The 72,089-nt window shown below is 34.7% G+C and overlaps 5 protein-coding genes and 1 long non-coding RNA gene across 18 annotated transcripts; 2 read left to right on the top strand and 4 right to left on the bottom strand.

Annotated features, from left to right (window-relative positions):
- Positions 1–22: 22 nt before the first annotated feature.
- On the bottom strand, positions 23–3,015 carry LOC112285152 (uncharacterized). Of its 3 annotated transcripts, none has more exons than XM_024525732.3 (3): positions 2,299–3,015; positions 1,059–1,350; positions 23–936 (listed from the first exon to the last, which is right to left on the bottom strand). In XM_024525732.3, exons 2-3 carry the CDS (start codon positions 1,137–1,139, stop codon positions 463–465), a joined length of 555 nt encoding a protein of 184 aa, XP_024381500.1. In that variant the 5' UTR covers positions 1,140–1,350; positions 2,299–3,015; the 3' UTR covers positions 23–462. The 3 variants fall into 3 exon arrangements, with proteins under 3 accessions (XP_024381500.1, XP_024381499.1, XP_073391662.1); XM_024525731.3 differs by having other exon boundaries at positions 1,059–1,839; XM_073535561.2 differs by having other exon boundaries at positions 1,059–1,916.
- Positions 3,016–14,446: 11,431 nt separating this feature from the next.
- On the top strand, positions 14,447–17,295 carry LOC112284830 (protein JINGUBANG). Its single transcript, XM_024525114.3, has 2 exons — positions 14,447–15,612; positions 15,733–17,295. Exons 1-2 carry the CDS (start codon positions 15,172–15,174, stop codon positions 16,534–16,536), a joined length of 1,245 nt encoding a protein of 414 aa, XP_024380882.1. The 5' UTR covers positions 14,447–15,171; the 3' UTR covers positions 16,537–17,295.
- Positions 17,296–18,295: 1,000 nt separating this feature from the next.
- Positions 18,296–21,206, bottom strand: LOC112284831 (protein RETICULATA-RELATED 3, chloroplastic). Its single transcript, XM_024525115.3, has 3 exons — positions 21,021–21,206; positions 19,933–20,131; positions 18,296–19,690 (listed from the first exon to the last, which is right to left on the bottom strand). The coding sequence occupies exons 2-3, from the start codon at positions 20,099–20,101 to the stop codon at positions 18,732–18,734; spliced, it is 1,128 nt and encodes a 375-aa protein (XP_024380883.1). The 5' UTR covers positions 20,102–20,131; positions 21,021–21,206; the 3' UTR covers positions 18,296–18,731.
- A 14,946-nt stretch (positions 21,207–36,152) lies between these two features.
- Positions 36,153–42,757, bottom strand: LOC112284723 (phosphatidate phosphatase PAH1). 2 transcript variants are annotated; one of them, XM_090252118.1, is made up of 13 exons: positions 42,615–42,757; positions 41,865–42,481; positions 41,481–41,731; positions 39,350–40,747; positions 38,957–39,030; positions 38,549–38,633; positions 38,241–38,327; positions 37,985–38,057; positions 37,769–37,812; positions 37,506–37,634; positions 37,010–37,108; positions 36,736–36,806; positions 36,153–36,553 (listed from the first exon to the last, which is right to left on the bottom strand). In XM_090252118.1, exons 2-13 carry the CDS (start codon positions 42,133–42,135, stop codon positions 36,526–36,528), a joined length of 2,610 nt encoding a protein of 869 aa, XP_090108244.1. In that variant the 5' UTR covers positions 42,136–42,481; positions 42,615–42,757; the 3' UTR covers positions 36,153–36,525. The 2 variants fall into 2 exon arrangements, with proteins under 2 accessions (XP_090108244.1, XP_024380614.1); XM_024524846.3 differs by having other exon boundaries at positions 41,865–42,743.
- An 18-nt stretch (positions 42,758–42,775) lies between these two features.
- On the top strand, positions 42,776–44,608 carry LOC112284994 (uncharacterized). Of its 10 annotated transcripts, none has more exons than XR_012217898.2 (5): positions 42,776–43,043; positions 43,687–43,787; positions 43,960–44,031; positions 44,128–44,212; positions 44,341–44,608. It is a non-coding gene; the product is annotated as an uncharacterized LOC112284994 (long non-coding RNA). The 10 variants fall into 10 exon arrangements; XR_016504251.1 differs by lacking the exon at positions 42,776–43,043 and adding an exon at positions 43,073–43,192; XR_012217897.2 differs by lacking the exon at positions 43,960–44,031.
- A 4,455-nt stretch (positions 44,609–49,063) lies between these two features.
- LOC112284362 (large ribosomal subunit protein eL34) lies at positions 49,064–50,350 on the bottom strand. The gene is made up of 4 exons (XM_024524104.3): positions 50,198–50,350; positions 49,984–50,063; positions 49,566–49,675; positions 49,064–49,224 (listed from the first exon to the last, which is right to left on the bottom strand). The coding sequence occupies exons 1-4, from the start codon at positions 50,274–50,276 to the stop codon at positions 49,125–49,127; spliced, it is 369 nt and encodes a 122-aa protein (XP_024379872.1). The 5' UTR covers positions 50,277–50,350; the 3' UTR covers positions 49,064–49,124.
- Between the last annotated feature and the right edge of the window lie 21,739 nt (positions 50,351–72,089).

Genomic DNA, 72,089 nt, shown 5'->3' on the forward strand with positions numbered 1-72,089 from the left:
TAATCTCGCATCAGTCAACATATATTTGAGGAAGTAACCTCACCTCAAAGGGTTGAATCAATTCATAAGTGTTTAACATGAATCGTGACAATCAATCTGACCTGTCCAAGTGGAATGTGGACAGGCAATTACATGCTCAAAGGGAGGCTTTCAACATTGCCATTTTATCACAGAAGGTCACGTCAACCGAGTAAACCATCGTGAATGACAACTCAACAACCACTGGACACCCAGTATCGTAAGTGTCTCGAGTTAAATCTGCCCATGGAATTGTCTCTACGTAAAAGAACCTCCACCTTAACTATTCAGATGGTTACCGTGATACTAAGCTGCAGCTCTCTCCATCCCGGCCACCTTACGACATGAATATAACGAATCCTTAAAAGCCAGAGTTTACGAAAGAAATATTTTAAAAGAATGGTGATCTAAACCACATTATTAGACAGGAGGTGGTCACTCTCTTCACATGCATTCTCTTGGATTGAAGTGAAGTATGTCTTCGTCAGCTAATTCGTTTTGCGTACTTGTAACCCCCTCGTTCATACCTTCATATGCATTTTCGGCCCCGTCTCCCTCAGCAAATAAACTATCAGGGTTATCATCCTCATCCTCTTCGTCATCGTCTTCTTTACCAGGTTGCCCTTCTTCGTATTCCTCCTCACCTTCAGACGAGTCCCATCCCTCTAAATCCCCCAAACCCTCCCCATTAATGGGTGGTTGCAAGGCGTCAGAATCCACACCAATTTCCGGTAGGAAAGCTTGATTGCTTTTCTGGGAGGATTCAGCTGGTTGAGCAGCTTCGGCCTCGACTAAGGCTTTGGCTCGAGCAGCTTCAGCCTGAGCTTGCGCTTCAGCTCGAGCCTCCTCAACTTGAGCGAGAGCTTCCTTGATTCTAGCTTCATGCGCTACTCGCTCTGCCCTTTCTTTAGCCTCAATCTGAGCAGAACGACAACCTCAAAAGCGTTATCCTCATATCCAACCATAACACCTCGCTGGCATAATCAGAGGTGTGCCACGGCACATATGATTTGGAAAAGAGACCGGAGTGCAGCACAAACCTTAGCACGGGCATCAGCAAGTTTTTGTCTCTCGTCAACAAGTAGATATTTTTCAACGAGTAGTCTCTCTTCGCCACACATGTCCCCACCTGCTCTTCTCTTCAATATTGAATTGTAAGTGCTTATGTGCTTCTCCAGGGCCCCTACATATTCAGCGGTCTTGGCTTTAAGGGTATCATTCCAGGATTGTGCCCTAGAAATCAACAAAGATGTTGCACCACTTTGGGCCCCAGCGGGTGAGAGTTCCAACTCTTCAGGGTCGTACTCTGCCACCACATGATAGAGGAGGAGCCTGCATTTAAAGACGATAATTGGTACATTACCGTGTAGATGTAGAAACAAGATCGAGCATGCAATCAATTTCGTGTCGGAAAACTCCACCCTTCCACCTGTAAGGAGAAAACTCCATCCAAATACCGCAAAAGATGCTCGACCCGTTTGAACCAAAGCAGGATGTGGAAGACTAAAATGGAAGAGACCAAGACATTGTCCATTTCGAAGACGCCCCACAACTGCTTCCAACAAACCTGCTATTCGTAATCTAGAACTTAGATAATGGTACAATTTAAGTGATAATCGAGGATTGATGACAAAATCTAACCTGAGAAATTCAGTCACCTAATATATTCTTTAAGAGAAAAACTTAACGTGCACTCAACGGAAATTTAACGCTCTAATAACTCCTCAAATCCCATGCTTTGCAACTCATATCCAAGCTCTAACGAACAGAAAAAGGTTGTCGAGTAACTCCTTTGAAGTTGGATGCATCATTATCAATCATCTGAAAATGTAGGAACATAGTCTGCGTGTTACTTGAGAAGGTAGATATGAGAACATATTAAATTGAAGGAAATGGGCCTGAAATACACATAGCCCTCGTAAGTCCAGCTCAAACAGTTATCACACAATCAAAACTTGAGCAACTGCATCAATAATTGTTTGCTCAATAGTTGTGGCTGTCATAAAAACAAATACACACAAGTCCGGACAGAATATGACATCTCATTACCAAAAATAAGGAAGACGTAATATTAACAATACCAGAAACATGTTTTCTGCAATGACGAAGCACATCATTTCCCACAACCACATTCAAGTTTCAAAAACAACAACCACCAGAGGAAAATTATCACTTACTCCTCCCCAGCTCCTTCCGAAGGACACCATCCTGACAATCACATACATCAGAAAAAACTATTCTTTCTTCCACCAATAATCAAATTCCCCAGCGAATGTATACCTATCGCAGGCATCTTCAATTGAAGTAAACGACCGCTTAATATCAGGATTACACACGCGTTGCACGTCTTAACGCGCCATGTCGACTTCCATCCTGCCCGGCACCCGCATCTCAACCCCGCCGATCCTATTCACCTTGGCATTAGATGCAGCAACCGAGGGAGTCGCTTCTTGGCCACCTTCGCCGCTGGACATTCACAGCGGCCACTGCCGTATCCGCCATAGCCACACCCTTATACTTCACCTCTCAACTATCAGGTTCCTTTACACTTCCAAGCCGGCGATTCCCTGCTCTCCTCAATCCAACTTCTCTCAAGCCCTCAACAACCCAAACAGAATTCGCTCCTTTCCAAAACATTCTCCTTGAACACAAACTCTCACTATCAATCCAATTTCGATTATTCACTCTACCCCACTATAGCTCTCGCCATCTAAGCACCGCTCAAAAACTCGTTCAAGCTCTTCGAATCAACTCTTCCACAAAACGTCGTGCCAGAACACAATCCACGTGATCGTCTCCACGACAAATTCTTGCAAGCACAAACGAAGCCATCAAATCCAAAACCCTAAGTCACCGTCCAAGACCCTTGAAATATACAGGATTCACTGAATAGGTAGAGTGTTGGGGTAGGGCGTGTGATCAAGTGCAGTGATTGAGTCGCCATCGACGAGCAATCAACTGATATAATATGGAATAATGCAGTGAGAAGTGCATCGGGGAAATCCAAACGGAAAGCCACAAAGCATTAGGTCCATTGAACCCTGCAGGGGATGACTTTCATCCTCTACCGACAGGATCGTTAGCTGGACATCGAATGCATCATCGATGGTTATTCATCCATACTTGGATGAGGAGCAAAAGGTTTCATGCTCTTGCCCATGAGGGTGAGTCTTTCAACATTATTATGAATTTTTTTTGTAGGATTTATGTCACATTAGTTTAAGGAGTTTTTGTACATATTGGAGAGGATGCAAAGTGTATATATGTATATATACATTTTAAATATTTTAATTAGTTGAAATGGATAAGTCTCACTTGGTTGACTTTAAATTAGGAAAATTAATCAAAAAAACATATATGAAAAAATAAACTTTTTTATTTTTTTTATTTTTCATTAAGCCCACCTCAAGAGATTTAAAATTTTTTTTTTAGAAGATATATCATTATTTATAAATTTATATTAAAACAATCACTTAAATCTAAGAAATGATTTTTCTGGTAAAGTTTTTCATGATTGTTAGAATCAAGACATGGAATAACATATTTAGACTTATTTTTTAAAAAAGGTACATTTCATATCATCTTCTCACTTTATACTATTTTCAAAGACCAAATGCTTCAAAAAGAGAGTTATTCTTCAGTAATCAAGAAACCTTTGTAAAGCTTTCATACCATGGTCTTAGAAAATGAGCCTTTACATATATAAACCCCATTAGTTGTGAGCTTCTTATGTAGCCAAAGCTTGGTTGATGAATAATATATATTGATTAGTATGATCTTTGCAAAACTTCTGAGATCATTCACTTATACAAATTAGAATATTTACACATATCTGCTTGAATCAGGTACTGGGTGCTTGCAAAACTGATTCTTTTATAAGAGAAAATGAAACACACACATAGAGAAACCAAGCAACACCACTTTCGTCGCATTGAATTAAGCCTCGGAACTCACAGGGACGCTCAGAAAATGGCAGTTAAAATACGAATTTCGACACCTGATTCTGCTTTGCAGGCAGAATGGGGAGCTTCATGAATTCAACTGGTGCCTCACAAGGAATTTAACGTTTCCTGTGAACGATCATTCGATGCAATCATCTCGTAGGATTGTGTTTGTAGCTCTATCTTCTACGCAAAAGCCCATACCAAGCTTAACTAGATTATCACCCAGTGCACAAGCAAAGGCAAGGCAAAGGCAAAGCAAGGCACTTGCTGTGATTGGTTGTAAACCTGATTACTAGAAAATCCCAGCTACGCCGAAATTCGTGTGGGTTTTGAAGGAGATGCGTCGGAGCACAATGATGTTGAGTGTAATGTGTGTTAGTTTTTACGGCTGTGGTGCATGTAGAAACGATGAAGAATGTGGAATTCGAGCTCGCCGTCTGTCTGCAATCATGTGTTTCTACGAAGACTAGCATTTCTGAGCGGGTTTGAACTCTTGCTGCTCCTGTCTGTTCCTTCGAAGAGCAGCCAGCTCTTCCTGCAACGCAATGATTTCGCGCTCCTCATTGAATCTGTAATGCTCCCTGGTGTTGTCCATAGTTGCGTTACAGCTGTAGCCGTGGCCAAAGCCCGCCATGCCCGTGTAGTCTCCACTCATCGCCATGTCGTTCAACGTTCTGATGTACCGGTCCCTGAGCTTTAGAAAAAAGTTGCGAGGGTTCAAGGAGGATTTCGCCTGTTTCGTCTCTGCAACTGGCTTCTTCTGTTTTGGCTGCGGCGTGGCGAAAGAAACGTGCGCACCCATGTAATTCTCTGGCACCGGCTCCAGCATCGGCCGCGCCCTCCGGTGCCCCATGGACCGTCTGCTCAACCTCGAGCTTCCCCCCTTGACAAAATGTCACTCAGTTATCTCGTAATCCCTTGATACTGGCTAAATTCCCAGACACCGTTAGCACTGAAGGGTGTGTGAGAAACTAATTTCAAGCTTTGAGAGAGATAGAGAGAGAGAGAGCTTAGCAGAAGAAGATGCTCTATGATGAGCTTGGGACGTATTAGAGAAGCATGAAGCAGAATTCACTGTGCTGGACTTCTAAATAGACGTTTGGTTCAAGCACATTAGGTTGGGTCAAAGGTTCATGTCAAAAGGCCCCCTCGGACCCAAAGAATTAGGAGCCGTATGTGTGCACTACTTGCATGATCGGGAGGGAAACGGCTGTTTGCAGTCAAAGGATGCGCCCCCTCCTCCAAGATTCCGGCGAGCGGAGTCATTTCTCTAGTCTGAGGATGAGGCGATGAAATACGCGTTGCCGTCTGGATTGGGTCACCCCAATAACTTGGATCACATGTTTGTCAACCCACGGCTCCTGGTAATTGACTTGGTTGCCTTCACGGATTGTGGTACGTTTCGAGTGGCAGCTTTGTCAAATCAAAGCGGCGGTGAGATTCAAAGTAGTCAGCATGGTCCTAGTTTGCTTACGTGATATAATTAACTATTTCTACGAAAAAGTTTGACGAAATCGGCGAGTAAGACTTGATGATTTTTGGAAACTTTTGGAGGGGGGGGGGGGGGACAATGCTTGCAAAGTTGCTACATAATAGAGCAGCATGGATGAGGGATTTCCGTACCTACGGAACTAGGGTTTGTGCGCTCTCCGTGTCCTATATTTGGCTTCGACCCCTAGGCTCCTGAATTCATTTTAAGGTCATTTGATTGACATCAACACCAGTTTTCCCACCAACACACAACGGAGATCTGCTAGACGAGGCGAGCTTCTGGTTTCAGGGTTTGAATCCGAAGGCGACAAGTCGTCTGCTGTGGCACTCAGTTCGTCTCTGCATCATGATAGTAGCTCTGGTCGAGCACACGGGGTGATAAGAACATCAGAAAACTAACACTGGAATTTAGACAAAGCCATGAGAAAACTGCTCAGCTTAGGCAACAAGCAACTCTATTCGCAATTTTCTGTAGAAGCTGCAACCCTTGTGGGTGAAATATCAAAGAAATGAAATATCAAGTACCCCCAAGCTCTAATCCTATGCCCCCACGTGAAGTAATGTTGCCTTGGCACATTCGACTGGGTTCAGGTTGATTCCATTTGCAGTGGAGCAACAATTGGTGAAAATAACTTGAAAGCTTCGAGGTTGTTATTAATCGCGAAGAGAGCGTTGTTAAGCTTGACTAGTAGATTTAACATACAGGATGTCGATGCAGTTCTAACAGAATGTCATTGTAATGAAATACAGTAAAAGCCATCGGATCTGTGGAGTTTGATTTCAAGAGGATTACACAATGTCCTTGCAGAATGATGTGTAAACGATTATTCAAAGAAGCACACAAAAAACAAAGGACAAGGCACAGCATACAGGATGTATATGTGCATATCCGATGAGGAAACGTGCCGCAAGGATGAGTTTGCGTATTCTCATCGGATATGCAACATTCACCTATTTGTTGAACTTCTTCTTCCGTTGGGAAAGTCATCTGAAATGCAGGGCACAAGGAGATTCCGGCCGAAACTGAATTTCGACATCGGCAAAAACTCTGGTGAGCGAATACGAACTTCTCCATTTTACTGTTAGGTCCATTCAAGCCCAATCTCTCACCATAATTTGGCAAAATATGCTACATGCCAATGAAAGCACGTCATAATGAAAACTCCAGTAGTTGTAAAGGATGGAGCGGAAGAGTACAACCCTAATCCAGATTCTCATCGGACTGATCTCGTCATCCTCCAAAAAAAATAAACCTGTGTCGTTTGTACGAAAGTTGAACCTCTCGATTTCAAAATTCCAAGTTCAAGAAAACCCATTTGCAGTCCTTTTAAATTTTGGAGCAAGTTGCATGCACGAGCAGTCTTTTCATTTGCACGGACCACAATGGGTCTCAGCCCACATAGAATGGACCAACAAAGGCTTCCGCGATCGATGCTTTCATATCAAAGCAATCACGTCGGCCAATGCGGGAACCCACTCGTCGGATTCCTCCAGGGCAAGAGAAATCACACGCTATCTGGCTATGCATCATCCCACTTTCCCCACCTACTGGCCCCTCCTCCACCCTGTGATTGCGACTCTCGGCCCAGGCCATCTTATCTTCTTCAGCTCTGCATAATTCTCTCAAGAGCAGAAAAGTGACGGTCCACTTCACAGACGAGACAAAGCGGCAAGCTTACTCACTTGTGTGGGCTTCAGACAAAATCCATTCCACTTGCAGACCCCGCAACTCGACTTTGTTTGAGTGTTCTGCCAATGTCAGAGCCTTCTTTGATGAGTACGGCAGAATCTGTTGCAATGCACTCAATGTGCTCTCAACCACAGCATCTTGGTTCCTCTAGAAACAAACCAACGAGGTAACATGAGATTGTGCAGCACAGTTTGATCGACAAAGATGAAAAAAAATTGCATTGTGTCAAGGTGCAGCTTGATCTCGCGGATGAGCTCTTGTAAGCTTGCTCTATCCCACCCCAGCTGAAAATCTGTGGAAAAAACCACGACAAAAGAAACCATTTCTGGAAATCAGAGTGCAAAACGAGTGATGTATGGTGTTTGAGATTTAGGGCTACGATGGTGAACATGTTTTCAATGTTGAGTGGATACAAATAATGTGTGAAAAGGAAACCTCTTCTTCGCAAAGTTTCTATGTGACCATGTTTTCTTTGTAGTGTCTAGTATTTGATGACAGAAACAAAAAAATTAGAAAGAAAAAGAAATAAGATGAACATCAGTCTGTTGATGATTTGTTTTCTTTGTAGTGTCTAGTATTTGATGACAGAAACAAAAAAATTAGAAAGAAAAAGAAATAAGATGAACATCAGTCTGTTGATGATTTGATTTGGTGCATTGTCTTCTTCTCGAAGTAGTGGAAGAATTTGTACACCCTGTGGAAATTGTTTCTTCAATACTTCTTGTATGTTTGATTTTCTCCCCATCCTCAATTTCCAACAGGGAAATTATTCAAGTATATGATTTCCACATTTATTCAAGTATGTGGGTGGGGATTATTATCAGCAATATTTGGTGGAATGTGACATCTTCTCTCGAAAAACATTCAGTATCAAAATATCGTTGAATAAATGTGACAATCTCCATTCAAGTTATAAGTAGTTAGAGAATGTATTTATTTTTGAGAGTTTCAATAAAGAGTCAATGTTATATCGTGGAAGAAAGTTGGGAAATCAGAACAGTACAAGTGCCAAGTGTGGAGAAATCCAAAGAGCAAATAAAAACAAGGAAACCAGAAAGGGTCCGAAGGAATTCACTGTTCACTATGGCACTGTAATACCAGCATGTCTGTCTGTCTGTCTGTCGGTCTGTCTGTCCATTCTGGAATAGAAAAGACTAATTGAAGTGATCCATTCTTGGACATGTTGCGAATGTTCCGAGTTTTGGACTCAATGACTAGCACCAAGTTTTGTGAGTCCCTCAAATATTGAAAGAAGGTGTGGAGAGTTAAGCGGGGTTTAAGGTTTGAGGAAAAAATCATTTGTGAGCAATTAGACAGGGTTACTGTATGATTTGGAGCATTTTAGTTGTTAATGTTAAAGCTTGAAAGAATTCTTTACGAATGTTGTAACATATCTTCATTTAATCTCTTCTTATTTTTATTTGACAATTCAAGAGTTCGTTTCCGAGAACAGTTAACCTGGCGTTGAAATTCAAAACTGTGACTATGAAACATAGCAATGATCTTTCAGGTTTAAGGAAAGTTGTGGCTGAAAGGGCTCAGCTGCTAGAAACAAAAAGGTAGACTTTAATGCAAAATCCTTTGGTTAATGGACAGAAATCATTTGTAACAGGAGGTGAATTTCTGGATCCCCTTAAATTGTGTTACATCAGCATTTCAGGAGTTCCAGAATCATTTAACTTAGTGCTACCACTTATCCATTTTTAAAGGTTAATATCTGCTTATTTTATTAGATCTTTTAAATAACAGAAAGGCTTTCATCTTTCCTTGGAGTTGAAGGTGTTATTGCAAGGTAATTCTGATCCAAAAAAAGCTCATGCTTAAGCCAACACTAGGTGCCCCCACTCAAACTTATAAAATACTAAGTGAAATATTTTATTCTTTTCAAATATACAACTCAAAAAGTGAAAGAATAAAATAATTTCCATTTTATTGGCAGACAATGTGTACAGAACATAGCTATGATAAGCCACAAAGATGAAGCTTTCAGGAAGGCTTTCATCTTTCCTTGCTTCATTGCTTACATGAAAAAGTGTATAGAAAAATGGAAGCAAAGTGAAACATGAGGATGGAAAAAGCGAATATAGGACAATGTGGATGCTTGGAATAGTCCTTTTAAGTATTCTTTTACCAAAAAAGCATGGTGCTAAAATGCCAATTTATGGGCTTGAAGGCAAAAAGAGTCTTGCTACAAATGTTGAGAAGTTATGATTTCATTCTCATGCATGTGGGGTGTGGCTTGCCTAGTGAGCCAAAATATAAACACCAAATGAAATACCTTCCTTTAAGAATCTCCTTTTCTCCAAGTATATTCCCATAAAAACATGTGCAAGGTTCATGTGATTTTGTCCCAAGTTCAAAGATGAAACTAAAAAAAATGTATTGTCTAAAAAAATATATTATTATTATTTCTTTTTATTTTCATTGCAATGCATCCACTTTGAATATCATACATATGTTTTTATAAAACTTAAAGCAACGTTGACAACAATAATAGTTGAGAGAGAAGAAGAAGCTCAAACAAACAAAAGGAAGGAACAAAGGAAGGACAAATATGCTGAGAACCTATTTTATTTTATTGTTTGTTTGTTTGTTTGTTTGTGTGTTCCCATTAATTTTGTTTAAAAGCTGGAATCTCCAAAATCATGGATCTTGCAACAAAAAAATTAAATGTGAGACAACAGTTATTTGCATAATTTCACACAATACTTGTGCTGGACTTTGCAGAAGCTTCATTGGAGTTAGGGGAGTTTGGTTTTGCCAAAATATTAAAGTGCCACTTATGTGTGTAAATTAGAAGAAGTCTATTTGTAATCATTTGTTAATTTTAGATAGGCAATCACAAGAAAAAAAAAAAAAAAACAAAACAAAACAAAAAAAAAACAAAGGTAGAATTAGCTCAAAAGACGAGTCCTTTGGTTATTTCCTGCAAAACAATATCCTGTTTGAGGTCACACGAATGTATTTCTTTTGGATCCTCAGTCATGTCCCTCCAACAATTTACTATATACATATATTAACTTTTAATGAACTCAAAAAAATAAAAAAATAAATCAAACTGGAAAAGGAAGGATTCAGTATTTTATTGCACTAGGGATTTATTTTTATTTTTATTTTATTTTTGGAATTTCTCTCTTTGGTATCAAAATGTTGTACAAAAAGGATTTTGTATAGCCAAGGCCCACAAATGAATAGACATGTGGATGGTGCTACAGTGGAAGCGGTTTCAATACATCCGGCATGGGTGTTGAATGCCTCCTTTGTGTCAACCTCCATGGGTCACATGGAATGAGAACCCTAACTTTTTGTCCATGTATAATCCTCAAAAAAGAACGACTTAAAAAGATAATAATAATAATTTTGAAAATGTTGCCAAACGTCAATGCATGATATGTATTGAGGTTGTACTTTCTATTTATGAATGATGGTCCCATACATTGTGAAACATTCTATTTGGTAATTTAATGAAAAGCTAATGTCCTTTCTCAATTTGTTTTTGTTAAGCATCTCTAACAGATCCATGATGCAAGCAACATTGTTACAGTTCTTTTGTTTACAAGTATGCTTTTGTTAGGATGTATTTTTTCCTGTTTAAAGTAGTTTTGTAATTTTTTGTTTGTATGTGAATGTATACATATATACATATATATATATATATATATATATAAATCTTCAAGGCTCAATATATTCCTGACATTGTTTGAAAAAACTTTTGCTCAGAAATTCCAATACAACTTTTAATATGAACTAAAACAATAGTTTATTATTTTAAGAGTTTTAGAATACTTATTTTTTAAATTATGATTATTGAAAAAAGATACATTCTAAAAAATCATTTTTTTAATATTTTAAAATACACTCTTGTATTATTCAAACATATTAAAAATAAAAATAAAGAGTTTTATGTACTTATGAAGAATTTCTAATATGTAAATGATCCATACAAATCACTTAAGAGTCTTTTTTTTAATTCATATGTAATTTAAAAAAATTAAATATGTATAATTTAGAATTATAAAAATTATCAATTTTAAAAAATTCTAATTTATGATTTAACAAAAGAATCTCTAGTATTCTAAATCACACAAATAAACATATATGGATATTTTAATAATCAATGATTACTCTCTAATCCAAACCTAAACTTCTTTAATAAGATATGTATTAAAGCATCACTCTAAACCTCAAGATTAATATTTTTTATTCTAAGAAGAAAAAATATCAATATGATGATTTTTTTTTAGGAATATAGGTCATGAATAGATAGATAGAGAGATAGGAAGAGAGAGAGAAATGATAAAGCAACCCAAATTTTTACAAAAGTGACCTACATGTTTAAACCATCATTGTATCCTTTCAACTCCATCTCATTTCCTAGCCATTCCTTTGTTGCCAACTGTGGCCCATTCCAAGTTGTTTCCTTGTTCCCAATCATTCATTTGTTTCCAACCATTGTCCTTGTTTGCTATGTTCCCAACTTCCTACTCCCGTTGTCATACTGTAAAAATTTACAGTATGTAAAAATTAATTAGAACATATAATATGTTCATAAGACTTGGTGCATGTCAGAATGGTTAAATAGATTAATTTAAAAAAAGTGGATTTAAGAAACTTTATTTTGAGTATATCTTTTTGATTATAGTATTTAAAAAAAAAATCATAAGACCTAAATGTTTAATATAAAGCCTTGAGAGGAGATTAGAGCCTGAAGAAGAGAATCTTAACTAGTAGGAGGCTTATTGGAAGGGATAAAACCAAGGCATGGTTGGATGAAGGCAAGGAATGGGGATCTTCATTCTTATTGGTCGAAGGCCATGCCCAATGGGCTTCAAGGAGGATGCCCGAGGTCTTATTAGAGATTAGGATTTCTTTTTCGAAGTCATTCGAGCTTTAGAGGCTAGGATCAGCAAGTTTAGGATTTTAGGTATAATTTGGGTGAAGAGTTTGTGTGATTTCGAGTATTTGTGAAAGAGATATAGGTGTTCAAAGTTAAAGTGTCAAATTTGTACCTACTGTCACTCTTTGAAGCATTACATATGTGTACGGAGAGAAATAAAAGATCGGCAACTCGAATTGGAGAGGACACTTTCTAGGCTACACTTAACATATACTGTTTGACAAATTTCAAGTCTGAATGAAGGAGTTATAGACATTTGAAGGTAGCACATGTAATTCAAAGGTAGTAAGTGAGTCATTTTGTTGATAGTAATGATTGGAGCCATATCTTGAATTTTTGAACGAATTTTTGGCTCAAAATTTCCATAAGTGTGGGTTACTAAGTTAAAAAGCTATAGATCAAAGTTTCATGGTATTTGAGTACTTATTTTGTGAGATATGAAGAAATTAGCATGCGGGTGTATGTAAGCTAGGGTTTAAAGCTACTGTTAGAGTTTTGGTAATATCTCAAGATCCGTAATGAATTTGCTGTTGATTTTTTTTGTGGAAGTTTTTGAAAGTATATCAATACTTCATGTAAAATTTAGAGTTTTCTGGACAGTCCGATCATGAGATATGAGCTGTTGAAGTTCGGGAAATATTTCTCATAAGGATATATAAGGTTTTAAGATACTTTAACATACATTTGGATGTTTTCTTGATATTTGGGCTTATGTTTTGATGTAATTGTCCAAAAAGGGAAAATATTATATGTATAAACTTGGTATTTTTATATCTTAGACTTGATTGAGCATTTAGTGGTAGCCAGAAGCCCAACGCTTTCTTGAATCAAACTCTCTCTACCCGGACACCGTTCTTAGCAATGGTTGGGAATAGAGAATAGCTGAAAATAGGGATGGGGCTACAAGGGTGCAATGATGGTTAAGATAGAGTGGGTTGCTTTAGTAAAAATTTGGATCTCTTTATTATTTCTGCATATATATATATATATATATATATATAAATAAATATAAATTTAGTACTTAGGAAATTTTGGCTTTTTAAAATAAAGAAATATTATATGATACACATATAAAAAACCAACAAAATGGACAAAAAAAATATGAAAAATAAAACCAAACCTTACTTCCAATAATATTTGCATATCAATTGATACATGTTGATATTTTTTGGCTTTATTCTCTATAAAACTCTTTCATTCCAAAACACCAACCTCTAGACTAAGACAAATCCAACTTATCATTATCAAATTCTATACTACTATCAAGTCCTAGCTAACCTTTCGCAACTAAAGCAAGCTATAGATATTGCATTCAACAAACAAGTTCCAGCATCCGGGCATGTCAACTACTCTGATGTAAGCTGAATGTAATAATGCTGCTTTGAAGGAGAAGATCCCAACTTCTGCTCTTGATGAAAAGAGGATCTGTTGTTTTGCTGTGAAAATCTGCAGGAAAATGATCACCGCTGGTTGTTTTCGTGCAAGTGAGTAATGGACTGTTGACTGTTTTCAGCTTTCGAAGGACGAGTGTGTGACGATGGTTTAGTTGGGTTGGATTCTGAAGTTCAGACTCCGCCAGAAGCAAGTCTGTGGAGACTCCGACAAGCTCCGACGAGCTCCTCCATGAATGCGGAGGAGCCTGCGGGGACGCGAGCGTCGTCGCCAGGCTTTCAAAACGAGGAGCGCCACTCCATCAGTTTAAGTCACACATGGGCCCCAGTCGGAGGGAAACCGCCGTCACCACAAGGCCTTGCTCACAAAGCTCCTGAAATCAGCCCCCTGGACCAGACGATCGCCCACTTTCTGATAATGAAAAGGTGATTTGTGCGACCTGGATCAGTGAGTCGTCGACAGCGCGATGTGTGGACCCGATCGACAAATTTTTACAGAGCGTGCACGTCTAGCCTGTCTGCCCGCCGTAGGAGGACCCGTGAAAACCCTCTCAGAACTCTACGACTCGTTCGATCTACCTACCGTTGGCGTGGATCGAGGATTGGACGCGTGATTTTGTAGATATTAGTCTTCCCCACAGACGGCCTCCTTCGACACGCTTCTCAGCTGTGGGAGTCGTTCACTTTTTGATAGATGTGCAAAAGGCCGGTGTTCAATCATCGCTGTTGTCAGGGCTAAATGGATATATTTGGATGTTTGTCTTGATATTACAGAACAGTCCACAGCCTAGTTGTGAATCATATGATTACAACATTTATATAAGCCAATTGCGGCGAATATTTTACAAGAGAGTGCTACACCGAATTGGCTCTAATGGGTTCTGGTGTGAACGGGTAGAAGTATTGGTTTTAAATGTGTTCGGTGCGGATGCATGTCATATTTACACGACAGCACATGATTCTAGGATGCACAGAAAACGCTGTCAGGAAGAGAGGGGTTTAGATTTGGGTGTTCGAGGATTGCATGAGTTTCAAGGCACGTCACGTTTTCACTGAAACACTGCGGACATTTCGTGAAGCTGACCACTGAGGCGCTTTGAAGTTTAATAGGCTACTGTTTTTCGAAGCGGCAGATTTTTATGTGGCTCTTTGGCCGGTAGACGTTGCAAGAAACTAAACTGATTCATTGAGAAGTTCACAACAAAGACACAATCTGAAGACAGAAGATAGATGAATACTAAGCATGTTTGTTTCAGTTTGAGAGAGCTGGAAGAGTTGAATCAAGAGTTAGAGCTGTGTTGGGGTGTAGGCCAAGGTAGTAATTGCTGTCGAAAGCCCCAGTTCATTTGATAGCTACTAGTGGTGGGCTATTTTGGAACCGCTTCATAGTGGGCCTCCGGTTACGCGTTCCAGTTGGTACGCGCCCCGGTCGGTGCTCGTATCGCTTTGATAGCTAGAGGTACTAATCAGTTCCAAGGATTTGTATGATGCGCCGCAAAAAATCACCTTTGTGAATGTATCGGCTTTGCATTGTGGAGTTCACTTTTTACAAGGTTTTTATTCTGAGAACAACAGGGATATTTCTCTCGTAGAATTCAAACTACTTCTTTGGATTGTTGAAGAATCGGTTTTCGTAATCTCTGGCGTATTCCAGATTTGTAGTCTGCATTCAGATCATCCAATTTTCTCTCACGTCAACCCGAGAATCATCGCGTACAGTACCTATTTCAGTGAAGAAACATGGTATTACTAATCAGACTGGCTGGTCAAGACAGTATGGACTCCCGAACAAGCACGTCGAGCTCGGAAGCTAGGACTAGTACGAGCAGCTGGCCTGTTAGCCGCGGATCCCACAGATGTTTGACAGTTCTACATGGTCAGGATATGCATGTCGTCGCGCTCGCCCTGTCAGAAGAGTTTCTCTACGCAGGCTCCAACAAAGGTGACATTCGAGTAAGGGATCACTCCAACATGGAAGAGGCACCAAGATTCGGACGTGGCAAAGCGGCGGTGAAATGCTTAGTTGTTTACGATGACGAAGTCATCAGTGCGCATCACGACCACAAAATTAGAGTGTGGCGTCGTTCGAAGAACGATCCCAAACAGCATAAGTTGGCTACCACGTTACCATCCGTTAAAGACTACATGATGAACTTCTTGCCCCCGAAGAACTACGTCCAGGTAGGTTCAGCGTCTCTCGCAGTCACCTTGAGATCATCTGCATGCAATCAGTTCACTGTAGAGTTCAAAATAATGGTTTTAAATTGGAATCTAAACTCCAGCATGATTTGATATTTCCAGGTTCGGCGGCATCACAAGGCTCTTTGGATTAACCATTACGATAGCATTACATCCCTTGTAGTTGGCAATGGCGTGCTGTACTCTAGTTCCTGGGACAGATCGGTGAAGGTATGGCGCCTAAAAGATTGGAAGTGCCTAGAGTCGCTCAATGAACACATTGACGCGGTAAACGCGCTTGCGATAGATAGGCAAAACAACCTTCTCTACAGCGGCTCCACTGACACCACCATTAAAGTGTTTCAGAAACAGGGAATAGAAAGCAGCGGCAAGCAATGTCAACACATACTACTCGCTACCTTACAAGCTAAGTCACCCGTGAACACTCTTGCACTGAGTCCAGACGGAAAAGTTCTCTACTCAGGCCACAGCGACCAGACAGTGACTGTGTGGAAGATCAAAGAGGTGAACGGCATCAAACAGTACAACGCGGTTGGCGCATTGCCAGGCCACAGGATGTCCGTTCTGTGTCTGTGCACATTGTCGAATCTGGTCATCAGCGGCTCATCGGACAAGACCATAAGGGTATGGAGAAGAAACGACGACGGCCTTCATTCTTGTGTATCTGTGATGACCGGACACACTGGCCCTGTGAAGTCGCTCTGCGCTGTGCCAGCCTTAGGGTCGGGGGTTATGGTCTACAGTGGAAGCATGGATGGCGATGTTCGTGTGTGGTGGGTTCCGGAAAACGAGCAGGACTGCCCCTCCTCAGACGAGACTAGCTCCCCAAACAGCCCTTTGGTCGTGGACTGGAGGCCGTCGAATGCATGTATTAAGGATTTAGCAAGATCTCCCTTGCGATTCTGAGAACCAGATGGGATTCAGTGCAGCAGTTACACATTCGACACCACTTGGTCTACTTTCTGGTTCAATCAAGATCGAGCAAACCCCTGCATCGCCAGCTTTCCGGCACAAGCTTGGATATCAGGAGCTGTCACAACCGATTGCGCCGTAGCCACAATTATACTGCAAGGTATGCTTCGATCGCGACTAGAAATGCTGCTATGAGCTCACCGCGATCATCCAGACATACGTCCTCGGCTCCTGCTATTACTTTCGATAAGCCAATTATCGTCCAATTGCACGAAGTGGTTTGAACGATATTTCCTGCATTCCTTGAAGGTAATCGCATCACATTGTCCGTCGAAGGAAGTTTCTATTAACGAAAAAAATGAAGAGTCCTCGAGCAAGGTGGCAATGTAGCACTGAAAGAACAGTCGATGTATTCCATGTCATCATGCTTATTTTACTGATAATTTATTTGTATTCTAGGACAGAAGTAGAATGTCTACTTTTATTGTCGGCTCATACAAAATTACAACTGATGATCAGATTGGCTCTGGTCTGCCCTTCATCACTACTCATATTTGTTGTTTTCCAACAGAGGATTATTTCCTACATGAAATCAGTTGGGACTGTATGTGATGGTTACTTGCTGATACCCTCAGCTTGAGAAACAAGTTTTCTGAGTATCCCCACTTACGCAATTTGGGAAGCGTCACATTGATAGTTTTATGTACATAACCTAATTTGCGTGATACCGTAATGTATTGTTTCTCTGCCTTATCATGTCTGTCTCTATTCGCAAACTACTGGTATCTAATACGACCGATGTCTAACATACACATATAATATTTCTGCATTTAGTTCATCTTGGTAGCAGTAGCAGTGTGTTGCAAATGATTACGATGAAACATGATGGTATGAACGGAGTGTGCATGAGTGCGAATGAAAAGTAGTCATCATCTAATTATGGTTGTTTTCTAAATATATGGAAAACACAATGAACTTTGTCCACATCTCATCACACAAAGCTCACAAGTAGCTCGTGGGTTGCATCAATACTCATCGATCTCAGTATCCGGCCATAGAATGTAATAGACTATTGGTCTTTTCCTTGAAAAATATGGTATAGAAAGGGAATATATCTTCTATAGCCATGGAGTTTTGCAAAAATTCGCATCGCAAGATTATAAATTTTTTAACTGAAAGTAAAAAGAAATTACAACGAATAGATTTCACTTATTAACACTTGATATGGAATACTTCCGATCTAGCAGATTCAATTCTCCCACAATCGCCACTTTTCTTCTAACCCGTTTCAAAGCTTTTTCGTGACAGGAGATTTGTTACGTGTGTAGATCGTAATCATTAGATGAACTAACCATGACTTTGGATCTTGTTCTCAATCTCAAGGATTTCAAATATAAAATGATTACAAAACGATCGAAGCCATCAATATGTCACTCTGGCAGAGTGGCAAAAGCGAAAAGTTGTTTAGTGCGAGCAGATAATACCCTGTACAGTCCGAATCTAGTTGGTGACGGGAGTAAATCCAATAGAGTGCTAAATGCTTTTTGGACTAAAAATCTAGTAAGAACATTAGCTGCCAAATGATGATCAAATCGTAGCCCTTGTGCTACTCATTTTCTCTTTAAAACATGAGTATGTTTTAGAAGCACATTGCACAAATGAAGATTTGCACAATTCAATCTACACATTCATGGCGTCTGTGGGTAGATTATAGGTCAAACCGCCCCAAAAACTTTTGCAAAGGCACAAAATCTGCTTGAGTAGATCACTAGCGAACCGATCGATAACCATTTCTCATTTATCACAACAGTGTAACAATAATCTCAAGTTCACGGCCAGATCATTACAGCCACATTGCGGAAATTGAGAATTCTAGCACAACTGCACTAATCCGTTACCTCACAAACAGGCTCTTCATTGACAGTGGCAACCTAAAACCTCATCCTACTGTAACTGATATGTAGTATGGAGGAGTCAAAACGACCCACAACCTGAAAGCTGGAAGCTTATGGGTAGTTAGAAGAACACAGATCAAGCCACTTGGTCAAACTTTACCTCTCTTACTCGTGTAACCGATGAGCTTCAAACTGAGCAAAACTGAACAGATCGCGAAAACCTGCTGATATCAAGCTACCCATAACCAGACCAACGGCGGGAATCCAAGTCCGCAATGCGATCTAATTACCTCATCATCCACGAGTTCCAACAGTCTCGTCCACAGCTGCCAACAAATTCATCTCAGCGGCATCTACTTCCTCTTCTACTGGAGAACTGGCAGATAGGCCAGATTTCTGAGAGCCTGTAATGCGGGCAAGTGCCACGAATGAGGAACCGCCAACCACATTGTTTAGAGCGCGAACCACCAACACGCCAGTCTTGAAGACTGATGGAGGTAGCTTATTTGCAAGGGCAAACTCCAGACCGTTCAAGGATTGGTAGCGGGAGTTGCTGCTCAAGCCCATGTGAAGGGCCCATGTAAGAGCGTTCAAGAGCGTTGGCGGAGGACTGTTTTGCACAACGAAGTCAGGATCCATCTTCTTCCTTATCATTATTAAGGTGTTAGAGATGGTAGTACCCACAAGACCTGCACAAAATCCAACCACTGCAAATTGCCCTCCTTTATACAAGAAGGTACCAGCACGATCGAACAACGAATAGTTTCCAGCCTCAAACATGTGACCAGTTGGACAGCTGGCGAAAATTCCTGGAAGACGGGTGGCTACTGCTCCAACAGCGGATGTTGGGGCTAGCATGTACATCAACGCGAAATTTAGTATAGAACCAACTACAAGTGTGCAGAAGACGAAGTCGAGCTCATTCAGACCAAAGTTAGGCCTAGTAGCCATATCACCTAGCACACATGCTCCCACTCCAACAACCTGCTCCATCAAAACCTTGAAGGGAAATTCAGGGTCAGCTCGAACCCTGTCATCCCAACCTTTCCAGAGAGTACCGAATATTCCACTAGGAGAACCCTCTTCATTTTCTCCTTTTCCGTGTGACTCACCATCGCCACCGCCACCACCACAGCCATCTCCTCTGCCAAGTCCGGTCCAATTTCCGCCACCTCCCAGACTTAAACTTGGCTCATCGCCTCCAAGGGGTGCAGAAGACGCCGACGCCCGTAAGGGGGATACACGTGATTTTACTGGAAAAATGAGAATTTGTAAGTAGAGTACAAAGTGCCACTCTACCCTAAGACTCGAGAAGGAATTGTAAACAAACTCCAAGAAAATGGCTAATGCACAACAAATATGTCTTGTGGTGTTGCTTGATACCGCTCGTCAAAATGTTCTCCAACCTAGAACTCCAAAATGAAGTGTTACTCTTCGCGCGATATTTTCAAACAACTTACAATGCATCCTTCGTGAGCTAAGAAAGTGAGAATACCTGAAATAACGCGGCCCTTTCCAAAGCCAGGTGTTGAGGTGAGCCTAAGAGAGCACGAGACAAGAGGTCTGCAGAATCTTGATGAATCCAGAGACGAGGAAGACTTTGTGACGCCCTGAAGTGAGGGCAGAGCTATCAGACCACGCATAGCTGCAGCCATCACTAGCATCTGAGCTGCCGTTAAGAGATTTCAAAGTTCCTGTCACACAAACAACCCTATTTAAGATTCAAGAATATAAAAACATAGTATCCCCTACTACAAAATATAGCAAGTCGGTGCAGATGGCTTTCATGAGGCACGTTCAATTAAGCACCTTCGCATTATCCTCGCCGGTTGTTAGTAATCTAGAGTAAGGACATAATCTAAAGAGCCCATACAGTACAAAGTGATACGAACTTCTTTGCAGCTCATGCGACCGAAAGACAGAATACAAGAGGGTGGGACGGGACTGGTTAAGACCTGACAAAGAACTCCTACATTCCAAATAGAGGTAAAGGAGAGAACTAGAGAGGGATGACAGAAGTCACGACCACCAAAAGTAATGAGAAAGTGGAAGCCAGACAGCAAAAGAAGTCGCACCATTATCAGAATCCAGAACAATCACAAAGAGACATTCCCCTACTCTTCCAGCTTAATTGCCAAAGACAAGGTCACAGCTAGCGCGACAGAGGAAGAACACATCGTTCGCATGATCATTAAAACGAAGACACAATGCCACATTAGTCAAACATTAAGCCCACCTCAAAAGACCGACAAAAGATAAGAAACGGTATGACTTACCGTTGACATCATTTTTCGGCTTCAGTACATCGTCTGAAACGTTCAAGAAATAAACACCAGCACTTCACATTCCCTCTCCGACACTCAACTACAGAGACGATAAACACAATCTTCTAACGCAGCCGGGACATAACTCACCACCTCCCCACCCCCACACCACCAAACTCACACTGCTCTACAGCGATCTGACACGGGCCGCTCCCTAGCACCTCACAACACACACATTCACCCCCCATTATCCACAACCATCAACACCGAGCTTGTGAAACCCAAAACAACGCAACCCAGCAGAAAAGCAACCCCAAACCTGTGCCGTCGTCCTCGTCGTTCCGATGCAGCTGTGCACCGTTCTAGCCGCAGAAACACCCACTGGGGGCAGTAAAGGAACAGTCTCAGATACACACATCAAGCTCAAATTGTGAAGCCTGTAACAATCACCCAGTATCGAAATGTAGACAATGTGGTGTGAGTTGAAGTCGCCAGTCACACTGTAGAAGTAGAAGAATAAGGCCTACACTGAAGGGTTGCGCCAAGTCAGCCTTTACACTTAGGGTTAATGCTGCAACCAGCACACGCTCCACGATCTCTAACACTGCACCTCAGCATTTGTGTTGTTGCTAGAGCGTAGATCCAGCAACCCTCTTTGCACCACCCAAGCCAATCACAAGCTGGGATTATGAAGTGAGATATGGCAAGAACAGTGGCAAATTCATTCCGATTGGGTGGAGAAAGCATTTCACAAGTGGCAGCCTTGGGGTGCATGATGGACATGAAGGATTTTACCGACTGCAGGTCTTGGGTTTTAGGGCTTCTAAAACCAGTGAGAGTCCATCTTTGCTGGTTTGCCTCTGGTTAGGGGTTTGAGGTTCGAAGCATCTCGTTTCAATTCTTGTTTTTAGGGTTTGAAATGGTGTACTTTGCTACATGATGCTTTATCTTTTCTTACATTGAAATTTTTATTGTCGTTTTTTTTTTGGTAGTTGAAGTTGGATTTGTCAAGGAATTGTTTGTGTCAATATATATATATATATATATATATATATTTTCATTCCATTTTTGTATTTTTGTATTTTTGTATTTTTATATTTTTTGCAAGATTTTTATTTTCATAATTTGTTTTCAGTAAATTTTGTCATCTACTATGTTTTTGGTTTTTTGCTTGCAAATGTCATTCTTGTTGCAATCAATATCATTAAGTCATACAAAACTTTTTTATTGTACTTTGTGATCCTACATCAAGCATCACATTTCTTATGTGCTAAGGCTACTATTTAAAAGATTTTGAATAATGTTTGGTATAGACATGTAGATAATATGTGGCAATTTTAAGCTAAACTCTAAAGAATCATGTGTGAGATCTTTAAAATAGCTTAGTGAATAAAGTATTGTAAAGTTCATTTCTAATATTAAATATATGATTTTAAATATATATATTATATAAAAATAAATAAATAAATATTTATTGATTTGAATAATATAATTTAATTATTTATAATAAAAATAATAATCTATTTAAATTTATATTTTAAGATTTTATATGTATGGATACTATACAATTTCAACAACTACCAATTAATGTTGCAAAGATAGACATTGTATTTTTTAAATAGTTTTTTAAAATAAATTTTATAATAAAATATGAAACTTTTGCAACTAAATTTATTAAATTCTAAAATATTAGGTCAAACAAATGACTTTGTGTGATAAAATATGAGGAAGTATATTACTAGAATAGAAGTATAAATATATGAAGAGAAGAGAAGTAAAACTGCTTATCAAAATGAGCTTGTAATTTGAATTCTTATACTACTAGTCTAGTATCTAATCACATATATTTTCTAGTATGAACATATACACAACTATCTTAGTCAATGATGTTCAATTAATATATGGATAGTTTTCTTATTAGGCTATGACAGCTAAATGGTATTACCACCAACAAATGATGGGTACAACTTGTCGATTGACAAAGCGATGTCAACTACTCATTCTACATTATATCTAAGAATTACATACTCTATTAATATTCCCACCTAATGACATATTAGATTAACTCAATTTGATGATGTCCATCATCTCCTTGAATTTACAATATTTTTCATGAGTTAGACTTTTGATCAAAACATTTGCAACCATGTCTTGGATCTTGCAAAAAACTAAGTTGATGTTGCCACTCTCAATCTTTTTACAAATAGAGTGATGTTAAATTTTGAAATGCTTTATTGTCATATTATAATATAATTATATGATAAAATATAATCAAAAATAAAAATTTAATTAATATTTAATTATCTTGATTCAATAATAATTCAAGGTATTTAAATATTACTTTTATAAAAGCCTCTTAGTTTATTTTCATATCTTCATAGCTAGTAGATTAAAGGTTGGTTAGTAATTTTACCTTTTAGATTATAGAATTACTTTTATTACCCTAGAAAAGCCATAGATTAATAAAAATAGAATAAAAGACATAAACAATTAATATGGTTGATACTAAGATTAAGTTGAGAGTAAGGTCAAACTAAGTAACCTCTAGGATAGGTAGGACTGATATCTAGGCATTGACCATGTATGGGATAGGGTCGAAATTAGACCTCTAGCTACTAAAATAACTGCCTAAGATAAAATAGGAGGACATTCAAAGATTAGCAATTATGACTCATGAGTTAGCTTGAAGTTTATTCCAAAGATGTAAGGCTTGTTTTTTTAGGGTTTGAAATGACTTTACAATTATTGTTCAAAGTCAAGGTTTGTATTGGTGACTTATGATTTATGCAATAAAATTAAGGCTAGCACTCCTAGCTAATTTGTATAATTATTATTACATCTATAGTTCAAATTTTGATAATTCTTGGTTGATTAGGTGTGCTAAGTGTGTGTAAAGTTTTGTACTAATCTAATGGTGCGGTGTCGTATTACGTGCTATCTTGCTTGAGATCGCACCGGGCATCTAGCTGTGGAAGATAAAACGATGTTTTGCAAGTATCCAAGTAGTCTAGTGGGTTTCAACTATCCAAATACAAACTATTTTGGATTTCAATATAAAAGCTTAATTCCAATACAAAGTGCTTAAAAATACTATTTTTAATAACTTCAAGATATTATAAGCACAAATTCTTTGGATTATTTGTTAGTTTTATTTTATTTTATTTTTATTAGTATTATTATATATATATATATATTATTTATTTATTTATTTATATATTTTAAAATTTTAAATTTTTAAATCTTAATCCTAGACAGTGAGCTTCGGCAAGCTATAATTCTCAATCTGATCATCCGATTATTGTAAAACTTCTATTGCTAGTGTCTTTGTAAGTCTTTTAAATGCTCAAGAAGTTTCAATCCAATCTAACTTACACATTGCAAGAAAACGTTATAAATCCACACTGATGTCCCTTGACCACTGCCTAGAAAGTTGATGATGAACCTTGACTTGCAATTTCTCCTTCTCCAACAGTTAATTCTCATTCAAACCTTGTATACAGCTCTGCCTTTAATTCTTCAACTTATCACATCAAAATTCACCTTGTTCCAGTTGATAGATCTGTAGATATTACAGAAATCCTAAACGACCCCAATATGCTGACTTTTGATACCTCTTTACACTAATGATCAAATATTCTCTATCCGCACCGTTAGATTAAGACAAATTTTTGCATCCACTTGGCATACTCAACCATCTAGACACTTCTAAAATTTCAATCGCAGATGTTTTTCCAATTTCACAAAATAGTCAAAAGTACTAGCCTTAACTTTATTGCAAAAAAACCCAATTCACCAATACAAACACTGACTTTGAGCAACGATTACAAAACCCTCCCAAATCTTATGAAACTAAGTCTTATACCTTTCGAAGGAGCTTGAAGCTAGCTCTTAACTCCAAAATTCTGATCTCCGAATGCCCTCTTTCTTTTCCTTTCTTTTCCTTTAATTCCGTGAAGTCCCTTATTCTTCCGCTGTGGATTCGGAATTGAAACAACATACTTCGCTTCCATGGAATTCCTACCTCTAAGAAGTTCTTTCCATGGAAAGGATGTTTCTCCTAAAACGGCATAGAGAACAAAATAGCTTGAAATAGAACCGAAGCCTCTGTATTCGGGACCTCATTGGGTTGTCCAACTGAGTCAGGTCTCATATTGGGTAAGAGGCCCGTAACATGACCTGGATTGAATGTCCCCATAATTGGGTCAAATTCGCCCTTCACATCAGACTTACCCAAATGTTGAATTGGTCCTTTTCCTTTTTGTCAACTCTTGGTAAGAATAGCTTGGACATATTTCATCCAATATACCAAAGAATCTTGAGGACCTCGATTTATCTCCTCAATTTTTCCTTGGCTTTGGATCTGCTGATCCCGATTATTGAAATTGAACAGAGCATTACATTGCTGATAAGTATGCCCTGATTGCTTGCTATTTCCACACACGAACGCATAATTATCATTGGCTATAGGATTGGGACATTCACTAGCATAATGACCAATTTGTCTACAATGGAAACAACGAAGTGGTCTTCTTGCACCTCCATCAGGCATATTGGATGTCTCCACTGGTATATACCTACTAGGCTTGTTCCATATAGGATTAGAAAATGATCCTGGTTGTCCCGTTGGTATGGAGGGTACTTGGTTCGATGACACCAAAGGAGCATACGCTGTTGTCACGTTCGGTGGTACAGCTTACAATGGGATGACATTAACTGGGCCCTGAATATTGGCATTGGAATTGGCCATTGTTTCTAACATCCAAAATGACTAAATATTAATAAATCTTTTTCATTTATATTTTCACCATATAGTCGTGTTACAACACAACATCAGTTTAGAGATATCTAAGTTTTGGTACAAGAGGGTATTAGAAGTTGGTAGTTTGGGATTACATAGGATTTTTATGATATCTAAAGATCTACTAGTCGGATCAAGGTGAAAATTAGCATAGTATTAGAAGACTTTAAGACATTGATTTTGAGTTGAAGTTAATAGTTGGAGAAGGAGAAATCACTACTGGAACATTTGCATCAACTTTCAAGTTGGCTACCAAGTGATATTAGTGTAATTTTTGGGTTTTTTCTTATAATATATAAGTTGGATTGGGGTGAATTTTTTGAAGCATATAGAAGACTTATGCATCAAGTGGACAGCCAGATTAACTGTTATAGCTTGCCAAAGTTCTTTGACTAAGATTAGGGCTTGCAAAGAAAAAATCAAAATTATCTAATTATGAAAGTAATAAGAAAATTGAAATGTATGTATAGTTGAGGTTACTAAAAAGAGTGTTTTTAAGCACTTTGAATTAACTTTAAGCACTTTTGAATTAAATTTTAAATTTCTTTTTTTTTGTATGGATGAAACTTATTAGAATTTCTTCGATATTTGTAAAACACAACTTCACCTTTTACAGCCACGTATTCAGTGCATTTCTAAACAAGACAACATGTATTATAACATCATACAAGCATAGAATTTAGAATTCCTTAAAATAAAAATGTAACTTTGATTATCACTAAAAATAATTAAAAGACCATCTTATGAAAATTCAATATCTTTAAAAAACCTTTGAAGCTAAATTGTTTCTTTTTTAGTATGAATAGCTACCATATACTTTACTTTGGTCATACATAATGTGACTATTGGTTGCTTCTTTCTATTCCAACTAATTACACCACTAATCAATAAGAATATATAACTAGTAATTGAACGTTATATATTAATATTTCTTGTATAATTTACATCATACTACCAATCACTTATAAAATCAAAGAACTTCTACTATATTGTAGTACATGATTTGATGTGCCTTGAAGTTATCTCAAAATATGTTTTTATTGCTATTCAATGTTGTGGGCTAGGATTTGCCATGTATTGGCTAATAACTTCCGTTTAATAACAAATATTAGTCCAAGTGCCTACCATTGCATAAATTAAATTGCCAACTATATTTTAATATAGAATCCTCTTCATTGCTTCAATTTCTTTAGAAATTTATAGACTTATGTTTCTTAACAATTTGCTATTAGGATCCAAAGGTGTAGCCAAAGGTATACAATCTTTCATGCAAAACCTTTCAAAAATGTTTTCTACATATTATTGCTGATTGATGTAGATTTTATGAATCTTTTGGTTCGTCATAATTTGCATGCCTAAAATATAGTGGATTTCTTTTATATCCTTCATTTCAAACCTCTCAACTAAGTTTCTTTTTGTTTTTAAGAGAAGTTCCTTGTTATTAGATATAAGCATTAAATCATCCATATAAGATGCAATAATGATAAAGAATCCACTGGTTGTCTACAATACATAAATGTTAGGATCAACATGGCTTGTTTTTAAACTTTAAGAGGCAAAGTAATCATCTATATTCTTGTATTATGCCCTAAGAAATTGTTTGAGCCCATAGAAAGTTTAAAAGAATATATGCATCAATCATTCTTCACCTTCTAATGTATAGTCTTTTGATTGGTCCATATATATCTCTTCTTTAAATTCTCTATTCAAAAATGATGTCTTAATATTCATTTGATAGACTTCCAAATCTTCAAGTACATCTAATATAAAAAATATATAAATTGAGGCTACTTTTGCCACTTAAGCAAAAAATTTATTATAATAAATACATTCTTTTTGTACATATTTTTTTGCAATGAGTCTTATCTTATAGTGATCCACTAATCTATTTGCATTATATTTGATCTTAAAAATTCATTTACAACCAATTGATTTTTTGTTTGCTGGTAATGGTGTCAAAGTTCAAGTTTTATTCTCATTATGATTTTAGTACTTTGGATCTATTGCTTCTTTTTACTTCTAAGTATCATCCCTTTCCATAGCTTTAGTAATAGTAGTTAGTTCTTCAATGCTTGTGTAAAAAGTACATGCCATATACATTGAAGATATGAATGACTTAAAAGGAATCTAAGCCAATGTTGATTAAACAGTTGTTTATTGTTGTGATAAAAGTCAAGTTCTTGTACGCATCATCATTGGTAAAGGTAGAGGTAGAGGTGGAATTGGAAGTAGGATTAAAGCTGCACATTATTATATAAGTGCTCAAGCTTGTATTTGAATAACTTGAACTAAACATGAATATTTAACAATTGATTATTAGTGACCTTTGCTAGTATCCAAATCTTCCTTTATATCTTCATTGTCACTTTTTGAATCTAATGAAGTCTCCATAGGCTCAATTTTAATCTTTATTTTTTGAGGTTTATCAATAGAAACCTCCAAAGCTCTTTTTTTTTTACTTAGAATTTTCACACTCAACAAACTTAACATCTTAGTATTAAGAAGGCAAGCTTCTTTAGGAAAACATAGGATCTTTGATTGCAAGTGGATTTTAAAAAGTAAAATGTTGCCCAAGTCAACTCAAATATAAAAAGATAGCCAAAGATCAAGTACAAATTTTAGATTAATTTCTTCCTTGTACCAAGATGCCCCCAAATCCTAATTTTAATTTTAAATTTAAACCTCTTTTCACTAAAATATCTATAACCTTCTTATTATTAATCTAATCTAGGAAAAGTTTAGCTCATTGAGCTTAATTCAAGATATAAACTTTAAATTGACAAAATTAATAAAATAAACTAAGAAAATGAGAGCCAAATCAATAAAAAAAAAATTGATTTCTTATTGTAGTCTTAGCCTTCAAAACCTCTATCCACAAATTAACTTGGATCTCTTTCATCAAAGCTTTTTTTCTTGCATGAAATGTTTTCTTGAAAAATCTAACAATAAGATCTATCTTTTTTCAAAATCTCAATACAAAAAGATGAAAATCCAAGAAATAACATAGAAAACTACAAACCAATCTTGAATCTCATTGCTTGAAAATTCTAGCAATCCTCCACCTACAAATTCACATGTATCTTTCTTGTTATAGCTCTTCTTCTTATTTGCTAAGGCTCTTTGAAGACTTAATAATAAGATCTACCATTCTTCAAAATCTTAATATGAAAAGATGAAAATCCAATAAGTGGTCTTAAAAATGCTTAACTAGACTTGAAACTTGCCAATTCAAAATTACAACAATCTCTTTTCTTCAAAATCTGATCCAAGTAAAAAAAAAAAAAAAAAAAGAAAAAAAAAAAGAAAAAAAAAAAAATCCTTTGACACAAAAAAAACTCTTTTTTCTAATCTTCTCCCAATATTCATTTTGAATTACTATAGAATCATGTATCTATTCTAAAAGATAATATCCTTGAAACTTAAATAATCTATTTAAGGTAATAGTTTTTTACTCTAAATTTCATTAAAATTTATAAATATATTAGCATTATGTTCTTCTCTCTTTACAAGTAAAACTAATCATCTTCTAAATATCTTTGATGCACTTAAATTAAGTGCATCATGATAACAACTCTTAATTATAGAGCCATTCTCAACGTTGTATAAATGATAGCACTAAATATCCTCAATATAGTCCAAAAATATGCATCTCTTACTCTTGGGGTCAAGTTTTGTGTATTTTTCATCTAAAACATGTGCATAGGCATGACATTTAAAGACATCAAGGTATTATACTGAAGGTTTTATACATGACCAAACTTCTTTATGTATTTTTCCTTCCACAATTGTAATAGAAGCTCAATTAAGGACATATGTTGCAATGTTGATGGATTTTGTCTACCTTACATTCAAAAGTTATTTATCCTATTATATGCACCTTACACTCTCAAAAAATATTTGATTCTTGTATTTTGCAACTTTATATTGTTGTAACATGTAACACATCAAAAAAATTCTTTCAATACCATATTGCTCACAAAATTATTTGAAGGCCTTAGATGTATACTCCTTGCCAATATCACTATACAATTTTTGAATTTTCAAGCTTGTTTTTTTCTCAATTAGAGCCTTGAAAATCCTAAAGTTATCTAGGACTTCACACTTTTATTTCATAAAATACACAAATGTCTTTTTTGAAAAATCATAAATAAAAGAAACAAAGTATTTTTCTCCTCCATAAAATGTTGTCCTTATAAGACCATTTACATCAAAATATATCAATTCTAAGAATTTTATTGTACAAGTACCATCTTTTGTTGGAAAAGTATCACAAAGTTGTTTTTATAAATACACTGCTTGCAAAATTCTTATTCTATATTCTTGCCTATATCTACATGAGTGACCATATCACATGTTTGTAGTTTCTTTAAGTTCAAAATTCCAAAATGACCATATTTTTGATACAAAAGATCAACCTTGTTCAAAGTCTATTTTATCTTTGTAACAAAATAAATCTTTCTATATTCATTCAAAGATTCTAGTAGCTTATACAAGCTATCATACCTAACAACTTTCATGATTGTATTCTCTCATTTTATAAAACATATATTAGCCTTGAAATTGACTTCATAATCTTGATTTGTCAATTTGCTAATAAAAAACAAATTCTTGACTAATCCTTCAACATGTAAGATATCATGTATATCCTTTTGAACATTGTTTGGAAATTGGAAAGAGATCTTATACTTTTTTTTGATGGCAAGTCTATTATCTTTGTCCAAATAGATTTTAAGGCCTTGTGATAGGTTTTTGTAATTTAAAAATCAACTTCAATTTTTCATCATGTGTTGAAAAGCACCAAAATTGATGTACAATTCTTTGTCACTTTTAGTGATAGATAATGCAAATACAAAGATAAATTCATTCTCTTTTTGATCTTTTTTGCTTACTATATTAGCCTACTCTTTTTAAAAAATCTTATTTAACTTTCTTAACTTCTTGTCCTTCTCCTTGGTCCAACACTCTCATTTATAGTGACCTTTCTTGCTACAATATTTGCATTTGGCATCTTTCTTATGATCATGTCAAGATCTCGTATGAATATAAATATAAAAATGTGGCTTGGATTTTCTTTCCACAACCAATGTTACCTTGAAAGTTAATTCTTTATTCTTGTCATGAGACTCTTGTTGCAATAGTTAAATTGTAATCATAGTTAATATCAACTTGGGAGGAGATTGTGTTTTCAACAATACTACCAAGGTATGGTATGACTCTAGAAGATTCTTTTATAATACCATGACAAAATCTATGTCTAAATTTTTTTTCTAATTGAAGAAAGTTGATCAGCCATCTTTCATAATTTACTTATGTACATTAGAATGTTGTTATCTTCATTCATCTGCGCAGTCTAAAAATTATAAATAAAAAATAATAAGCTTTAGGTATTTTTAACTTCATATGTTTCTTCCAAACTCTTCCATGCAACCTATGCACTTATAGCTTTGCATATTATCATGAACTCTATACTAGAGAGATGTTGATAAATCATAAGTAATGTGTGCTTACTTGTATCTTTTTATTTCTCTAAGTTAGCCAAAGCTATGGATAATCTTGTAGATTTCTTGTATTTTTCACATACAACCTTCCATAATTCCTTGTTGATTAGAATAAATCTAATCTTCTTCTTATAGAGGCACTAATTTTTGTTGATAAAATTTTCTATGATGTGGTATTTCATTGCCATGATGTAAAGAGTATGCTAAAGATAAAAGAAATAATAGCATTAAGGAAATGAAAATTAAAAAGAATTAAAAATGAAATCAAGGTAATGCTTAATATCTACTTATATAGCCTTTTATTTGAATATTTATAAAAATTCTATTTAAAAAAAATATGTACATGTATTATAGTACCACACATGCTTTTAAAAAAAATCAAGTTTAAATTTCTAAAATTAACTACAATATAACAATTCTGACAATGTATGTCTAATTTAAATAAAAAAATCTTAACTTACAAATCTTCTTGGAGTCCTTAGACTTCTTAGACACTTTAAATTCCCTGAATATTTTTGAATTCAACATTTGAAGTTCCAATGTGTATCTCAAAACTCTTAATTGGTTAGTTCAATAGACCATTCTTGATATTCCATTCTTGGTAAGACAATCTCAATTGTACATTCTCGGTAAGACAATCCTGACTACATTGTAGCTTTGTGTAGACTATGGACTATGGGTAGAGTTTTTGAAGCTCTATTGCCTACTTCTTGCTCTTCTTGATTTCTTACATTATTTCTAATATGAAGTACCAAAAGAAAATTAAACTTCGTCAAAGGTGATCGAAAGATCATGTTCTACAAAACAACCTTATACATACACTCAACTCATAAAGAACAATTCAAGAGTACCAAGCTCTAATACCATGTGATAAAATATGAAGAAGTATATTACTAGAATAGATGTAAAAATATGTGAAGAAAATAGAACTAAATTTTTTTTGTCAAAATGAGCTTTTAATTTGAATTCTTATACTACTAGTTCAATATCTAACCACATAGAGTTTTTAGTGTTAATATACAAAGAACTAGCTTAGTCAACAATGTCCAATGAACATATAGATACTTGTTTTATTAGACCACATGACGACTTACTAGGCTATGAAAACTAAATGGTATTACCACCAATTAATGATTGCTACAACTTATCAATCAACAAAGCAATGTCAACCGCCATTTTATATTATGTCTAATAGGAGTTACATACTCTATTAACATTTTGTTGTCAAGTGTAACAATTAACAATTATTGTCCTATTTAAAAAATTTATCAATTATATTTTAATATTTTTAGAATTCTATAGGAACAACTATAATCTTTAAAAGTGTAAAATTAAAAATAAAACTTGTATAGACTTAATATTATATAATTCAAGTTTCTTAAAAAAATTTAAAACTTTAAAATAAAAAATAAAACATATTTGTATAGTAATGTTTTCAAAATTTATCCTAATCTTGTCATTTAATCTTTTAGTAGTGATAAAAATAAAATATTTTAAATAGATTGATTATCTTGTCGTATTGAATTTTTTTAATTTATCTAAAAAATAGTAAAATAAGAAGCATTTCTTATACCTAAAAAAATAAAATACTATATATTTAAAATAAATAATGATACAAGCTACAAAAGAAGGATTTTTTTATTACCAAGTATACAATATATATCTCTTCTTTGAATGAAGCTCATAATTATATTCTAATATATTGTAAGAACTTTGAAGACATGTTGTCATGGATATACATATATACTCCAATAATTAATTATATAATTAAAGAGAAGTAAATAAAAGTAAATTAATTAAATAATATCTTATAAAGAAGCTTCCTAGAAGTTTCATAAATACAGCTTTGATTTTATACATATTTGTAATTAATTAGTAGGTTAGAAACTTGGTCAATAAGTTAGTCACATGTTGCACGTATTTATAGCTTGTGGAACAAGCTAACTATATAGCATACATATAAAAAACTTACCTTGCAAGTTAAGACATATATTTTTCAATTTGAGCATGTGTTGGAGGTCTTATAGAATATCACTTTATAGCTCCTAGTTAAAGAGTATAAATAGAGGCAAGAGTGAGGCCTTTTTTACTCTTCTCAATGCCTTTCTAGTCTTTAGTCTTATTTCAAGACTTTATAATTTTTTTGTTTTTGGCAATAGCCATTCTAATTCAATATATCACCATCTTTGAGTGGCTTTCTAATCTTTTTGAGTGACAAAAGAGTATATTAAATTTTTCTTTCTTTGAGATTCATATCCTTCACACATATTTGAAGAAAAAATAAGAATATTTTAATTTATAAGTATCCTTGTAATTGAATAATTAATTTTTATAATTATTTTATAAGTATTCTTTTAATTTGCATAAATAATATAAGGTAATTCTAAATTTATAATATGTAAGAAAGCTCTTATTCCTACAAATAAGGATTTCATTATACTAAACTCATGACTTGCTACTTGATTAATAAAATTCTTAATTATACTCTAAAAAATTAAAAAAATATGAAAAATTCAATTTGTTTAGGTATTATATATTTTTTAGCTATAATAAACCTAAAATAATTAGATTGGTTGGAGATCTAATAATATTAAATATTACAAAGCTATTAAATAGAAGTAGCAATTAATACTATTTTTTATAGAAGTAGCAATTAAAAAGCTATTTAATAGCTATTTGTTATTGTATTTGTACCATTGCATTCTTTATTTCAACAAGCTTTGCTATGATAAAATAATATGAAAAAATTATCTAATGTTGTTCTAAACAAGTATAAGAAATGACTTGAAAATAAAAAAAAGAATCTAAGAATATTAATTTAAAAGTAAGTAATTTGGAATTTCTAATATACTTATGTCTTATCAAAAGAAAAGAATAATCTACTCTTAAGTAATAAAAAACAAAGCCTTCATATTATAAGCATATTCTTGTCAATTTATTAAAGATAAGAACTAAAAGAAGATATATAAATAAGTGACATATTTATCAAAGACAGATGAAAAAATAGAAATAAAGAAGTATGTATATTTAAGAAGAAAATAGAATGGATATTGCTAAAGACTAGAAAAACTAGAGATCCTTGAAATTAAACTAGAAGCAAGAAAAGAGTTGACAAGAGTGAAGATGGCTTTATTCTTGCCTTTATATATACTATCTAATTACAAGATATGTGGTGACATTCTATAAGACTTTTGACACATGTCTAACTTGCAAATCATGTATCTAATTAATATGATAAGCTTCTTACATGTGCGCCACATGTCCAACTTGTACTATGAGTGACCAACATATACAACATGTGATCAACTTGTTAGCCAAGTTTTCAACTTATTATTTATCTATAGACATGTATAAAGACAAAGCCACATTATAAAGCTTCTAATAAAATTTCCATCAATATATTATCAAATTTATCTACTTTTATATATTTCTATCTACTTATATTATTTAAAAAATGATTGGAATAGTATCCATCTCCTTCCCCCTGCCCCCCCCCCTCTCTCTCTTTTTATCCCCTTCCTCCTTCCTTCTTTTGTAATTCTTTCTAAAGACCCTACATCCTAAATGAATGAATGAACATACTTATTTGTGTTCATGGATGATGTTGTGTCTTGCTAGTTGCGTTGTATGGAGTAGAGGGATGGAAGTGGATGCCATCACAACAAATAATCTTTGTCCTTGACTCCCCTCTTGTCCACACTCGGTGATTCTTATGGACTCCATCATCTATGTAGGATTAATGGAATTCATTTTGTTTGACAGGCTTTTAATGAAGAAAGGTTTCTCCCACCAAAACTTCTTGGAAGGTCCAATCCGTGTATCATGATGTATAGCAAAATACAATTTTCAGATTTTGTGTTGTGTTTCTACATAAAGTTTACTTTGATCGCACTTCACAACCTTGTGGTGAAATTTTAGTTTGGTATTGCAATAAATGTCTAAAATAATTGTTTGCATATAATGTTATTACTATTCAAAGATACTAATATTGATATTTATCTTAACTAATTAGTTTGATGTCCATTCCAGGCTTCATATAAACAAATCTAAAAGAAATTTTAATTAAAAGAATGTAATTAAACATGTTATATCAACAACTAGTTTTTGTATGAAAGTTTAAGGTATGAATTTAAATTATTAAGATTTTTTTGGCATTAAAAAAATTCTTTTGTAAGTACATATCATTCATTTGAGGATTAAGATTTCAAAAAATACAAATTTTAAATAATAAACTTCTGTCTCGAATTATTTGCACAATTTCTGTAAAAACTTATGAAAAAATATGATGCCACAAGAAAGAAAAAAAAGAAAAAAATGTACTAGCAAACTATTGAAATATGTCAAAAAAACAAATCCAAATTTACATGTTTGTCAAAATCAAATTAACATAGATTTGACATGTACATAAACTTATATTGTTATGTAACAAACATATATGTCATATCTATTGTATTTTTTAGTTGCGACTAAAACTACAAATAGAATCACAGGGGAAATGCTCAATCAGCTCACAATAATTACAATTTCATCAGTATATCAATCAGATTTGATTTCATCAATTTTTTTCATTAATTTGTGTGGTTTTCATGTAATATGTTTTAAAATAAAGTCAATGTAACTATAAAAAAGATTTTATATTATTTTTGATATTTAAAAACATGATACACATGTTTTGCAAATTATACAGAAGCATAGTTTAGCTAAAAATATTTTTGACATAGTTGAATGAAATGTGAAGAAAAAAGAAAAGAAAAGGTTTACTGAATTATTTGTGAAGGAATTAATGAATGAAAGAGGGGTAGCTTGGGAAAAAAATGAAAAAAATGAAGTGGACAAACAAAAATAAGTTAATGGTAATAAGTTTCATATGTTGTGCGGAAGCTTAATGTTGGCTCATACATACATACATACATACATACATACAAAAAAAAAAAAAAAAAAAAAAAAAAGTCTTTAAAAGACTTTAACTTTGAATACCAAGATGAACATGTACTTCAATTGTGTCCATATCAAGGTGGTGTAAGTTGATCCATACTTTTGTAAACGCATTTCATCTCATTAACAAATCAATTGAGGACAGATGGCTACATGCTCACGAAAAATTATATACAGAACACTATACCATGTCCAATCAACATTTTGTGAACTCCACAACTCAGACAATGATCATTGTGATATTGAAGAGTCTAAATGAAACAATATCATTTTGAGAAGTATGGGACAAGTGAATTAATTGTTTGATGAATGCTCCTATTTATGGGAAAGGAAATTTGATACCCTATTCTCATGCTCAGTGCCCATTAGCCTCATTTCACCCGACTACCAGTCAATTTCGTAATGACATTGAAAGTTAATCCACGAATCTTAACAAGATTTAAGACACAGCTTTACAGAGATTGGCCGTACCTGCTGTACAACATCTTTCAGAGCTCTTGATATAATCTGCAAGATGAATAACTGCATAACAGTGTCTCTAAGGTTGATTCAGACCACTTGAGCGCTTCCGCTCTCATGATCAGCTTCTCTCATCACTTGGTCTTTTTCGGCTTCGAAGTACTACACATGCAAATTCATCACGAGGCATACGTCAGTTTAAAACAATTGAACTACTAACGATTGATCTGCAATTCTTGATCTACTAGCAAGCAGAAATTAGATAAATTACAGTTTCAAAAGTTTGGATAACTTTAGTTTCTTCAGAACAAGGTTTTAACAGACAAATAAAACGAACTGTAAACCTCTTGACACTTATTTCATCTTCAATATCTGGAAGTGGCATCTTCCAGTAATTCCAAGAATTGAAATCCTCCTGCAATTGCCAAACGTAGCGTTATGATGGAATGATGCAAAGTGGTTGCAGAGCTGAAATAGAAGCTATTAATCTTTTGAAATATTAAACTCGCTTCATGTGCAGTGCAAAACTACCACCAAAGAAAATGAGATAAAATCCTGTGCACAAAATTCTGAGTTAAAATAAAGCACGTAGGAAAAATATGAGTTCTGAGCATATACCTGTTCTGTGCAACTCTGAGGAGGAAACATATCATCAACAAGTTTGTGCAAAGAAGTATATGACTTGACGTCCACTCTATTGTTTACAGCAACTTCTCCCTGTACAATACAACTTCAAAATCATGACCAATTGCAGATATAAATTCTATATCCAAGAAACGGAAGAGACCAACCAGCCCGAAAACTTTGACGACAAAGATTATATTCATGCACACATGTGACTAGACAACTACAAAATTCTGTTCACACAAACTACATTGTGTTCAATGTCTTCTAAGATGAGACCTCACACATATAGGACACTTTCAAACTAAACAAAATAAGCTACAGAATCATATTATTTGATAGTTTCATGCAAACTTGAAACAAACGGACACCGAAAATGTCAAGCACTTTACAAAACAGATCAAGGATACACATTCGACTCATCTTCTATATAATCTACTTAAAGCATAAGCCACCTAGATTCAAATACTACATATGGCAAAATAATTACCTTGGGATTAATAATGAATATTTTGCCTTTAGGGATACCAACTTTGAGATAACTAATTTCATCAGTATCACGATTCCCAAATCCAGCGTAGAAGGGGTTACAATCTTTAGGGAAGAGATCTCGGATATCCTGCATAAAAAGCCATTGTTTATCACGCGTCAGAAGGTCACACCAGGTATCTTGCACAAGGTCTGAAATAAAGAGACCTAAAGGATCACAGTACTAAAGATGCACAATGGAATTTATGTTATCCAGAGGTACACCTGGAGACAGGCAATCTTAAATTCGTGAGGGGCCCTTCGAATAACTGCAAAACCAATTACACGCTAATCAAACCCTGTTCCAGGAATTCAATCAACCAACAGAATGGATCGTACCTTAACAGCTCGTTAGCAAGTATGTCAAAAGAATGAACATGTACCTTGCACTGAGTCAACATCACAAAAACAATAGTATTTCAGAATAGGTCACATACTAACCTTCGCGATAAAGAGAGGGAAAGAGTCCATCAGGAGAAATAACAACTGGTCCATCTGGAAGTGCTTCACCATCCTGCAATAACAGAAATTGTGATGAAATTATAATATTCAAGACCTCTTTACAACAAGTAGCTATAGACATAGGTCAAGGTGGAAAGTTGACCTCCAAATCACTCTACATGAAAACAAGAAAATTTCTTCAGAATCAGTCTAAAGTCGGCTGTTTTGAATTATTATTTTAAAACAAATAGCGCACCTGCTTTAAGTTAACTAGAAACTGGCGCGTCAAATATGCCTGAGAGATTGCCCGTGCGCTCAAAAACATCACTTCGTAGCCATTTTCCTAATGAAAATCAGCATACGGTCAGCTATCGTGGCAGAAATATCATTCAGAAAGCGAACATCAGGCAGCAGAACGCAATCCTTCAAACAAGGATTTTCGGAATTAGAAAAGCAATACATACATACAGGAATAAGTCCTATTTAAGGGCGGCGGTTTTAGATTATAAAAATATTCATGATATACTTCCAGGTGTGAAATACGAATCAGCAACAGGAGAGCACCTTAATAGCAGAAAAAAGGCGGGTAACTCCTGATTGCGTCCAATCCCTCCCCACTAAGGGCATCACCTGTCCCAGAACGTCTGACCTACGGCACAACCACAAATTTACATTTTCCAACTTCGACAGAGTAAACATCAAGTGATACATCTACAACAAATTGAGTAGCCACAAAATAACGAAAACTGTAGCAGATATCCATAACGTACGACTCGAACAAGTTGCTAGCAACCTTCAGGTACATACTAGCATGGTGATAGCTTTGCGTGAATCAAGACCACCTGGAAAACACAATTTACAGAATTCTTCAACTATCAACCACCATTAAATCAAGATGCATGCTTATATCTATAACTAAACATATATGACATGATAGAAACTGCAAAACATAATATCGAGAATAAAATGTACTTTGTGATTGTGCCATCCACGTCTGAAATAACAACACGTGTGTTCCACTTCCACAAGTAGATACGGGCATCCACCTGTGCCACATATTAGAACATAACTTTCCAGTTCAGTTACATCACGTACTGTAAAGCAGTAAAATATTCTAGAATTGTGCCAAGTCCAGGAATCAAATATTGAATTGATCACACCCAAAGCCAATATTGAAGGACGCTCAAGGGAAAGAGTAGGCTCAAAGAAGGGATGTGGTGTTAAATCATCAAACCAGATACCCGCTCCTTGTCAACTCTTGACACATTCTTAGTATTGAATATAGCCACATAACTCTACATGATTTGATACAGGTGAAGATGTTCTTCATCGGTAACTTTTCCTAATGAAATGAATGCGACAAACCTGTTGTTTACCAAGCACTCGTGTTTGGAATGTGAACGTGATGAGGTTACTCCCTTCCTTAAGGTTCATTTCCGCAAGCATTTGTGAAGTGGGCAAAAAAGACCGAATTTTATTCTTCCTCGAGCGAAGATAGAAGTCGTTCTGTGAAACCAGGTTATTCACGATTGCAGTGTCAACTCCTACTTTTGCAGCTACCAGCAACGCTTTCTGAGACATTACAGGCGTGGATACGTTGGACACAGGTATTTTAGAGCGTCGCAAGGGAAATGGCCAGAGTTTCCATCCACCATTTTCTGCAGTTAGCAATGCACCTGCCTCTTTTTTTTTGGAAGAAGGATCAGCTTTTTCCACTTGAGTATTACCCTGTGCCTCAGCTGGAACAATTTCATCAGAGGCCAGCATACTCGGGACTAAAGGCTTCTCGACACCATCGTCTTCAAGTATAATAGGCCGTTCTTGAGTTTGATCGTCCAGTGATGTCAATGGAGGTGGACTGCCACATCTAGGTGTGTGAAGAACAACAACTCCATCTGCACTAGCGATCATAAGAGTTGAAAGTTCAGGCGAATTGTCCCCAATGCCACTTGTCCTCAAATCTGATTCACCTGTTCTTCCTTTCTCGCTAGTTTCTAGTAGTCTCAATTCTGATTCGCTTTTTATTCTTCTTACACGCACCGGTTCATCTGCGGTGAACTCGAAACCCATATTTAAAGACTTTGATTTTCTACGCCGAAAGCCTTCAGTAGCGTCTCCTCTAATATCTAACATTTCAAATGAATTCCCTGTTCCGTTTCCAAGGCCTTCGGATGAATCCTCACCACCTGATTCCAAGGCAGCCTTAGCAACTGCAGTAAAAGCAGCCTGAGCAATAAGTGTACTAGAAGGACGCCCTGGTTTCTGCGCTTCTTCAATCCTCACGGCCTGATTAAGAAGTGCATGAATAGCAGATCCAACAGGTTCATTTCCCAACTCTTCAACAGAAGTATTGACCTTATTTCTCAACTTCAAGGCTGCTAATGAAGAAAGTAGATCATCTGAGGTTTCTCCCGTAGCTCCTAACTCCTTGAGTGCAGTACTCTCCGGCACTTCAGTCTCAACTAGAACGTCAAAACTATCTTTCAGAATTATATTGTCTGAAAGCTCAGAATCCTCCACAACTTCTGTGTTCTTAAGTGTACTGATCTCCAGATGTTGAATTTCCCCTACTATGCCTGCGGCGTCAAGTCTACGACCCTCCGAAATCTCATCTTTCCCTGTCGTATCTGTGCCCTTAAGTTTACAATCCTCCAAAAGGTTATCATTCTTGAAAAGATCGGTGTCCTCCCCGAGTGAGCTGCTCTCCAATGGTATAACAGGGTAGTTGGCTTCTTTGTTTTTAGCTTCTTCAGCAGCTCGAGCCTGCCAATTTGGTATACCAATTAGGATTTACAAACGGAATCATACTGCCTCGGAAAGAGAATCATTTTAAAAAGGAAAAGAAAAGGCAGAGACAGTGACAAGAGACGCACGATTCCAGCATAAGGAATCATTGAATTGCCTCGATCAAGCGAAGAAAGAGGTGCCGATACCATTTAGAAAGCGTGCTCTTATAAATGGAGACAACTCTTTTCCTGAACTAACCTGTAAACTACCATCGTTCTAATATAGAAAACCCATTCCCCTGCGTAACGTAGAAAGCAAGTATGTAGATTGGAATGACCAACAGTCGAAGCCATGGGACAACCCTATTAATTCTGTTATTCATTTTTATCTTACGACCTCCACATGTGAAGATAATGAATCGCTTAATCGGTTAGTTTCGTGTTCGAGGAACGTACACACGCTAAAGATAATTGCCTCATTCCAACCTGCAAGAAGTGGGACTTGTTTCTCAGTCCTTTCATTCATTACGTTGATCCTGCAGTAAATTATGTTTATTTCAATATGAAGGTCTTCGCAAAATGATTGCTTCTCTGTTACTACTCACAAACATATGAACAGCATTTAGGTTACGTATGTTTGTTAAACTGAGGACTTGAACAATCCGTGTCAAATTTACTGGAGACTGTTAGGACAATGGGCTCAAGGATTGCTCCTACCACTCTCAGCAAAGTCCGATTTGCTGACAGTCAACAGTTCAGCCACCACACACCTGCTGCACAAGTAGATAGGATGCTTTCCTCCCTTCAAACCTCAGTTCCAAATTGCTATCCTTCTCGTCGCTGCTCTCCGCTTCCTCCACATCTTCTTTCGCGTCCGCGAATTCTTCCTTGTTTTCAAATCCAACATCCAACTTGCTAGGGCCAGCCTCGATAGTTAAAACTTCATCACCGGCTGTAATTGCCAGTTGTGACGATGACGAATCCTTGTCAGGCTCTGAGTCTTTCAGAAAATAAGCTTCTCCTGCCCAACGATCACAAGTTCAATTAATTCCAATCGCTAAGTAATCAACATGCAATAAATTCCCATTGCTAATCAACCAATCGCAGCAACTGGTGGAGCTATAAGACCTAGAAAGCAAGTGTAGAGGATCTACCTGTGGAGTCCAAATACATGTGGAACTTGACGGCCTTATCATTGACGGCAATACCTACAACTTTTTCGCTCCGCTTCAGAACGCCCTGAAATTTCCCAAACTTGACATACCAGGGAGAACTCTTATACGATCCATCCTGCTGCTGTACAACTACAATATCAACAGCGCCTCCAAAGGGGTGAAATGGCCCCGCAACGGTGTACACTCCTTGCGAGAGGAATCTGCCCACTGCATACATGTTGGACCTCCTCGCCAAGGCTAACCTAAACATTCCACCACAATACTCCCCTTCGACTTCTTCCCATCCTTGGCTCCTGCCTCACGATTGCCCTCGACTCTGCTCCGCTCTTGTTCCCCACTACCCTCGTGATGCTCGCCTTGATTACACCCAAGAATGCTACTAATCCAATACGATTGTCCAACTTGAATGCATCCTCTGAACTTTACAACATATAAACACCCTCACTCCAGTTTCCCTCCACATCAGTCAATCACTGGGCAAGTCACAAATCCTCAAACGTGATGGAAACCTAAGTCAATCCATTGTCCCATGCCACTTTCGGACGCTAAACTCCAAAGCCTCTGTCACGATCTGACGCGTCCCACTTCCACGAAACCTAACTCACCAATACGCAATCGTCCATAAAACTCAAAGTAGTAGACAAGGAAAAGTTGCATCAAAAGAGTTAATCATGGCGTGCAACGGCATCATCTGCATGCAAATCCAACGTTACAGCACGGGAAACAAACCGTGGGCGCCGTGCAACCACCCAAGCGCATCCTTGGAAGGGGAATTAAGGGAGAGTCACCCCAACGTCGCCAAAGGTCCAATGCACCCTGCAATCGAGAGTGCACGACACCTATCACCCACAGCGCCTGAAGAAGCCCAGCAATCCCTGAGATCATAGTTTCCCTGGAGGAAAAGCGTGATTGGTATTGACGCCCTAAGAAATATTCCTACGAATATGTCCGGGTATGTTTGAGTTCGATCCTTCCATCCAATACATCTCCGGGTATTACTGCTCTTGACATATTTTCAAGCGAATGCTGACGACACAAGATTCAGGCTCCAAGGATTCCTGCCTGTGTGGATCGTTAGCAGCTTTGGAAATGCTGCCCAAGCTCGTCATCGCGACGTGGCTGGAAGGCAAAGGAAGGTCTATCTTAGTTCACTTGCAGGTGAGTTCTTATTTGCCGCTCAAGGTTGTGTATGATTGCATTTCTATTACAGGAATTTGTGTGGCTTTGCTGACTCTTCAAGGGACCGAACGCTGAGCTGGTCCTGTTTGCACTCCGCCATTTTTCTGTCATGCGAGCGGGAAGCATTGGTAGGACAAGCAAGAGATTACTGATATACATGGTTTTGAAACGGATTTGGGAATGTGATTTTGATTTGAATGGTGTTTTCCCGTGATAAACTCGCGCCTGACAGAACAAACTCTTCTTAAGAAAATATTTAAACTACGCATTGCTGATGATATTGTAATTCTTAAGGTACTCAGTAGCTCAATTCCGCTGGCACCATGGTTGGGTTGCATCGTACCTACAGCATTCTGAAGTGGCGACACGATGGGTTTGGTCTGCCGGTAGATGTTCGGGACTCTTAGATGTTTGTTTTGGTTCGGTTACAATGTCGCATGGTTGGCGCTGCTCGGCAGTTGTGGTTGATGAGAAAGCCGCGAGGATTGAGGTGTTCTGGCCTTTTGCTGTTCAGTCGACGAATTTATTCCTTAGGCTGAAAAGTGCGTAAATGGGAATCGAAGCTTTGAGGAGTTGTGCTTAGAAGAAGAATATCGATATGTGTTTTTTATATGTGTTGCAGAATGCCGAAGCTTTCCTCGTACCGGCGCTTCCTGTAAAACATCGAGATGTCATTGTCGTAAAAGTCGAAGAATTTTTCTGGCGTAGAGTGCCAACTGTTTGGTCCTCCATCTGCCCTTGTTTTCTAATACTTCCAAATTGAAGTGATGGTTTTGTACCCTATTTGTTGTCAGTTAGCATATTTTTGAAAGCTTCGCTGTAGAGAATTGCACTGAATGTAAATACGGGATTAAATGTCTACGTCTCCATCTCTTTATGGTCTGATGTGATGCAGGAAACATTTCTGTTTTCATTAAGGCCTTTTTTTCCTGAACCCATGAACACATGTACAAGATATTCTGGCAGAGTACGGAACCATCAATGTTGTTTTTGATGCATTGGACTTTCAATCAGATTCTTGAAAATGACAATCAATTCTCAAGTACGGTTTGTATAATATCAGGTGGGACTGCGGTCTCTCTTGAGAGGATGTGGGTTCGTTTCATCGATAAATTTAGCTCCGGACATGAGGACGCTGCCTTGACAGAGTAAGTCTTAGTCATGACTTTGTGTTGCCGTTTCAATCCCACTTCTTAACTTACGTTGTATCTCAGCATGTGTTTCTTCCCCTGAGAAATCCTGACTTTTCCTCTTGCTATGTCTGTTCATGATGTAGCTCGTTACCAGGGTACTTTGAGGCGTCATAGCAATTCGGCTCAACTTGCAGGCTCTTAGTTATCTAGTGATCTTAGCACTGTGAAAGTAGAGCACAAGTGAGAAGTAGACATTGAAAGTCTGTTTTCTTTCTGCCGTTTACCTCTTGCCTGCAAGGTATAGGTGAGGACTAGGTCCAGTTATCGAATGTACCTGATGCAGATACTTGCTGAGGGCTGGCTATGCAACGACATTCATTGATCTAAAATTAGTTGATCTTTTGTTATCAACATGGGCAGTCACTTTTCAGTTGCATCTGTTTGTTCAACGTTGAATTACGTCTTCAGATTGGCAATATTTCTATCGCTGCTGTTCCGTAACGTATTACAAAGAGATCCATGGATGTTCCACAAGGTACGACGGATGCTCTAATTGAGTAGCTCAGTTTTGACTCATGTTCCAGAAAGAAATAGCTATCCTTTGGGCAACAGTATGATTTTTGAAGCAAATGATACGATGCGTCTACGAAGTTGCGACTACTAAGTGACACCTTGGCTACTTTTTCTACACATCTTTCATAGGATCAGTGCAGACTTTACGCCGATTTCTGCCTGAAGCTCCACTGTTGTAAACGAGCTGGCAACAAAAACACACATTGTATACAGCGATTGCCAGTGTCCTATGATATTTGCAAATGATAAGACAATCTAGACCTCGCATAATTATTCGCCGATTCGGTAAGAACAGAATATATCTGTATTATACAAGAACCTTGAGTCATTTGTGTGCTTCACTGTCTGCAGTTGTTACAAGTTCTGTAGTCGCAGTACAAGAGGCTATCGCCGTTGGTGCTATTTTCTTATTCTTCGTTGCGCAGGACGCTATCTGGAATGTCATGGATGACATGCGGGGTGATTGTTTTGATATTTTCATCTTTGAGGAGCTAAGACCGAGAGATGATAGATGTCGATTGTTGTGGGATAGATGTCAATGATGTCATCTTATACAACAATATAATACATATTAATTTGTCTAGCTGATTTATCAGCTTGCAAAGGTCAAATAGGGCATATTCTCTGCTTTTTGCCGTGCATAACAGATACCTTGAGGTAGGCTAGAAATAAAATTAGTAATGCTTGAACTGTATATTAGGTTTTAATTCATAACCTTGGTCCTTAGTGCAATTGTCTAAGTGGGGCATGCAAAATCTCAATTTTTTGTGGAACGATAATAGTTGGAAACTTTGTTGATGTTAGCATTCTTCAAGTCTTGTGTTCCATGGCATATGACAACATGGTGTAACTATTGCTGAATGCAGACACAACAGACAACACATCTGAGTCCATATGGGAATTCTTAATATTAAACAAAGAATACAACTATTTAAAAAAGTGCCTTAAAATAGAAAAAGGCACTTTTTTAAATAGTTGTATTCTTTGTTTTTCTATTCCCAGGTTCTACACAAATGCATTCAAATAGTGTTCAAGAAATTTTAGGAAGAATATAGAAACAATTGTTTTTAAAAAATATTATGTATATATATATATATATATATATATGCTTTTAACTTTCAGTAATTTTTCAAATATATCTAATTCTAAGTTTACATCTAGGTTGAACTTCATGTGAAAAAAGTTCAAAAATTGCATAGTGTTAAAAAAAAAACTATATCTCTTTGGTTTTAAATAATATTCAGAAAAAAAAATTATTAAAATAAACAAGTTTAACTTACCATATTTTAAGTGCTTTGCTTTAAATGTTGTTTTGACTTATTTAAATTTTATAAAGTTATATATTTTTTAAAATAAGATGCTTTTTTATATTATATTCAGATTATAATGTAAATGATTCAAAATTAAATGAACATGTCTTACATTCTTAGATAATCGTATTTTTAATTAAATTAAATTTATAAATTGGATTATTTTAATATTGAGTCACAATTTTTTTTTAATATCTACAATTTTTGAAACAACCATAGTTTAATGAATTTAGTATTTTCAATAAACATGTGAAATAAGTCTTTTCATGTTATAAATAAAATATTAGCAATCACATACTTATTGTAATGATATATGCACCTATTTTAGTAATTGTTATTAATTTGATGATTTAGATCATGTTTTTAAAAGTTACATCTATGTGTAATAAAATGTATTAAAATTTTGATAATTTAAAATAATGAAACCTGAAATTATTCAAGAATTTTATAATTATTTTTAAAAATCAACAAAACTAATGTCTATAAATATATTTGTATTTCAATTATTAATTTATAGTTAAATATAACTTTTTGAACTGTTCTAATTTTTAAAAAACATTCTTTTTTATATAAACATCATCAATAATAATAAGTACTTATTTTTATAATCATTACTTCTGTTTATATAAGTAAATAATGGAAGTATTTTCAAGCCTTAAAAATACTTCTATTATTTACATTTTAAGCCTTACAAATACTTCTATACATATGTTAATTTTGTTTATTTTATGTAAATTTAAAAAATATATGCAGGTATTATATCAAATAATATTTAAAAAAAATAGTTTTAAATTTGATGTTTGTACTTCATGAACCTAATAAAATTATACAATTAATGTCTTTTTCTGTCTATATATATATATATATATATATATATATACAGATTTAATTGTGTTGTGATGTAATTATCAAAAAATATTTTAATTAAAATATTGGATTTTTTTATTTATGTAATCGACTTCTAAATCTTCTCTTCTCCCTCCCCCCCTTTTTTTGTTTTTTGTTTTTTTGTTTTTTCTTTTTTGTTTTTTGTTTTTTTTGTTTGTAATCTAACCTAACATTCCTTCTAAATCATTGGTGTCTGTGATTTTGTTTCTTGACTTTGAATTTATGCACAGTTGGTATACTTCATTAGGATATTTATTATTTGTAACACCGTAAAAAGTATTCAATATTCTAAATAAATATATCTTTAAAAATAATCTATTACAACTAAATCGTGTATTGAAATTATTTTATCACATATGCAAATATATATATATATATATATATATATATATATTCACACACTAGCATTTGAGTTCCTTTTTTTGCTTTGAAATAATTTGATAGAGTAATGGAGCTCTAAATGTTTACAAAGAAGGTAGAAATCAATTGCTACAAGAGTTTGTTCTTTAAAATAACATCACAACAACAAATTAAAGTGAAAATAAAATAAAATAAAAAATAAAGAAATCATGTATATCTCTTACAAAATGGACAACATATAATTTAATTGAAAATTCTAGTATGTAGGTGTTGGTATCAGCTGTGGATATTGAGCCTCTTTATACCGTTTTCCATTTATTGAGACACTTAAATGTAACATAAATTGGTTAATGTTTCTAGATGAACTCACAAATGATTGGAGGCATGAAAAGATACAATGTCTTTTGGATGGATGCACATAGACATTTAAGCAAATAGACACCATTGTCTTTAGTAATTAAGATATACACTTATCTATATTGAAACCAAAACATATCATTTATATTAAATAATAGTAAAAGAAAAATTATAATCAATATATGTTATTATGAAACAAATGATAAACTATACTTATATTGAATGAAGAATATAATGTTTTCAAAGTATGAAGATCTTTTGTTACCAAGCAATGGAGACAATGTCTTCCTTGAAGCAAAATTTATCAAGAGGTTTGAAAAAAATTAAAATTAGTGTATGTGTACAAAATCATACACAGGATTTGATTTTGCTAGTAGCATCCAACATAAATAATTTGTAGCAGAAAATTTTGATGGGTCGAATACTAATTGTAAATTTAGAGCATCGGCCAGAGAAGCATGCGGATATTCAATCCATCATTTGTGAATATTTATTTTTCTGAATACAAATGAGATGATGCATTTGGCACACGTGTAAAGCCAATCACCTACTCTACCTTTTATTATGCACATGCACTAGTATATTTTGAACAAATAAAATTGATTACTTTCCTAGAATGGAAATTTAAATTTGTTCGTCAGTAATAAAATCAAATGCGTTTAATAATTTACTAACATAGATTCAATCTAGGAGCCAGAAAGGGCCACAAAAGTTGCTTATAAAGTTGATGCCAAATCAACTCGTTAAAAATTTCTCCTTAATTTAAGCCTTTCACAACGTGTTTAGTACTACCGATGAATCACTTGGTAGAAATCACCTCAAGTCCAAATTGACTTTATAAAGAGAATCAAATCAACTTTGAAGAACCACTGAACTACTTATCTTTACATCGATTCATTTAGTAACATATCAACCAAAATATTTTACACAAACTAGCTAACAACTACAACTCACTGGCACTGGTAGTCTGAACTCACTCCAATAACAGAAAGCATGCTTTTGCACACAAGTCAGTACGAATTAGTTGTGCTCAGATAAATTTTAAAGCACATTTTGGATTCATTAAAAGAAGATAGTTCTATTCAAGCTCATTGTGATAAGCTTTTAAGGAGCACCAGGAAGTGAGAGCTACAGGTTTTGCACTATCTCCAGCCTTTTCAACCAAAATTAATGAAAAGCACAGGTGACTGGAAATTCCACCTCACCACTACGTCGATGGGCTACCGCTTAGTAAACACTGCACCTCGAAATACAATACGTGTCCACTGCTATTTAAAGCCCTGAACCTCAGAAGGGTTAACGAAGGAAACATATTGAAGTCAGACATCCACATGAAGATTTAAGGTGACAACCACAGACGAAACATGGGCTCAGCAAATTCCGAAATTTGAGGTACGGTCATTGAATAATCCTCATTAATATCATCAAACAATTACAGATTAAGATTGAGCCTTGGCAGCCAATTTCTCCTTACTCTTCTGGATCTTGAGGACCTTCTTTACAATTTTCTGCTCCTCGACCAGAAAAGCCCGGATAATGCTGCGTCACACAACTTAAATCCTTAGCCAAACATATCACTACAAATAATGCCGACGTACCTACTGGCCAGCGACGACTTAGCCTGACTTCTAACGATTTTGAAAACAATTTAATCAAATGTACTCATAGCCCACAAGTACGCACGATAGCAACCACTAGTACCAATTAAATCGCTAGATTTAATAAGTTTACTATGAAGAAGGAAAATAAAACACAAGACATAGCAATGGAAAGGCATTCAACCAATACGAAGTTAGACTAATCACATTAACTAGACAACTTCAATCTACAGATGAGTGTGCATGTAATCTTTCTCAGAACAAATGAAATGCTGGACATACCGCTCGCGCACTGCAGAACCAGCCATGGTGCCTCCGTAAGCCCGGTTCACAGTCTTCCTGTGCCTGTGAAGGCGAGATGTCTTGTACTCCGTAGGCCTCAAGTGAGGAATCTGTAACGAAGCTTAACTTCAGAAAACGCAAAAAAAAAAAAAAAAAAAAAAAAAAAAAGAAAAGACGCTACCTGATTCGAATCGAAGTTTTGGAAGTAAAACAACATGTCTTCAGTCACGAGATCAAATCCTACGCAATTTCCCATTTAGCAACCAGCGGCCATCCAAGCGCAGGCAACAACTTCACTAATTCTCAAACACAATTGCACCGGATTGACGAACTCACTCCAAATTCAAAACCAAACCTACCCAGCCCGTTGCACCCCAAAAAGACCAGAAAAAAAACACACACCGGTCATAGTACTTACCCCAGCAATGCGCTTTCCAGTGACGGGACACTTGGGTCCTCTCGCCCTCTTCGTGGCGGTTTGGAAGACATTCTTGCCACCTACGTACACAACCAGCGAACCCTTCAGCCAATTGCTCTCCACCGATGCGTCGCAACAAGTACAGACTCAGGGGAGAACCTAGGGCAACAATGACCTAAAAGAGTGGCGAGAGCGAGGGGATGAGTGTTTGCACCAGGGGTCTTGACAACACGGGTCTGGTTGGACTTAGTGGCGTAGCAGTGGCGACGCCGATACGTCAATCGCTGCACCATAGTGACGGACCTTGGCTTTTCACCTCAGGCAGGGCGTGGCGATGGCGGAGGAGGACCTCGCAGAGCTGCAAGGGGCGAAGAGAATGAAAACTGTGTCCCCCGTTCTCTCGTTTATGCCAGTCTTCGGCAAACCCTAACTTCATTCATCCACTTCTGGAGACCCGGTACACTGCGCCCCTCCTCCCTTCCATATTCCCCACAAGGATCGACCTCATCTTCTTGTAGTGACATTCTGAGGCTTCAGTCTAATGTTTATTTATTTATTTATTTATCTATTACAATTTTGATTTTACTTGGAACTCCACCTATTAAATGTTTCCAACGGTCAATTTCTATATTTTAAAATATAGGAAATTGTTACTATTCTTTTGTTATCGTTGCTGTGCAAAAATTGAATGGTGTGTGGATCATATATATGTATATATATATATATATATATATATAAATTCAAATTATATTTCTGTAATTAAAATCAACACCAAATGAAACATACGCTGCATTCACTAGTTATTTTGAATAAAATACAGTTACAGTCAAGAAATAGATGTTGTTTCAATTAAAACTTCAGGTAGTTTGCATTTAAATATGATTATGTATAAGTTTCCACATAATCAAGATTACAATCTATTGTAATTTTATTAATCATAATTCTAAAGCTAAAAAAAATATGAATACATAAAAAATTAGAATTTGTTTTACTAATTGTTAAGAATAATCTAATTATTGTAAAAAAAAATATGTAAAATTTTAATATTAAAAAAATTATACACATAAACCAAATAAAACAAAACATCCTAATTACCAAAAAACAAAACCAACATGAGACTTTACAAAATAATAGTAAATATATAAAATAATTGTGTTTTTTTTGTTTTAATAAAATATTATTTAAAATATAATTATTCTAGAAGAATGTTAAATAGATCCATGATTTTACTAAATAGACCCACCATTAATAAAGAATATGGTAATCATGATGAATATAGTTGGTTTTTATTAGTTGTAGATCCAATACTATGGAAATGAATCCTAAGATTATAATTCTTTTTCATAAATATTGGAATGGATGGGTTGATTTAGGAAAAACTTGGGTCTATTTAGTATTTCCCTTATTCTATTACATGTATTTTATGTCTTTTCAAATGTCTCCATTTGTGCACCAATTAAAAATACAAAGTCAATGCCTTATTTATTTCAATATGGGTATCTACATAAATTCCAATAAAAGGTGTCCAACCCTTATAACCATTTGTTGTACATTTCTTAATGATTTTTCTACATCATATGTAGAATTTCAAAAAATGAGAATATGTAATATAAAAGCATTGAGTAAATTTAATCTTTAGAAATGATTCACATTAATTATTTCTAAAGATTCATAGAAACTAATTATTGAGGCCACAACTTGTGATTTTAATTATACATTTATAATTTGTAGAAAAAAAAATGATTAAAAAGTATTAAAAAAGAAAGAAAGAAAAAGATCTAAATGCAAAATACAAATACCCATTATTAAGATACAAGAATACTTACAAGCTAAGAAAAAACAAGAAAAAAAACCTATCAAGGCCTTAGTTTTGATTGTATTTATAGAACTTCCAAGACTAAGAACTTGTAATTTCAGCTTTTAGTACCTTGTTATCTAAGGTATTAGAAGAATCCTCCTACAAAAACTTTTCAACAAATGATTTTATGCTAAACCAATTAATAAATCTATTAAAAAAAATTATAAAATTTATTAATGTATTTATTCATTATTTTTTTATATATTAGTTTTAAATTAAAAAAATCAAACCTTATAACAACTATTAATATTTAAATCTTTTATTTTAAGATTCTAGAAACTATCTACAAAGATAAAAAAAAAAAAAGAAACAAACAAACAAAAAAAAAAAAAAAAAAAAAACTAAAGTTTATATTTAAAACATTAATTTTTTTAGCAACATATTATAAAAAATAGATAAGAATTTTTAATTTTAAAAATTTTTATGTGCTTAAAAATCCTTTCTTAATACAATGTCTAGCAATCATTTCAAAGGTGATTTATAGCCCTTTAAATCTAATAATAATAATCAATGCTAAAAAAAATGATTACTTAGAAATTTAATTTGTTTTGGACTTTTGTAAGTATTCTTAAAGTAACTAAAAGATTACTTTAAAATGCATTACCTTCTTTTTTAAGTTGTAATAGAAATATAATATTATTACTTCAAATATAATAAAATTGTAATAAAAGCTTTGATAAACATGATTTGAATTGGTTGAACTAACAAGCTTTTAATTTAAAATTTAATTATAATCTATACTTAACTAAAAAAATATTCTAAATTTTGGATCTTGATCTATTGATTTAAAAAAAATCTAACTTATAATCTTTTAATTGTAAAAAGCATATACTTATGATTGAATAAAATTATAAATTTAAAATTATTTATTTTGATAAAAAACATAATAAATAAATTAGTAGATTTTTTAATAAGCTTTTATAAATTCTATATTTTGATAAGAGAGACTCTATACATAAGAAACATAATGAGAGGCTACAACTTTTAAAGCCCTTTCATTGGTTGAAATTGAAAGGGTCATGAAGTTGACTTGATACTTCAAAAAATTAGTCTAAATGCCATAATTAAAAAGTTGAATTGGAATGCCCTTTTCTCCTACATGATATAAATAATGTTGCCTCTTAAAACTTCTATTAAATCTATTTTATTAGATTATTTATAAAAATATATAAAATAAATCTATGATTTATTTTTTAAATATCAATTATAAAAATATTAATTCTTTTTATACTTTTTATAATTTATATTTTGAAATGATTTAATTTATTTCATAGCCTCTTTGAAGTTTATACTATATCTAAAAGTTAAATCTTCTAAAAGAGAGTTTTTTTTAATCAAATAAAAAATCTTTATAAGCTATTATATGATGGCCTTTCAAAATATAAATAATAAAAATTAGAATTTAGATATAAAGATCCCTTAGAAAATGATATTTGTTGTTTATAGTAACATAAATAAAGGTTTTTTCATAACTTCAAAAAACTTCATTTGTTCTTTCAAATATTTTATAACATTCTTTATTTCTACTATCTCAGCTATTAAGATTGTTAAAATAAACCAAAAAAAAAATAAAAAAATAAAAAAACAAAATAGAAAATATTTATATAATTTTATTTTATTTATAAACTTTCTACAACTTCTAAGATACCATACTTTAAAAAAATATTTAAGATTAATAGCTAAGTGAGAATCAACAATGAATCCATTCTTAGTGTAATATAAGAAGTTTTAAACATTTTCAAAAGTTTAATTTTTATTTCTCATGATATCTTTTAATATATCAAGAACATTAATTTAACAAATAAAATCTTAATACTCTCTTGTATTACTTGAAAAGAATAAATATTCACTTAAAATTAGTATAATATTGAAACTCAAATGACTATTGCGAAAGATAAGAAGAGTAGAGACTCTTAAAACAAGACCAAGAACTAGAAGGATATCACTTTTGCCTCTTTATATACTATGTAGCTAAGAGCTATATAGTGACGTTTTACATATATCTAAGTTGCAAGATATGTATCAAATTTAGAAGACAAAATTTATATGTATGCCACATAACAAACTTTTAATATAAGTAGCCAACAAATACAATATGTGGTCAATTTGTTGCCAAATTTTCAACTTATCAATCACCTAAAATAACATATAAAATCAAACTATATCTATAAAGCTTCTAAAATGTTTTTTTATAAGTTAGTATTAAATTTATTTATTTCTACTTACTTTTCTTTAATTACTTTAATCTAATAAATATGTATGTCTATGATACAATGACTAATACAAAATGCCTACACATACTTGATCCAATAAAATCAAATGTTATAAAAAATCTAAGATTGTTCAATTTCTTTATTAATAATAACTCGCACCACCTGACATCAAACTTTCTCCAACAAGTAAGGTTGCTCAACTCCTCTGAGAATGATGTCAATCAAAAATACAAACTTATATCAAATATTCTCAAAGTTATAAGATTGCCCAACTCTTATGACAATGATGTTAAAATATACCACTAATTTATAGCTTAGGTTCTTAAAGCTTTAAATTTCTCTAATTCCTTTGGCAATGATGTCAAATTCTTACACCGTTTCACTTTAAATGTTGTCAAAGATGTAAGGTTACCCAACTCTTTTGGCAATGATGTCAAGTTCTCACACCAACTTATATCAAATTTTGTCAAAGATGTAAGGTTGCCCAACTCCTTCGGCAATGATGTCAAGTTTGTATACACACTTATATCAAAAGTTGTCAAAGATATTAGGTTGCCCAACTCCTTTGGCAATGATGTCAAGTTCGTACACAAACTTATATCAAATGTTGTCAAAGATGTAAGGTTGCCCAACTACTTTGGCAATGATGTCAAGTTCTCACACCAACTTATATCAAATGTTGTCAAAGATATAAGGTTGCCTAATTCCTTGGACAATGATGTTAAGTTTTCACAATAACTTATATCAAATGTTGTCAAAGATGTAAGATTGTCCAACTCCTTAGGCAATGATGTTAAGTTCGTATACATATTTATATCAAATGTTGTCAAAGATGTAAGGTTGCCTAATTCCTTGGGCAATGATGTTAAGTTTTCACAATAACTTATATCAAATGTTATCAAAGATGTAAGGTTGCTTGATTCCTTGGGCAATGATGTTAAGTTTTCACAATAACTTATATCAAATGTTGTCAAAGATATAAGGTTACCCAACTCCTTTGGAAATGATGTCAAATTCTTACACTGTTTCATTTTAAATGTTACCAAAGATATAAGTTTGCCCAACTCTTTTGGCAATGATGTCAAGTTTTCACACCAACTTACATCAAATGTTGTCAAAGATGTAAGATTGCCCAACTCTTTTGGCAACGATGTCAAGTTCATCCATCTACTTATATCAAATATTGTCAAAGATGTAAGTTTGTCCAAATACTTAGGTAATAATGTCAAGTTCGTACACATACTTATATCAAATAGTATCAAAGATGTAAGGTTGTCCAACTCCTTTGGCAATGATGTCAACTTCTTGCATTCTTTTATATCAAATGTTGCCAAAGATATAAGGTTGCCCAACTCATTTGGCAATGATGTCAAGTTCTCACACCCACTTATATCAAATGTTGTCAAAGATGTAAGGTTGTCCAACTCTTTTAGCAATGATGTCAAGTTCTTATACCATTTCATTTTAAATGTTGTCAAAGATGTTAGGTTGCCCAACTCCTTTGGTAATGATGTCAAGTTCTCACACTCAATTATATCAAATATTGTCAAAGATGTAAGGTTGCCCTATCCTTTTGCCAATGATGTCAAGTTCTTACACTATTTTATTTTAAATGTTGTCAAAGATGTAAGGTTGCCCTATTCTTTTGGCAATGATGTCAAGTTCTTATACTGTTTCATTTTAAATAATGTCAAAGATGTAAGGTTGCCTAATTTCTTTGGCATTGATGTCAAATTTGTATACATACTTATATCAAATAGTATCAAAGATGTAAGATTGCCCAACTCCTTTGGTAATGATGTCAAGTTCGTACACATACTTATATCAAATGTTGTTAAAGATGTAAGGTTGCTCAATTGCTTTGGCAATGATATCAAGTTCTTGCATTCTTTTATATCAAATGTTGTCAAAGATATAAGGTTGTCCAACTCCTTTGGTAATGATGTCAATTTCTCATACCAACTTATATCAAATGTTGTCAAAGATGTAAGGTTGCCCAACTCTTTTGGTAATGATGTCAAGTTCTTGCATCCATGTATATCAAATGTTGCCAAAGATATAAGGTTGCCCAACTCTTTTAGCAATGATGTCAAGTTCTTACACTATTTCATTTTAAATGTTGTCAAAGATGTTAGGTTGCCCAACTCCTATGGCAATGATGTCAAGTTCTCATACTCACTTATATCAAATATTATCAAAGATGTAAGGTTGTCCAATTCTTTTGGCAATGATGTCAAGTTCCGGCATTCTTTTATATCAAATATTGTCAAAGATATAAGGTTGCCCAACTCCTTTGGTAATGATGTCAATTTCTTACACCAACTTATATCAAATGTTGTCAAAGATGTAAGGTTGCCCAATTCTTTTGATAATGATGTCAAGTTCGTACATCCATGTATATCAAATGTTATCAAAGATATAAGGTTGCCCAACTCTTTTAGCAATGATGTCAAGTTCTTACACTATTTCATTTTAAATGTTGTCAAAGATGTTAGGTTGCCCAACTCCTATGGCAATGATGTCAAGTTCTCATACTCACTTATATCAAATATTATCAAAGATGTAAGGTTGTCCAATTCCTTTGGCAATGATGTCAAGTTCCGGCATTCTTTTATATCAAATATTGTGAAAGATATAAGGTTGCCCAACTCCTTTGGTAATGATGTCAATTTCTCACACCAACTTATATCAAATGTTGTCAAAGATGTAAGGTTGCCCAACTCTTTTGGTAATGATGTCAAGTTCTTGCATCCATGTATATCAAATTTTATCAAAGATATAAGGTTGCCCAACTCTTTTCGCAATGATGTCAAGTTCTTGCATCCATGTATATCAAATGTTATCAAAGATATAAGATTGCCCAACTCTTTTGGCAATGATGTCAAGTTCTTACACTATTTCATTTTAAATGTTGTCAAAGATGTTAGGTTGCCCAATTCCTATGGCAATAATCTCAAGTTCTCATACTCACTTATATCAAATATTGTCAAAGATGTAAGGTTGTCCAATTCCTTTGGCAATGATGTCAAGTTCCGGCATTCTTTTATATCAAATATTGTTAAAGATATAAGGTTGCCCAACTCCTTTGGTAATGATGTCAATTTCTCATACCAACTTATATCAAATGTTGTCAAAGATGTAAGGTTGCCCAACTCTTTTGGTAATGATGTCAAGTTCTTGCATCCATGTATATCAAATGTTATCATAGATATAAGGTTGCCCAATTCTTTTGGCAATGATGTCAAGTTCTTATACTATTTCATTTGAAATGTTGTCAAAGATGTTAGGTTGCCCAACTCCTATGGCAATGATGTCAAGTTCTCATACTCACTTATATCAAATATTATCAAAGATGTAAGGTTGTCCAATTCCATTGGCAATGATGTCAAGTTCCGGCATTCTTTTATATCAAATATTGTCAAAGATATAAGGTTGCCCAACACCTTTGATAATGATGTCAATTTCTCATACCAACTTATATCAAATGTTGTCAAAGATGTAAGGTTGTCCAACTCTTTTGGCAATGATGTCAAGTTCTTACACTATTTCATTTTAAATGTTGTCAAAGATGTTAGGTTGCCCAACTCCTATGGTAATGATGTCAAGTTCTCATACTCACTTATATCAAATATTGTCAAAGATGTAAGGTTGTCCAATTCCTTTGGTAATGATGTCAAATTCCGGCATTCTTTTATATCAAATATTGTCAAAGATATAAGGTTGCCCAACTCGTTTGGTAATGATGTTAATTTCTCACACCAACTTATATCAAATGTTGTCAAAGATGTAAGGTTGCCCAACTCTTTTGGTAATGATGTCAAGTTCTTGCATCCATGTATATCAAATTTTATCAAAGATATAAGGTTGCCCAACTCTTTTCGCAATGATGTCAAGTTCTTGCATCCATGTATATCAAATGTTATCAAAGATATAAGATTGCCCAACTCTTTTGGCAATGATGTCAAGTTCTTACACTATTTCATTTTAAATGTTGTCAAAGATGTTAGGTTGCCCAATTCCTATGGCAATAATCTCAAGTTCTCATACTCACTTATATCAAATATTGTCAAAGATGTAAGGTTGTCCAATTCCTTTGGCAATGATGTCAAGTTCCGGCATTCTTTTATATCAAATATTGTTAAAGATATAAGGTTGCCCAACTCCTTTGGTAATGATGTCAATTTCTCATACCAACTTATATCAAATGTTGTCAAAGATGTAAGGTTGCCCAACTCTTTTGGTAATGATGTCAAGTTCTTGCATCCATGTATATCAAATGTTATCATAGATATAAGGTTGCCCAATTCTTTTGGCAATGATGTCAAGTTCTTATACTATTTCATTTTAAATGTTCTCAAAGATGTTAGGTTGCCCAACTCCTATGGCAATAATGTCAAGTTCTCATACTCACTTATATCAAATATTATCAAAGATGTAAGGTTGTCCAATTCCTTTGGTAATGATGTCAAGTTCTGGCATTCTTTTATATCAAATATTGTCAAAGAAATAAGGTTGCCCAACTCCTTTGTTAATGATGTCAAGTTCTTGCATCCATGTATATCAAATGTTATCAAAGATATAAGGTTGCCCAACTCTTTTAGCAATGATGTCAAGTTCTTACACTATTTCATTTTAAATGTTGTCAAAGATGTTAGGTTGCCTAACTCCTATGGCAATGATGTCAAGTTCTCATACTCACTTATATCAAATATTGTCAAAGATGTAAGTTTGTTCAATTCCTTTGGCAATGATGTCAAGTTCCGGCATTCTTTTATATCAAATATTGTCAAAGATATAAGGTTGCGCAATTCCTTTGGTAATGATGTCAATTTCTCATACCAACTTATATCAAATATTGTCAAAGATGTAAGGTTGCCCAACTCTTTTGGTAATGATGTCAAGTTCGTACATCCATGTATATCAAATGTTATCAAAGATATAAGGTTGCCCAACTCTTTTAGCAATGATGTCAAGTTCTTAGACTATTTCATTTTAAATGTTGTCAAAGATGTTAGGTTGCCCAACTCCTATGGCAATGATGTCTAGTTCTCATACTCACTTATATCAAATATTATCAAAGATGTAAGGTTGTCCAATTCCTTTGGCAATGATGTCAAGTTCCGGCATTCTTTTATATCAAATATTGTCAAAGATATAAGGTTGCCCAACTCCTTTGGTAATGATGTCAATTTCTCATACCAACTTATATCAAATGTTGTCAAAGATGTAAGGTTGTCCAACTCTTTTGGCAATGATGTCAAGTTCTTACACTATTTCATTTTAAATGTTGTCAAAGATGTTAGGTTGCCCAACTCCTATGGTAATGATGTCAAGTTCTCATACTCACTTATATCAAATATTGTCAAAGATGTAAGGTTGTCCAATTCCTTTGGCAATGATGTCAAGTTCCGGCATTCTTTTATATCAAATATTGTCAAAGATATAAGGTTGCCCAACTCCTTTGGTAATGATGTCAATTTCTCATACCAACTTATATCAAATGTTGTCAAAGATGTAAGGTTGCTCAACTCTTTTGGTAATGATGTCAAGTTCTTGCATCTATGTATATCAAATGTTATCAAAGATATAAGGTTGCCCAACTCTTTTAGCAATGATGTCAAGTTCTTACACTATTTCATTTTAAATGTTGTCAAAGATGTTAGGTTGCCCAACTCCTATGGCAATGATGTCAAGTTCTCATACTCACTTATATCAAATATTATCAAAGATGTAAGGTTGTCCAATTCCTTTGGCAATGATGTCAAGTTCCGGCATTCTTTTATATCAAATATTGTCAAAGATATAAGGTTGCCCAACTCCTTTGGTAATGATGTCAATTTCTTACACCAACTTATATCAAATGTTGTCAAAGATGTAAGGTTGCCCAATTCTTTTGATAATGATGTCAAGTTCGTACATCCATGTATATCAAATGTTATCAAAGATATAAGGTTGCTCAACTCTTTTCGCAATGATGTCATGTTCTTGCATCCATGTATATCAAATGTTATCAAAGATATAAGGTTGCCCAACTCTTTTGGCAATGATGTCAAGTTCTTACACTATTTCATTTTAAATGTTATCAAAGATGTTAGGTTGCCCAACTCCTATGGCAATGATGTCAAGTTCTCATACTCACTTATATCAAATATTATCAAAGATGTAAGGTTGTCCAATTCCTTTGGTAATGATGTCAAGTTCCGGCATTCTTTTTTATAAAATATTGTCAAAGATATAAGGTTGCCCAACTCGTTTGGTAATGATGTCAATTTCTCACACCAACTTATATCAAATGTTGTCAAAGATGTAAGGTTGCCCAACTCCTATGGCAATGATGTCAGGTTCTTGCATCCATATATATCAAATGTTATCAAAGATATAAGGTTGCCCAACTCTTTTAGCAATGATGTCAAGTTCTTACACTATTTCATTTTAAATGTTGTCAAAGATGTTAGGTTGCCCAACTCCTATGGCAATGATGTCAAGTTCTCATACTCACTTATATCAAATATTATCAAAGATGTAAGGTTCTCCAATTCCTTGGGCAATGATGTCAAGTTCCGGCATTCTTTTATATCATATATTGTCAAAGATATAAGGTTGCCCAACTCCTTTGGTAATGATGTCAATTTCTCACACCAACTTATATCAAATGTTGTCAAAGATGTAAGGTTGCCCAACTCTTTTGGTAATGATGTCAAGTTCTTGCATCCATATATATCAAATGTTGCCAAAGATATAAGGTTGCGCAACTCTTTTAGCAATGATGTCAAGTTCTTACACTATTTCATTTTAAATGTTGTCAAAGATGTTAGGTTGCCCAACTCCTATGGCAATGATGTCAAGTTCTCATACTCACTTATATCAAATATTATCAAAGATGTAAGGTTGTCCAATTCCTTTGGTAATGATGTCAAGTTCCGGCATTCTTTTATATCAAATATTGTCAAAGATATAAGGTTGCCCAACTCGTTTGGTAATGATGTCAATTTCTCACACCAACTTATATCAAATGTTGTCAAAGATGTAAGGTTGCCCAACTCCTATGGCAATGATGTCAGGTTCTTGCATCCATATATATCAAATGTTATCAAAGATATAAGGTTGCCCAACTCTTTTAGCAATGATGTCAAGTTCTTACACTATTTCATTTTAAATGTTGTCAAAGATGTTAGGTTGCCCAACTCCTATGGCAATGATGTCAAGTTCTCATACTCACTTATATCAAATATTATCAAAGATGTAAGGTTCTCCAATTCCTTGGGCAATGATGTCAAGTTCCGGCATTCTTTTATATCAAATATTGTCAAAGATATAAGGTTGCCCAACTCCTTTGGTAATGATGTCAATTTCTCACACCAACTTATATCAAATGTTGTCAAAGATGTAAGGTTGCCCAACTCTTTTGGTAATGATGTCAAGTTCTTGCATCCATGTATATCAAATGTTATCTAAGAGATAAGGTTGCTCAACTCTTTTCGCAATGATGTTAAGTTGTTGCATCCATGTATATCAAATGTTATCAAAGATATAAGGTTGCCTAACTCTTTTTGCAATGATGTCAAGTTCTTACACTATTTCATTTTAAATGTAATCAAAGATGTTAGGTTGTCCAACTCCTATGGCAATGATGTCAAGTTCTCATACTCACTTATATCAAATATTGTCAAAGATGTAAGGTTGTCCAATTCCTTTGGCAATGATGTCAAGTTCGGGCATTCTTTTATATCAAATATTGTCAAAGATATAAGGTTGCCCAACTCGTTTGGTAATGATGTCAATTTCTCACACCAACTTATATCAAATGTTGTCAAAGATGTAAGGTTGCCCAACTCTTATGGCAATGATGTCAAGTTCTTGCATCCATATATATCAAATGTTATCAAAGATATAAGGTTGCCCAACTCTTTTGGCAATGATGTCAAGTTCTTACACTATTTCATTTTAAATGTTGTCAAAGATGTTAGGTTGCCCAACTCGTATGGCAATGATGTCAAGTTCTCATACTCACTTATATCAAATATTATCAAAGATGTAAGGTTGTCTTATTCCTTGGGCAATGATGTCAAGTTCCGGCATTCTTTTATATCAAATATTGTCAAAGATATAAGGTTGCCCAACTCCTTTGGTAATGATGTCAATTTCTCATACCAACTTATATCAAATGTTGTCAAAGATGGAAGGTTGCCCAACTCTTTTGGTAATGATGTCAAGTTCTTGCATCCATATATATCAAATGTTGCCAAAGATATAAGGTTGCCCAACTCTTTTAGCAATGATGTCAAGTTCTTACACTATTTCATTTTAAATGTTGTCAAAGATGTTAGGTTGCCCAACTCCTATGGCAATGATGTCAAGTTCTCATACTCACTTATATCAAATATTATCAAAGATGTAAGGTTGTCCAATTCCTTTGGTAATGATGTCAAGTTCCGGCATTCTTTTTTATAAAATATTGTCAAAGATATAAGGTTGCCCAACTCGTTTGGTAATGATGTCAATTTCTCACACCAACTTATATCAAATGTTGTCAAAGATGTAAGGTTGCCCAACTCTTATGGCAATGATGTCAAGTTCTTGCATCCATATATATCAAATGTTATCAAAGATATAAGGTTGCCCAACTCTTTTAGCAATGATGTCAAGTTCTTACACTATTTCATTTTAAATGTTGTCAAAGATGTTAGGTTGCCCAACTCCTATGGCAATGATGTCAAGTTCTCATACTCACTTATATCAAATATTATCAAAGATGTAAGGTTGTCTAATTCCTTGGGCAATGATGTCAAGTTCCGGCATTCTTTTATATCAAATATTGTCAAAGATATAAGGTTGCCCAACTCCTTTGGTAATGATGTCAATTTCTCACACCAACTTATATCAAATGTTGTCAAAGATGTAAGGTTGCTCAACTCTTTTGTTAATGATGTCAAGTTCTTGCATCTATGTATATCAAATGTTATCAAAGATATAAGGTTGCCCAACTCTTTTAGCAATGATGTCATGTTCTTACACTATTTCATTTGAAATGTTGTCAAAGATGTTAGGTTGCCCAACTCCTATGGCAATGATGTCAAGTTCTCATACTCACTTATATCAAATATTATCAAAGATGTAAGGTTGTCCAATTCCTTTGGTAATGATGTCAAGTTCCGGCATTCTTTTTTATAAAATATTGTCAAAGATATAAGGTTGCCCAACTCGTTTGGTAATGATGTCAATTTCTCACACCAACTTATATCAAATGTTGTCAAAGATGTAAGGTTGCCCAACTCCTATGGCAATGATGTCAGGTTCTTGCATCCATATATATCAAATGTTATCAAAGATATAAGGTTGCCCAACTCTTTTAGCAATGATGTCAAGTTCTTACACTATTTCATTTTAAATGTTGTCAAAGATGTTAGGTTGCCCAACTCCTATGGCAATGATGTCAAGTTCTCATACTCACTTATATCAAATATTATCAAAGATGTAAGGTTCTCCAATTCCTTGGGCAATGATGTCAAGTTCCGGCATTCTTTTATATCATATATTGTCAAAGATATAAGGTTGCCCAACTCCTTTGGTAATGATGTCAATTTCTCACACCAACTTATATCAAATGTTGTCAAAGATGTAAGGTTGCCCAACTCTTTTGGTAATGATGTCAAGTTCTTGCATCCATATATATCAAATGTTGCCAAAGATATAAGGTTGCGCAACTCTTTTAGCAATGATGTCAAGTTCTTACACTATTTCATTTTAAATGTTGTCAAAGATGTTAGGTTGCCCAACTCCTATGGCAATGATGTCAAGTTCTCATACTCACTTATATCAAATATTATCAAAGATGTAAGGTTGTCCAATTCCTTTGGTAATGATGTCAAGTTCCGGCATTCTTTTATATCAAATATTGTCAAAGATATAAGGTTGCCCAACTCGTTTGGTAATGATGTCAATTTCTCACACCAACTTATATCAAATGTTGTCAAAGATGTAAGGTTGCCCAACTCCTATGGCAATGATGTCAGGTTCTTGCATCCATATATATCAAATGTTATCAAAGATATAAGGTTGCCCAACTCTTTTAGCAATGATGTCAAGTTCTTACACTATTTCATTTTAAATGTTGTCAAAGATGTTAGGTTGCCCAACTCCTATGGCAATGATGTCAAGTTCTCATACTCACTTATATCAAATATTATCAAAGATGTAAGGTTCTCCAATTCCTTGGGCAATGATGTCAAGTTCCGGCATTCTTTTATATCAAATATTGTCAAAGATATAAGGTTGCCCAACTCCTTTGGTAATGATGTCAATTTCTCACACCAACTTATATCAAATGTTGTCAAAGATGTAAGGTTGCCCAACTCTTTTGGTAATGATGTCAAGTTCTTGCATCCATGTATATCAAATGTTATCTAAGAGATAAGGTTGCTCAACTCTTTTCGCAATGATGTTAAGTTGTTGCATCCATGTATATCAAATGTTATCAAAGATATAAGGTTGCCTAACTCTTTTTGCAATGATGTCAAGTTCTTACACTATTTCATTTTAAATGTAATCAAAGATGTTAGGTTGTCCAACTCCTATGGCAATGATGTCAAGTTCTCATACTCACTTATATCAAATATTGTCAAAGATGTAAGGTTGTCCAATTCCTTTGGCAATGATGTCAAGTTCGGGCATTCTTTTATATCAAATATTGTCAAAGATATAAGGTTGCCCAACTCGTTTGGTAATGATGTCAATTTCTCACACCAACTTATATCAAATGTTGTCAAAGATGTAAGGTTGCCCAACTCTTATGGCAATGATGTCAAGTTCTTGCATCTATATATATCAAATGTTATCAAAGATATAAGGTTGCCCAACTCTTTTGGCAATGATGTCAAGTTCTTACACTATTTCATTTGAAATGTTTTCAAAGATGTTAGGTTGTCCAACTCCTATGGCAATGATGTCAAGTTCTCATACTCACTTATATCAAATATTATCAAAGATGTAAGGTTGTCTTATTCCTTGGGCAATGATGTCAAGTTCCGGCATTCTTTTATATCAAATATTGTCAAAGATATAAGGTTGCCCAACTCCTTTGGTAATGATGTCAATTTCTCATACCAACTTATATCAAATGTTGTCAAAGATGGAAGGTTTCCCAACTCTTTTGGTAATGATGTCAAGTTCTTGCATCCATATATATCAAATGTTGCCAAAGATATAAGGTTGCCCAACTCTTTTAGCAATGATGTCAAGTTCTTACACTATTTCATTTTAAATGTTGTCAAAGATGTTAGGTTGCCCAACTCCTATGGCAATGATGTCAAGTTCTCATACTCACTTATATCAAATATTATCAAAGATGTAAGGTTGTCCAATTCCTTTGGTAATGATGTCAAGTTCCGGCATTCTTTTTTATAAAATATTGTCAAAGATATAAGGTTGCCCAACTCGTTTGGTAATGATGTCAATTTCTCACACCAACTTATATCAAATGTTGTCAAAGATGTAAGGTTGCCCAACTCTTATGGCAATGATGTCAAGTTCTTGCATCCATATATATCAAATGTTATCAAAGATATAAGGTTGCCCAACTCTTTTGGCAATGATGTCAAGTTCTTACACTATTTCATTTGAAATGTTTTCAAAGATGTTAGGTTGTCCAACTCCTATGGCAATGATGTCAAGTTCTCATACTCACTTATATCAAATATTATCAAAGATGTAAGGTTGTCTTATTCCTTGGGCAATGATGTCAAGTTCCGGCATTCTTTTATATCAAATATTGTCAAAGATATAAGGTTGCCCAACTCCTTTGGTAATGATGTCAATTTCTCATACCAACTTATATCAAATGTTGTCAAAGATGGAAGGTTGCCCAACTCTTTTGGTAATGATGTCAAGTTCTTGCATCCATATATATCAAATGTTGCCAAAGATATAAGGTTGCCCAACTCTTTTAGCAATGATGTCAAGTTCTTACACTATTTCATTTTAAATGTTGTCAAAGATGTTAGGTTGCCCAACTCCTATGGCAATGATGTCAAGTTCTCATACTCACTTATATCAAATATTATCAAAGATGTAAGGTTGTCCAATTCCTTTGGTAATGATGTCAAGTTCCGGCATTCTTTTTTATAAAATATTGTCAAAGATATAAAGTTGCCCAACTCGTTTGGTAATGATGTCAATTTCTCACACCAACTTATATCAAATGTTGTCAAAGATGTAAGGTTGCCCAACTCTTATGGCAATGATGTCAAGTTCTTGCATCCATATATATCAAATGTTATCAAAGATATAAGGTTGCCCAACTCTTTTAGCAATGATGTCAAGTTCTTAAACTATTTCATTTTAAATGTTGTCAAAGATGTTAGGTTGCCCAACTCCTATGGCAATGATGTCAAGTTCTCATACTCACTTATATCAAATATTATCAAAGATGTAAGGTTGTCTAATTCCTTGGGCAATGATGTCAAGTTCCGGCATTCTTTTATATCAAATATTGTCAAAGATATAAGGTTGCCCAACTCCTTTGGTAATGATGTCAATTTCTCACACCAACTTATATCAAATGTTGTCAAAGATGTAAGGTTGCTCAACTCTTTTGTTAATGATGTCAAGTTCTTGCATCTATGTATATCAAATGTTATCAAAGATATAAGGTTGCCCAACTCTTTTAGCAATGATGTCATGTTCTTACACTATTTCATTTGAAATGTTGTCAAAGATGTTAGGTTGCCCAACTCCTATGGCAATGATGTCAAGTTCTCATACTCACTTATATCAAATATTATCAAAGATGTAAGGTTGTCCAATTCCTTTGGTAATGATGTCAAGTTCCGGCATTCTTTTATATCAAATATTGTCAAAGATATAAGGTTGCCCAACTCGTTTGGTAATGATGTCAATTTCTCACACCAACTTATATCAAATGTTGTCAAAGATGTAAGGTTGCCCAACTCTTATGGCAATGATGTCAAGTTCTTGCATCCATATATATCAAATGTTATCAAAGATATAAGGTTGCCCAACTCTTTTAGCAATGATGTCAAGTTCTTACACTATTTCATTTTAAATGTTGTCAAAGATGTTAGGTTGCCCAACTCCTATGGCAATGATGTCAAGTTCTAATACTCACTTATATCAAATATTATCAAAGATGTAAGGTTGTCTAATTCCTTGGGCAATGATGTCAAGTTCCGGCATTCTTTTATATCAAATATTGTCAAAGATATAAGGTTGCCCAACTCCTTTGGTAATGATGTCAATTTCTCACACCAACTTATATCAAATGTTGTCAAAGATGTAAGGTTGCTCAACTCTTTTGTTAATGATGTCAAGTTCTTGCATCTATGTATATCAAATGTTATCAAAGATATAAGGTTGCCCAACTCTTTTAGCAATGATGTCATGTTCTTACACTATTTCATTTGAAATGTTGTCAAAGATGTTAGGTTGCCCAACTCCTATGGCAATGATGTCAAGTTCTCATACTCACTTATATCAAATATTATCAAAGATGTAAGGTTGTCTAATTCCTTGGGCAATGATGTCAAGTTCCGGCATTCTTTTATATCAAATATTGTCAAAGATATAAGGTTGCCCAACTCCTTTGGTAATGATGTCAATTTCTCACACCAACTTATATCAAATGTTGTCAAAGATGTAAGGTTGCTCAACTCTTTTGTTAATGATGTCAAGTTCTTGCATCTATGTATATCAAATGTTATCAAAGATATAAGGTTGCCCAACTCTTTTAGCAATGATGTCATGTTCTTACACTATTTCATTTGAAATGTTGTCAAAGATGTTAGGTTGCCCAACTCCTATGGCAATGATGTCAAGTTCTCATACTCACTTATATCAAATATTATCAAAGATGTAAGGTTGTCCAATTCCTTTGGTAATGATGTCAAGTTCCGGCATTCTTTTATATCAAATATTGTCAAAGATATAAGGTTGCCCAACTCGTTTGGTAATGATGTCAATTTCTCACACCAACTTATATCAAATGTTGTCAAAGATGTAAGGTTGCCCAACTCTTATGGCAATGATGTCAAGTTCTTGCATCCATATATATCAAATGTTATCAAAGATATAAGGTTGCCCAACTCTTTTAGCAATGATGTCAAGTTCTTACACTATTTCATTTTAAATGTTGTCAAAGATGTTAGGTTGCCCAACTCCTATGGCAATGATGTCAAGTTCTCATACTCACTTATATCAAATATTATCAAAGATGTAAGGTTGTCTAATTCCTTGGGCAATGATGTCAAGTTCCGGCATTCTTTTATATCAAATATTGTCAAAGATATAAGGTTGCCCAACTCCTTTGGTAATGATGTCAATTTCTCACACCAACTTATATCAAATGTTGTCAAAGATGTAAGGTTGCTCAACTCTTTTGTTAATGATGTCAAGTTCTTGCATCTATGTATATCAAATGTTATCAAAGATATAAGGTTGCCCAACTCTTTTAGCAATGATGTCATGTTCTTACACTATTTCATTTGAAATGTTGTCAAAGATGTTAGGTTGCCCAACTCCTATGGCAATGATGTCAAGTTCTTATACTCACTTATATCAAATATTATCAAAGATGTAAGGTTGTCCAATTCCTTTGGTAATGATGTCAAGTTCCGGCATTCTTTTATATCAAATATTGTCAAAGATATAAGGTTGCCCAACTCGTTTGGTAATGATGTCAATTTCTCACACCAACTTATATCAAATGTTGTCAAAGATGTAAGGTTGCCCAACTCTTATGGCAATGATGTCAAGTTCTTGCATCCATATATATCAAATGTTATCAAAGATATAAGGTTGCCCAACTCTTTTAGCAATGATGTCAAGTTCTTACACTATTTCATTTTAAATGTTGTCAAAGATGTTAGGTTGCCCAACTCCTATGGCAATGATGTCAAGTTCTAATACTCACTTATATCAAATATTATCAAAGATGTAAGGTTGTCCAATTCCTTTGGTAATGATGTCAAGTTCTGGCATTCTTTTATATCAAATATTGTCAAAGATATAAGGTTGCCCAACTCCTTTGGTAATGATGTCAATTTCTCACACCAACTTATATCAAATGTTGTCAAAGATGTAAGGTTGCTCAACTCTTTTGTTAATGATGTCAAGTTCTTGCATCTATGTATATCAAATGTTATCAAAGATATAAGGTTGCCCAACTCTTTTAGCAATGATGTCATGTTCTTACACTATTTCATTTGAAATGTTGTCAAAGATGTTAGGTTGCCCAACTCCTATGGCAATGATGTCAAGTTCTCATACTCACTTATATCAAATATTATCAAAGATGTAAGGTTGTCCAATTCCTTTGGTAATGATGTCAAGTTCCGGCATTCTTTTATATCAAATATTGTCAAAGATATAAGGTTGCCCAACTCGTTTGGTAATGATGTCAATTTCTCACACCAACTTATATCAAATGTTGTCAAAGATGTAAGGTTGCCCAACTCTTATGGCAATGATGTCAAGTTCTTGCATCCATATATATCAAATGTTATCAAAGATATAAGGTTGCCCAACTCTTTTAGCAATGATGTCAAGTTCTTACACTATTTCATTTTAAATGTTGTCAAAGATGTTAGGTTGCCCAACTCCTATGGCAATGATGTCAAGTTCTAATACTCACTTATATCAAATATTATCAAAGATGTAAGGTTGTCCAATTCCTTTGGTAATGATGTCAAGTTCCGGCATTCTTTTTTATAAAATATTGTCAAAGATATAAGGTTGCCCAACTCGTTTGGTAATGATGTCAATTTCTCACACCAACTTATATCAAATGTTGTCAAAGATGTAAGGTTGCCCAACTCTTATGGCAATGATGTCAAGTTCTTGCATCCATATATATCAAATGTTATCAAAGATATAAGGTTGCCCAACTCTTTTAGCAATGATGTCAAGTTCTTACACTATTTCATTTTAAATGTTATCAAAGATGTTAGGTTGCCCAACTCCTATGGCAATGATGTCAAGTTCTCATACTCACTTATATCAAATATTATCAAAGATGTAAGGTTGTCCAATTCCTTTGGTAATGATGTCAAGTTCCGGCATTCTTTTTTATAAAATATTGTCAAAGATATAAGGTTGCCCAACTCGTTTGGTAATGATGTCAATTTCTCACACCAACTTATATCAAATGTTGTCAAAGATGTAAGGTTGCCCAACTCTTATGGCAATGATGTCAAGTTCTTGCATCCATATATATCAAATGTTATCAAAGATATAAGGTTGCCCAACTCTTTTAGCAATGATGTCAAGTTCTTACACTATTTCATTTTAAATGTTGTCAAAGATGTTAGGTTGCCCAACTCCTATGGCAATGATGTCAAGTTCTCATACTCACTTATATCAAATATTATCAAAGATGTAAGGTTGTCTAATTCCTTGGGCAATGATGTCAAGTTCCGGCATTCTTTTATATCAAATATTGTCAAAGATATAAGGTTGCCCAACTCCTTTAGTAATGATGTCAATTTCTCACACCAACTTATATCAAATGTTGTCAAAGATGTAAGGTTGCTCAACTCTTTTGGTAATGATGTCAAGTTCTTGCATCTATGTATATCAAATGTTATCAAAGATATAAGGTTGCCCAACTCTTTTAGCAATGATGTCATGTTCTTACACTATTTCATTTGAAATGTTGTCAAAGATGTTAGGTTGCCCAACTCCTATGGCAATGATGTCAAGTTCTCATACTCACTTATATCAAATATTATCAAAGATGTAAGGTTGTCCAATTCCTTTGGTAATGATGTCAAGTTCCGGCATTCTTTTATATCAAATATTGTCAAAGATATAAGGTTGCCCAACTCGTTTGGTAATGATGTCAATTTCTCACACCAACTTATATCAAATGTTGTCAAAGATGTAAGGTTGCCCAACTCTTTTGGTAATGATGTCAAGTTCTTGCATCCATGTATATCAAATGTTATCAAAGATATAAGGTTGCCCAACTCTTTTGGCAATGATGTCAAGTTCTTATACTATTTCATTTTAAATGTTGTCAAAGATGATAGGTTGCCCAACTCCTATGGCAATAATGTCAAGTTCTCATACTCACTTATATCAAATATTATCAAAGATGTAAGGTTGTCTAATTCCTTTGGTAATGATGTCAAGTTCTGGCATTCTTTTATATCAAATATTGTCAAAGATATAAGGTTGCCCAACTCCTTTGGTAATGATGTCAAGTTCTTGCATCCATGTATATCAAATGTTATCAAAGATATAAGGTTGCCCAACTCTTTTAGCAATGATGTCAAGTTCTTACACTATTTCATTTTAAATGTTGTCAAAGATGTTAGGTTGCCCAACTCCTATGGCAATGATGTCAAGTTCTCATACTCACTTATATCAAATATTGTCAAAGATGTAAGTTTGTTCAATTCCTTTGGCAATGATGTCAAGTTCCGGCATTCTTTTATATCAAATATTGTCAAAGATATAAGGTTGCCCAACTCGTTTGGTAATGATGTCAATTTCTCATACCAAATTATATCAAATGTTGTCAAAGATGTAAGGTTGCCCAACTCTTTTGGTAATGATGTCAAGTTCTTGCATCTATGTATATCAAATGTTATCAAAGATATAAGGTTGCCCAACTCTTTTAGCAATGATGTCAAGTTCTTACACTATTTCATTTTAAATGTTGTCAAAGATGTTAGGTTGCCCAACTCCTATGGCAATGATGTCAAGTTCTCATACTCACTTATATCAAATATTATCATAGATGTAAGGTTGTCCAATTCCTTTGGTAATGATGTCAAGTTCCGGCATTCTTTTATATCAAATATTGTCAAAGATATAAGGTTGCCCAACTCGTTTGGTAATGATGTCAATTTCTCACACCAACTTATATGAAATGTTGTCAAAGATGTAAGGTTGCCCAACTCTTTTGGTAATGATGTCAAGTTCTTGCATCCATGTATATCAAATGTTATCAAAGATATAAGGTTGCCCAACTCTTTTGGCAATGATGTCAAGTTCTTATACTATTTCATTTTCAATGTTGT

Source organism: Physcomitrium patens, chromosome 7, assembly GCF_059467195.1.
Source record: "Physcomitrium patens ecotype Gransden chromosome 7, ASM5946719v1, whole genome shotgun sequence".
NCBI classification, from domain to species: Eukaryota; Viridiplantae; Streptophyta; class Bryopsida; order Funariales; family Funariaceae; genus Physcomitrium; species Physcomitrium patens.

What these genes read in the sequence shown, in the direction of transcription:
- LOC112284830 (XM_024525114.3), top strand. Translation starts at nt 15,172, where the DNA reads ATGGTATTACTAATCAGACTGGCTGGTCAAGACAGTATGGACTCCCGA. An exon ending in CCCCGAAGAACTACGTCCAG is followed by an intron (nt 15,613 to 15,732) that starts GTAGGTTCAGCG and finishes TGATATTTCCAG; the next exon opens with GTTCGGCGGCATCACAAGGC.
- LOC112285152 (XM_024525732.3), bottom strand. Translation starts at nt 1,139, where the DNA reads ATGTGTGGCGAAGAGAGACTACTCGTTGAAAAATATCTACTTGTTGAC. An exon ending in TTGCTGATGCCCGTGCTAAG is followed by an intron (nt 937 to 1,058) that starts GTTTGTGCTGCA and finishes CGTTCTGCTCAG; the next exon opens with ATTGAGGCTAAAGAAAGGGC.
- LOC112284723 (XM_090252118.1), bottom strand. Translation starts at nt 42,135, where the DNA reads ATGTTTAGGTTAGCCTTGGCGAGGAGGTCCAACATGTATGCAGTGGGC. An exon ending in GAGTGCTTGGTAAACAACAG is followed by an intron (nt 39,031 to 39,349) that starts GTTTGTCGCATT and finishes TATGTGGCACAG; the next exon opens with GTGGATGCCCGTATCTACTT. An exon ending in CTCAGAGTTGCACAGAACAG is followed by an intron (nt 36,807 to 37,009) that starts GTATATGCTCAG and finishes TGGCAATTGCAG; the next exon opens with GAGGATTTCAATTCTTGGAA.
- LOC112284831 (XM_024525115.3), bottom strand. Translation starts at nt 20,101, where the DNA reads ATGCTAGTGATGGCTGCAGCTATGCGTGGTCTGATAGCTCTGCCCTCA. An exon ending in AAAGGGCCGCGTTATTTCAG is followed by an intron (nt 19,691 to 19,932) that starts GTATTCTCACTT and finishes TCATTTTTCCAG; the next exon opens with TAAAATCACGTGTATCCCCC.
- LOC112284362 (XM_024524104.3), bottom strand. Translation starts at nt 50,276, where the DNA reads ATGGTGCAGCGATTGACGTATCGGCGTCGCCACTGCTACGCCACTAAG. An exon ending in CCGTGTTGTCAAGACCCCTG is followed by an intron (nt 50,064 to 50,197) that starts GTGCAAACACTC and finishes TTGTGTACGTAG; the next exon opens with GTGGCAAGAATGTCTTCCAA. An exon ending in GGTTCTGCAGTGCGCGAGCG is followed by an intron (nt 49,225 to 49,565) that starts GTATGTCCAGCA and finishes TGTGTGACGCAG; the next exon opens with CATTATCCGGGCTTTTCTGG.